The sequence below is a fragment of the Phascolarctos cinereus genome, unplaced genomic scaffold, assembly GCF_003287225.1.
Source record: "Phascolarctos cinereus isolate Bilbo 61053 unplaced genomic scaffold, phaCin_HiC Scaffold_2;HRSCAF=192, whole genome shotgun sequence".
Lineage (NCBI taxonomy): Eukaryota > Metazoa > Chordata > Mammalia > Diprotodontia > Phascolarctidae > Phascolarctos > Phascolarctos cinereus.
In genome coordinates this window covers 204,255,408-204,327,496 of record NW_027555625.1, presented here as the reverse complement: position 1 = coordinate 204,327,496, position 72,089 = coordinate 204,255,408, and the positions used below count along the sequence as shown (strand labels likewise).

Below are 72,089 nucleotides of genomic sequence, written 5' to 3'. Positions count from 1 at the left end.
TTAGTTGCATTGGCTTTGTTTGTGCAAAAACTTTTCAATTTAATGTAATCAAAATTATCCATTTTGCTTTTCATAATGTTCTCTATCTCCTGTTTGGTCATGAATTCTTCTGTTCTCCATAAACTATTCCTTGTTCTCCCAGTTTACTTATGGTATCAGCCTTTATATCTAAGTCATGAACCCATTTTGACTTTATTTTGGTATATGGTGTGAGATTTGGGTCTATGCCTAGTTTCTGCCATACTCTTTTCCAGTTTTCCCAGCAGTTTTTTTCAAAGAGGGTTCTTATCCCAGAAGCTGGGGTCTTTGGGTTTATCAAATAATAGATTACTATAGTCATTGACTACTGTGTCTTGCATATTTAACCTATTCCACTGATCCACCTCCCTATTTCTTAGCCAGTACCAAGCAGTTTTGATGATTGCTGCTTTATAATACAATTTAAGATCTGGAATTGCTAGGCCACCTTCCCCTGCATTTCTTTTCATTAGTTCCTTTGATATTCTGGACCTTTTGTTTTTCCAAATGAATCTTGTTATTATTTTTTCTAACTCTGTAAAATTTTTTTTGGTAGTTTGATTGGTATGGCACTGAATAAGTAAATTAGCTTAGGTAGAATTGTTATTATTATTATATTAGCTCGGCCTACCCATGAGCAACTGATGTTTTTCCAATTATTTAGATCTGATTTTATTTGTGTGAAAAGTGTTTTGTAATTGTGTTCATAGAGTTCCTGGGTTTGTTTCAGGAGGTAGACTCCTAAATATTTTATAACGTCTACAGTAAGTTTAAATGTGATTTCTCTTTCTATCTCTTGCTGTTGGCCTTTGTTGGTAATATATAGAAATGCTGATGATTTATGTGGGTTTATTTTATAGCCTGCAACTTTGCTAAAGTTGTTTATTATTTCAAGTAGTTTTTTACCTGATTCTCTAGGATTCTCTAAGTATATCATCATATCATCTGCAAAGAGTGATAGCTTTGTTTCTTCTTTGCCTATTCTAATGCCTTCCATTTATTTTTCTTCTCTTATTGCTAAAGCTAAGGTTTCCAGTACAATATTGAATAACAGTGGTGATAATGGACATCCTTGTTTCACCCCGATCTTATTGGAAATGCTTGTAGCCTGTCCCCATTACATATAATGTTTGCTGAAGGTTTTAGATATATGCCATTTATACCTATGCTTTCTAGTGTTTTTAATAGGAATGGGTGTTGTATTTTATCCAAAGTTTTTTCTGCATCTATTGAGATGATCATGTGGTTTCTGTTGGTTTTGTTGTTGATATGCTCAATGATGCTGATAGTTTTCCTAATATTGAACCAACCCTGCATTCCTGGTATAAATCCTACCTGGTCATAGTGTATTATTCTTGTGATAAGTTGCTGCAATCTACTTGCTAGTATTTTGTTTAAAATTTTTGCATCTATATTCATTAGAGAAATTGGTCTATAATTTTCTTTCTCTATTTTGACTCTTCCTGGTTTAGGTATCAACACCATATTTGTATCATAAAAAGAATTTGGTAAGACTCCTTCTTCACCTATTTTCCCAAATAGTCTATATAGTATTGGAATTAATTGTTCTTTAAATGTTTGATAGAATTCCCTTCTAAATCCATCTGGCCCCGGAGACCTTTTCCTAGGGAGTTCATCAATGGCTTGTTCAATTTCTTTTTCTGAGATGGGGTTATTTAAGTATTTTACTTTCTCTTCAGTTAATCTGGGCAATTTATATTTTTGTAAATATGTATCCATTTCACTAAGATTGTCAAATTTGTTTGCATATAGTTGGGCAAAATAATTACTAATTGTTGTTTTCATTTCCTCTTCCTTTGGTAGCTTCCCTTTTCATTCTTGATACTAGTAATTTGGTTTTCTTCTTTTTTAATTAAATTAACCAAAGGCTTATCTATTTTATTGGTTTTTTCATAAAACCAGCTCTTAGTTTTATTTATTAGTTCAATAGTTTTCTTAATTTCAATTTTATTAATTTTTCCTTTGGTTTTCAATATTTCTAATTTGGTGTTTAGTTGAGAATTTTTAATTTGTTCTAATTTTTTTAGTTGTATGCCCAATTCATTAATCTCCTCTTTTTCTATTTTATTTATGTAAGCATTTAGAGATATAAAACTTCCCCTAAGAACTGCTTTCGCTGCATCCCATAGGTTTTGGTATGTTGTCTCATTATTGTCATTCTCTTGAATGAAATTATTGATTGTTTCTATGATTTGTTGTTTGACCCAATCATTTTTTAGGATTAGATTATTTAGTTTCCAATTATTTTTTAGTCTATCTTTCCATGGCCCTTTATTACATATAATTTTTATTGTGTCATCATCTGAAAAAGATGCATTTAATATTTCTGCCTTTCTGCATTGGATTGTGAGGTTTTTATGCCCTAGTACATGGTCAATTTTTTGTGTATGTGCCATGTACTCGAGAAAAAAGTATATTCCTTTCTATCCCCATTCAGTTTTCTCCAGAGGTCTATCATACCTAACTTTTCTAATGTTCTATTCACCTCCTTAACTTCTTTCTTGTTTATTTTGTGGTTAGACTTATCTAGTGCGAGAGGGGGAGGTTCAAGTCCCCCACTAGTATAGTTTTGCTGTCTATTTCTTCCTGTAACTCCCTGAACTTCTCCTGTAAGAATTTGGATGCTATACCATTTGGTGCATATATGTTTAGTAATGATATTACTTCATTGTCTATGGTGCCTTTTAGCAGGATGTAGTTCCTTCCTTATCTCTTTTGATTAGATCTATTTTTGCTTTTGCTTTGTCTGAGATCAGGATTGCTACCCCTGCTTTTTTACTTCAGCTGAGCATAATATATTCTGCTCCAGCCTTTTACCTTTACCCTGTATGTGTCACTCTTTTTCAAATGTGTTTCCTGTAAACAACATATTGTAGGATTATGGTTTTTAATCCATTCTGCAATCCGTTTCCATTTTATGGGAGAGTTCATCCCATTCACATTCACAGTTATGATTACTATCTGTGTCTTTTTCTCCATCCTTTTCCCCCATTTATGCTTTTCTTTCTCCTTTCCTTTCCCCTTCACTAGTGTTTTGCTTTTGACCACCGCCTCCTTCAGTCCCTTCCCCTTTTATTATCCCTTTCCCTTTTCTTCCTCTTTAGTCTTACTGCTGCTTCCCTTCCTTCTTTCCCCCCTCCCTTTTCTTTCCCCCTCCCTTTTCTTTCCCCTTTTCCTTCCTACTGCCTATAGGGCAAGTTAGATTTCTACACCTAACTGATTATATTATGCCCTTCTTGAGCCAAATCTGATGAGAGTAAGGTTCAAACAATGCTCCCCCCCTCCCTTCTTTCCCTCTGCTGTAATAGGATTTTGTGTCTTTTCCTGTAATGTAATTTACCCTTGTCTGCCTCCGATGAGGGAAAATTCTTGAACAACATGTACCTTCAGAGTTCAGATAAGGAACAGAGAGGAAGACTGTGTGCTGGACACCAAATTTAGTTCATAAGTTTTGGTGAGGAAATCAGGGGAAGAGCAATAAATTAGCAGTCTTTCCCTCAATCTCACCAGCTGGGTTGGGAGTCATGAAGTTGTTGGTCCTGGGGCTTGGAATAAATATGGATCACCTCTGAAGCATAGATCCCCAATTGTAACAGTAGACCACTAGAGTCTCTAGTCATAGCACCTTTGGTGATACCTTTTAATTAGCAGCCTGGTTGCCTTGTCACCTTACGGAAGCTTGGAAGTCTCAAACCAATGGCAATGCTTTCTCAATCTCTAAGGTGTTATGCCAACAAAGAAGTTCAAAGTCAGTTGCTATTCATCTGCAAGACAATCAGCAAATACAAAACTCAAGAGAAGAATAAGGAAAAAAGGGGCAGACAATCTTGGATAACAACACATTGATCTCATGGCCCTCTAATAATATTTCAAGAACTATAAGAGAAAATGCTATGGGTACAAGTTACACTCTACCATTGAATCTCCTACTTTTTGTCCTTCTACTATTCATACTTTGCCAGTGCTCAGCCCTAAGTCACAACTGGTACCAGCTTTTTCTGAGCCTAATCATAAATGCCTAAATATTTTTTGAAGAAAGTCACATAGTTGTACTGGCTGAGTCCACTACAAATTGATATTATCTAATCTTAACTGGGTCATCACTGTGATAAGGTAACCTACTGCCAGCCAATGGCATTGTCCTTTCCTTTTGGGTAAGAGAAAGGTGTTCACATTTTGCAGAGATGACCAGGTGTTAATGTCAGACTAATACTTTAATACCTTATCATCTGTGATTGCATCAGCTAAGCTGAAGGGAATCCAAATCCCTCACAAAAGTATCAAAAGCTGAAGAAGTTAAAAGATCACTAGTAATTTTTGAAAAAAAAAAAGCAGTTTTGGTAGGTTATTATGTCAAATGCCTGATTGTAAGAGTTTGAGAAGTGAGTAGGTTAAGAAATGGAGGGACCAAATGAAGATTACTTTTTCTAGGAGTTTTGTTGGAGAATGTAATGAAGCATAATATAGCATTATAGCTTGAAAGTTTGACAGAGTCAAGTGGAGGTCAGGTCATCTGAGAGACAGGGGTTTGGAGATGGATGGCATTATAGATTTGACAAAAAGGCTTAGGCCAGCTATTGTGGAGACTATGATAGAGAATCAGAGAAGCATGAAAAGATTGCCTTGCCACAGTAAGGCAAGTTAACTTTAGTTAAAATTTAGTTAACTTTAAATAAAATCAATTGGTAGTAGACTCAGTCAATATAATTGTGTGACTTCCTTAAATAACAACCCCTCTCTCTTCATGGATGCTCTCAATCCCTGTTGAAGAGTTAGTGCTTTCTCCCTCAGAGGGAGAAAGTAGTATGGCATTCATTTTTGTTTCCATTATACCACAGAACTCTTCCCCTCCAGTAGCTTGTGGCTGGCCTCTCTTTCCCTTGTTAATAATATAATAAGTCACATTTAGATTGAACTTTACAACTTAGAAAATACTTTAATCAGAATAACCTTATAAGGTAAAGTATTTTTGCTTCCTTTTTACCAATGAGGAAACTGAGGTTAGAAAGTGACTTGGCCCTAGATCGAACAGTTATCAAGGGTCAGAGCCCAGATTTAAACCTAAGTTCCCTCATTCTAAATTCAACATTGTTTTCTCTGCGATTTCTTTTGGTTCAAGGATAATGTCATGTGAGTATGAGTGTGAGTGTGTGTGTGTGTGTGTGTGTGTGTGTGTGTGTGTCCCCAAGAGATGAGCTTTTTCTCTATTTGCCCACTTATATCTACATGGGACCAAAGGGATTTGGAGCCAGGTCCTGAGCTGAAATTACTGGTCTCTAGTCCTAATTATGCTATAAGCTGACTGGGTGACTTTAAGTCACTTTTCTCTGGGCTTAAACTTCCTCATCTGTAAAATAAAGGAGTTGGATTGGATTTAAAGTCTTCTTCAGATTTTATGTGACAATATTTTATAATTTTATAATGTTTGATAATTTGGTAATTTCTTGTTCTAATCTCTATCTGTTCACTTGGCAGAGCACCATGTTCAAGGGGACATAGAAGCATAATGGAAATGATACATCCTGAACCCAAGCATGGATCTTTGACCTGTGTAAACACTTTCATAATCCTGGTAAGATTGCTACTAGAAACCAGCATCCTAGAATTTGTGCTAGGATCCTCTGAAGCTATTTTTCATTGGTGCAAGTAGGGAAGAGGACTGATAAAATCTAAAGTGGGTTCATAAGGAAAGATTTCAGTTCAGAAAAAGTCTGAAGAGAAGGGTAGAGACAGTCCTAGATGCACTGGGGACACTGAATGTTCATAGTGATTGCACTTGTTAGTGCAATAAATCCAACTAAATGTGGCAGTAAGAGTTGAACTTGGTACCTGCAGAAGATTGATGACAAACAGAAACATAAAGTTTGACTTGTGGAATATGGAGTAATGGTTTGGAATATGGAGTAATGGGAAGGTAGAGTTTATGGAAGTCCTGCTATGGTCCTTTAGAAAAGAAAATATTTGTCAATTTATATATACTATTTGTTTACCTCCACAGACATATCAAGTACTACAACTTGTTTTACTCTGGTCCTTGTTGCTCCTGCACTGCTACAGATTCCAAAGTGGCTCACAGAATAAACAATATTTAAGTTTAAGTTAACACATAAACATCTTCTCTGTTTCTAGAAAGCAAATCAAGATGGAGTAGAAGGAATACTCAATTTGGAGTTAAAAGATCTGGTTTGAAATCCAAGCTCTGCCACTTGCTACTTTTATAATCTTTATCAAGTCTGTTCTCTGGGTCACTGATTCCTTACCTAAAAGGGGAAGGGGGGTTGAATTAAATAGTTTCTGAGATCGTTTCTAGCAATAAAGTTGAAAGATTCTATGATAGTTTATGATGAAAACTGACTGCAGGTTAGATGGCATTCATTTGTGAGAATATGATTGTGGAACTCTATCAACGTCTAACAAAAGGAACAATGGAGATTAGATATAATACTTTAGCATCACGGGATCTTGACATGCCTAGCCAGGCCCATAAGTGTAAGCAGCAGAATGCTATAGCTGAATAATAGAAGAATGAAGGGGGGAGGGGAGAGAGAGGGAGAGAGAGAGACAGAGAGAGAGAGGAGAGAGAGAGAGAGAGAGAGAGAGAGAGAGAGAGAGAGAGAGAGAGAGAGAGAGAGAGAGAGAGAGAGAGAGAGAGAGAAAGAGAGAGAGAAAGAGAGAGAGAGAGAGAGGAGAATGGCAGAAGTTGAAGAGTCAACAGAGAAGTGTGAGAGTGTAGATGACCATGTAGGCAGGGAAATCTGCAGGATCTCCAGATGTAGAGAATTAGTACCCTAGTAAATTTTAAAATAAGGATAGCTAATCAGGAGGGGAATCTAAGGGAATAAGTAAACAAAACTGCGTCAAGGGTTTGGTTGAGAACAAGTCCAAATCCCCAGGATCTTTAGGCAAGGGATAAACAGGCAAGTGCTAGCTGGGGCAAACAGCCTGAAGCCCAAAGGCAAAATTCTTGAGACAAAAGTTAGCCAGCCAACAAGTTTTCATTAAGTGCTTACTCTGTGTTACCACTGTGCTAAGTTCTAGGGATACCCAGAAGCATACTGTCCCTCAGTTCAGTGGCCAGAAAAGAGCTAAGCTGAGTTAGATATGTCTAAATCCAGGAGGCAGAACGTGAAGAGATGAAGAAAGCTTGTATACGAGTGAAGTACCTGCTCTAGGCTAAAAAATGCCCAGGATTGGGGAAAGAGATTCCAAAAGAGATGAAATTGCTAATTAAATTTTTGCCAACTTGAATACATCATCCTGGAACTGAGATTTGTTGCTAATATTTAGAGAATGACCCTGAGACAAGATCCAAAGGAGAAATGTAGGGTCTAAGAAAGGATGGGTACAGTTGCCCCAAATGTATCCAGAAGATGGGGAGTTGACTGAACTTATCCACCACGATAATTATTCTGTTATTGATAATTATAACCAGTATATATTGTACCTCTACTGTATATTTTATCTTATTGTGACTTTCAAGGAATCATATTGGGCAGGTCACTGAACTTAATCATCACCTGCCATGAGTCCTTTTTAATGTCTCCAAAATATCCTCCAGCCTGAATTAGAAAACCTGAAGTGAAAGGAAACCCATCATCCATTTACAAGTAAGTGTCTCTAATTATTGGAAAATTTCTCCTTATTTTGCATTGAAATGGTACAAAGGAAAGAGCTATGACTTTGGAGTCAGAGAAGCTGGGTTCAAATGCTGGCTCTGCCACTTCAGTGTGACCTTGGATAATTCATTTAACCTTCCTGGGCCCCAGTTTCCTCATTTGTAAGTTGAGTGGGTTGGAATGGATAACTTGTAAGGTCTCTGAGCTCTAAATCTATGAGCCTATGAAATCTACAGTAACATGTATAACTACCACCTATTTTCCAGTAGTACTTTATAGTAATTTCCTTTTAAAATACCTAAGGAGTTAGTGGTATCTGATGTCAGGGATAAGGGACCAAGGGAAAAAGTTATGGTCTCCATCCTCTTAGGAGCTGAGAGATGGCATGATTTGAAAGTATCAGCAACTAGAAACCAGTAGGACATACCAGTGAGTCAGCCCAAGCAATGAAGTTAAAAGAGTCAGTATAGCACTGGCAGAGGTGGTCTTAACTTTGGGCCCTGATATGTGGAAGCAGCACAGCATTGTAGACAGAGTGCTAGACTTTGAATCAGAAAAAAAAAATTCAAATTCAGGCTCTAAGACTTACCAATTGCATAATTATGGGCAAGTCACTTAACCACAGTTTTTGGATCTGTAAAGTGGGAATAAATTAGTTACATTCTCAGAACCTGTGAGGCTCAAATTAGAAGTATTAATGCATTTATTAAACATTAGCTGCCAAGTACTTTTCTATATACTAGAAATACATAGACAAAAAAAGGGAAAAACCCTCTCCTCTAGGAAGAAATATATAAACACTTAAGTAAAGATAAAACATAAGCAAAGTAATGAAGAGGAGGTCTTGCAGCAATGAAGTAATATAGTCCAGGGGGGCAGGGATTAGACATGTGATTTTAATGATACAAGAACTTCCTGAAGAAGGTGGAGAGAAGCCAGGAAGTCGCCTGAGCTCTCCCCATTTCCCTCGGAAATAACGTTAAGTCAAGCCTCTAAATAAATTCTGGAGTAATAGAACCCACAAAAAGACAGTCAAACAATTTTCCAGCCCAAGATAACTTAGAAGGACTTCCAGAAAGATCTGTCTCACTTGGGTAAAAGGGGAACCCAGCCCAGCACAGGTGGTGTTTGGGCAAGCCAGCAGGAGGCTCTTAGCCACAGCACAGATCAGCAAATGAGGCCCTGAAGTCCAGGCTCAGCAGGCCAACTGTGAGGCCTCCAGCCCAGGAATTCAGGGTTCCTGGCTAGCACAGTGGGTGAGCTGCTAGCCCCAGAGGACCTGGCACAAAAAACCAGTGGTCACTTGCCCCTGTGCATTAGCCCCCCATGTAAGAAGCTTTGTCTCCTATACCCCAATACAGTGCCTCTGGTACCCCAAGAGCTGAGCTCAACTTTTTAAAATGAGCAAAAAACAAAAAAGAGCCCTGACCATAGAAATCTACCATGGTGACAGGGAAGATCTAAACACAAACTCAGAAGAGGATAACAATGTCAAAATGTCTACATGCAAAGCCTCAAAGGGGAATAGGAATTGGTCTCAAGCCCAGAAAGATATCTTGGAAGAACTCAAAAAAGATTTTTAAAATCAAGTAAGAAGGGTAGAAGAAAAACTGGAGAAAGAAATAAGAATTATGAAAAAGACTCAACAGCTTGGAAAAGAAAGCATAAAAATTAACTGAAAACAACTCCTTATAAAATAGAATTGGCCAAATGTGAAAAAAAAATCCACTCAAGAAAATGACTCCATTAAAAGTAGAATTGTCTAAATGCAAAAGGAAGTACAAAAGCTAACTGAAGAAAATAATTCCTTAAAAATTAGAATTGGGCAAGTGGAAGCTAATGGCTCTATGAGACATCACAAATCAGTCCAACAAAATCTAAAAAACAGAAAATGTAAAATACCTCATTGGAAAAACAACTGATCTGGAAAATAGAGCCAGGAGAGCTAACTGAAGAAGTACTGGCCTACCTGAAAGCCATGATCAAAACAAGGAGCCTGGACAGCATCTTTCAAGAAATTATAAAGGAAAACTGCCCTCACGTACCAGAGGGTAAAACACTCATTAAAAGAATACACCGGTCACCTCCTGTAAGAGATCTCCAAATGAAAACTCCAAGGAATATTGTAGCCAAATTACATAACCATCAGGTCAAGGAGAAAATATTTTAAGCAGCCAGAAAGAAACAATTTAAATATCAAGGGGCCACAGTGAATATTACAAAGGACTTAACAGTTATCTACATTAAAGGACTGGAGGACTTGGAATATGATATTCTGGAAGGCAAAGGAGGTTGGATTACAACCAAGAATCAAATATCCAGCAAAAATGAGCATAATCAGCAGTAGCTGAAGGTTCAAGGTGTCCAGTTCCCCAAGGGCATCCAGATGAGGTTTTGGTATGCCAAGGAAGAGGTGGAGAGGGGAAGAAAGACCAACCCAGCCCCAGAGAGGAAGTTTTCAGAGTCCCCCATGGAGCAAGGCCAACCCTTGGGGGTTTAAATTGCCTTAGCTCCCTCAGAGTGGAGTGGGATGCCTTGGTATAATGTGGGATGATAAAGATAATGAAGCAGAGCTAGAAGAAGAAATAAAAGTTGAATTGGATAAAATCAGTGTTTCATCTTTGGAGATAAAAGATGAGATGGACATGCCTCCCGAAGCTGGTAGTGAGAGTGATCCAGGAGAAGGTTTGCCTGAATCAATTGTTTACTGTATTAGTGTCGTAAAGAATCAGAGTTAAAATGCTGATAATCTTGTTCTCCAGAACTCAGAAGAAACTGACTGAAAATTTCAAATGTTATTTGAAATAGATAAAGAATTACAGATAAATTCAACCTATGATAAAATTCCTAATTCCACTCAACTTCCTAATCTTTGTAAGTTACCTGTTGATGAGCCTCTTTCTTCAGGTGATATTGACACAATAAGCTTTGGATACTATGAAGTTGAGGAAAGATGTTTACACTTTTTTGTGGCATGGGAGGGCAAGCAGTAGGTACTGGTGAACCAGGAAAACAAAAAGTTTAGAACTCAGAGGGATAGTGATGGAAAAACAGTTGCAAGAGGGAGGAGAAAAGAAACATTGCTGGATGAAGCAATTTGAAGTGGAAAAGAAAAAAATAGAGTATTTATAAGCAGGAAGAGAAGATAAATGTTGAACTGCAGCAACAACACAGATTGTGGGAAGAGAATTTAAAGGAACACGATGGGCTTACCAGAATCCTACAGTTACAAATGGAGGAGGAGAGAAGAGGTTTGGAAGACCTAAGGGCTAAAGAAAGATAACGTTTGGCAGATCTGCAGGATAATGCAGCCATAAAAATCCAGGTTGGGTATTGAACATTTGTAGCTTATTAAAAATGTGGATCAATTATAAAATAACAGCTTAAGAACAGAAAGAAGAAAGAAATGCTAGAAAAACAAAAACAGAATAGAAAGAAATGGTAGAAAAATGTGACAAAGGGATGAAGAAAGAAAAATGGAAGAGAGACTAAAAAGACAAGAAGAAATAAAAAGTCAAAGAGAAAAAGGAACAAGAGAAGCTGCAGGAGGAATATGAAAAAAGAAGAAAATTTTGAAATTTATAAAAGAACAACAAAAGTTAATGGAGAGAGAGAGAGAGAGAGAGAGAGAGAGAGAGAGAGAGAGAGAGAGAGAGAGAAGCTATCCAGAGTGGTAATGAAAAAAGAACTAAAAAAAAAAAGAGAAATCTGGTGAGGAAAAAAGAAAATAAAAAAGTGAAGACCGCGCCAAGGAATCGTTAGTCAAAAAAGAAAATTTAAAAAAAAAAAAGAAAAAATATATCCAGAGATATTTCGGTGACATTTTTTACAAAGAAAAAAGATATGGCCATAAATCCACTAGTGGAAGAAGAAATCAATGGGAAAAAAAAACCCAAACACATAATGGCACCAGAAAAAATGAACTGAAAAAAATAAACATAGTTGAACAGGAAACCTATGCAAAAATTAAAGCAAGAATCATTCAGGGAAAACATATCAAGAAAACTAATCATGACAGAATTTTTAAAAGAATAGAATAAAAATCTAGTTAAACACAAAGAGCTGGATTAATTACAAAATGAAAAGAAACCAAATGAGAGTCTAGCCAAAGATTTCATTAAATTGTAAAAGAACAAATTTAGAGAAAATGTGACAAACTACCTAGAATTAGAGCAGGAAAGTGAAAAAGGAAGTTCAGTAGATGAAAACAAGGGAAATGGATGCCAAGAAGCCAGAGAGCATGAGGGGGTGAGAAACAATCCTGAACAGAACAAAAACAAACAGAATCAGGAGGAAGCAGCTTCTGAAATAATAAAAGAGGAAAAGAATGGAGAAAATTGTGAAAAAGAAGATCACTGGAGAGCCTCATTAAACCACATGTTTCACTACCAAAAGCAGAAAGTAATGAAAATGCCATCAGCAGTGTAAGTGTGATGGCACCAGACAAAGAAAGTGATCCATAAGCTATTGATAATGATGAAAGTCAGAAAAAAAGATGCTGACAGATGGTGAAACTATAATTCTTAACACCTCTGATATTGTTCTAAATGTGAAAAGTAATTTATGCAAGAAAAAAAATCTGTTATCTTTATACTAACATCTTATGACTGCACAGGTGACTGATAAAAGCCCATCAGTGTCTAAAGAAACCACAACTGCTCCATCTGGTATGAGTGAAATACCAAGGGAGTTTTGTGGACATGAAGCAGAAAGTTAAAAAAAAAAAAAAAAACAGGCTACTCATTCTCTAAGCAAGATAATAGTTTCAGCTTTAGTTGAAGAAGAGACTAGGTGGGAAAAGACCTGTAGACCCTGGCTTGAAATCTTTGGGGAAAACCAAATAAAGAAAGTAGATAAAAGAAACAGATCTAGGAAGTGCTCAGTCAGCAAGCTACATTCCCTAAATGTGGTAGCAAACCTTCAAGTGGCCTATGGATTACCTTACAACAGGTTATAACAGTAAGATTTCAGGATTTCCTAGGGTGTAGTCTTTGCACGCTGTCAAAATGCACAAGTCTTTGATTCCCTGCTCTATGTACTGTGGATAAACTATTCTGGAATGACCAAACAACTGCAAAAAAATTGAAGTATATTGATGTATAAGAAAACCAGATTCAGGTTATCAATTGTGAGGATTTAGAAAATCCCTGCATCCTTCTTCTGAATGACAATGAACTGACTTCTTTTCATGGACTGGATGGTTGTAGTAATCTTTGAAATACTAAAGTTTCTAATAACACGATCACTTGAATTGGTGGATTAAAATCTTTGAAATCTCTTCCACAACTAATTGTGTAATCTGTCAATGTGCACTACACATCCTTACAGTGTTCCTGCTACCATGTACCTGGACTGCACTTATAATAATCTTACTAAAGTTGAAGGCATTAAAGATTCTGGTTTACTTCAGATTTTGAAGTTACAGTGAAATTACCTAACTGAGCTTCCATCTCTGGAGAATCAAATTTTGCTCAGAGAATCATACTCGGATGACAATAGTATTTCAACATTGGAAATATTCTCCTCATATTGGCTTCCTTTATTACAGATTCTGTCTCTTAAAACAGTTTGACTGAAATTGTGCCACTCTTTCAATTTGTTTCTCTGGAAAAACTGGATGTCAGCAACAACTGCCTTTCAGATCTTACAAGTGTCACCAAGAGGTTTGATGCATGTTTTAATCTATGTGACTTATCACATATTGGAAAGGCTTCTCCAAGAAAGAAATTGGAGGCAATACATACTTAAAATCTTACCTACTCTAAGAATTCTCAGTGGTGAAACACTAAAATCTGATTTACCTAATCACGAAATCAATGTACCAGAATCAGGCAGTTTTTCAACAATTTGCCAGACCCAGACTCAGGAATTTAACTTAATAGCTAAAAAATATGTCACTGAAAAAAGAAATATACACTCCTTGGATGCCATAGAGGACTTATGCTGTTATTTTAATAAACTGATGAAACTTAGTAGTGAGTACAGAGGTACTCATGAACATGGAGATTTCAGAATCAATGATAGAGATGAAGATTTAAGTACCATGAAGAGAGACCAATCAGAACAGTGATCATTTGAAAAAAGCAGCTAGTAACAGTCTACAGCAAAACAATCTCTTTATTATTAGGGTAAACGAAATTAAACAGGATGTTCTGGAAGCTTCTCAAAAAAAAAAAAGAAATGACCTTGACAATAGTGATTCTGGATTGATTGCATCTTCCATATGTGAGCACACAGAGAAAATGAATCAAGACAAAAGAGTCTAGAGTAGGAGAAAAAGCATTATGAGCACCAAAATTCATAACAAGAACAACACTATCACTGAGCCATTAATTACGAGTAAAATGGAAAAGGATTTCCAACATATTCAGAATGATGTTAAAAAGGAAGATTTACATATGTAATTTTTCCTTCATAGTGTCACACTACTGATTACATTTCACTGTATGATCTTGGGTAAAAGGTACCCTTCCAGTACTTTTTGGTACAGATACAGATTTTAAATGACCAGAAACTTTGTATCTTATTGGTTATTTGCAGAGCAGTGCCAATGTTTTTTTTTTCTCAAATATATACACTATGCCTAAAACAGTCACTTTCATTTTCTGCCATATTAATTATCTGAGGTATTAATTTAGTCAATTCTGATAATATGTAATTGAATAATAGATGTTATTCATAGTTTCTTGTAAAACTGTCTTCTAAATTCTTGTTTATTTAAAAATAAATGTTATTTTTGAAAGAAAAAAAAAAAGCTTAGCATAATCTTCCAGGGCAAAAGATAGACATTCAGTGAAATAGGGGACTTTCCAACTTTCCTGATGAAAAGACCAGAGCTGAACAGAAAATCTGATCTTCAAATTTAAGACCTGAGAGAAGCATAAAAAGGGAGTGGAGCCAAGATGGTGAAGTAAGTGAAGCAGTGACTTGCTTGGGCTGTTCCCTAAACCCCTCCAAATACCTGAAAAAAATGGCTCTAAACAAATTCTAGAGCAGCAAAAGTCACAAAAAGACAAAGTGAAACAATTTTCTAGCCCAAGACAACCTGGATGGATGATTGGAAAGGTCGGCAAAGACCAGGCCTCAGTGAACCTGTAGCTGGCCTCAAGGGACTGAATCATGCCTGGGAAGCTGTGGCAGTTTCCAGACTTCTCAACTCACGAACACCAAAGACAACTTAGAAGGTCAGTAGGAAAGGTCTGTCGGACCATGGTGAGAGAAGAGCATGGTCCCAGCCCTAGTCCCAGCATAGCCCCAGAGCAGTGGCTGCTTCCAGAGCTCTCCTCCCACAGACAGAGGTGGGATCGAGTGGCTGATCAGAGCAGGATTGCAAGGATCTCTGCTCTCACTGAGGCAGTATTCTCTTGCTTTGCCTGGGACTGGATGTAAGTCGCAGTTCTAGGTGGCGGTTCTGGGGTAAGGAGGAGTGCTGGTGTGGTGCACCTTATGCCTTAGTGCAGAGAGAATCCTCCTCGCAGTTTCAAGGCAGGAAACAGTGCTTGTGGTCACTCATAGATCAATGCACAGGACAGGAAAGCAGTAAACACCTCACACTTGATCATACCACCTTGGAAGAACTGAAAACTTACAAGAAGTATCTCTGAAAACAGCTGCACAAAAGCCCTGAAGCTTGGGACAGTACATTCTCCACACTGGAAGCAGACCCCTACTTTAGCAAAGAGATTAAAACTCAAGCAATTGGCTGAGATCATGAGTAAAAAATGCAAAAAAGTGAGACCATAGACTCTTACTTTGGTGACAAAGAAGATCAAAACATACAACCAGAAGAAGACAACAAAGTCAAAGCTCCTACATCAAAACGCTCCAAGAAAAAATATGAATCAGTACCAGGCCATGGAAGAACTCAAAAAAGATTCTGAGAAGTAAGAGAAGAAAAACTGGGAAGAGAAATGAGAGGGATGCAGGAAAATCATGAAATACAAGTGAACAGCTTGCTAAAGGAGACTCCCCCCCAAAAAAAAATACTAAAGAAAATAACACCTTAAAAAACAGACAAAATGGCAAAAGAGGTCAAAAAAGCCAATGAGGAGAAGAATGCCTTCAAAAGCAGAATTGGCCAAATGGAAAAGAAATTTCAAAAGCTCATTGAAGAAAAGACTTCCTTAAAAATTAGAATGGAGCAAATGGAAGCTAATGACTTCATGAGAAATCAAGAAATTGTAAAATACAGCCAAAAGAATGGAAAAATAGAAGACAATGTGAAATATTTAACTGGAAAAACAACTGACCTAGAAACAGATCCAGGAGAGATAATTTGAAAATTATCGAATTACCTGAAAACTATGATAAAAAAAAAAGAGCCTAGACATCATCTTTCAAGAAATTATCAAGGAAAACTGCGCTGATATTCTCGAACCAGAGGAAACGGAAATGTAAAAAATCCACCAATCACCTCCTGAAAGAGATTCCCAAAGGAAAACACCTAGGAATATTACAGCCAAATTCCAGAGTTCCCAGGTCAAGGAGAAAATATTGCAAGCAGCCAGAAAGAAACAATTCAATTATTGTGGAAACATAATCAGGATAACATAAGATTTAGCAGCTTCTACATTAAAGGACCAAAGGGCTTGGAATATATTTTGGAGGGCAAAGGAGACAGGATTACAACCAAGACTGACCTACCCAGCAAAACTGAGTATAATCCTTCAGGGGAAAAAATGGATATTTTGTGAAATAGAGGACTTTCGATCATTCTTGATGAAAAGAGTAGAGCAGAGTAGAAAATTTGACTTTCAAACACAAGACTCAAGAGAACCATGAAAAGGTAAACAGGAAAGGAAACTCTTAAGGGATTTATTAAAGTTGAACTGTTTACATTCCTACATGGAAAGATAATATTTGTAACTCATGAAACCTTTGTCAATATTACAGTTGGAGGGGAAAAAACATACATACATATACATACACACACACACACACACACACACACACATATGGAGAGAGAGGGAGAGAGAGAGAGGAGATGGCAGAGGATGTGTTGAAGATGAAGGGGTGATATCTAAAAAATAAAATTAAGGGGTGAGAGAGGAATGTACTGGGAGAAGGAGAAAGGGAGAGGTAGAATGGGGTAAATTATCTCACATAAAAGAGGCAAGAAAAAGCTTTTACAGTGGAGGGGAAGGGGGGTGAAAAGGAATGAGTGAACTTTACTCTTACTGGATTTGGATTAAAGAGGGAATAGCATACACACCCAAATGGGTATGGAAATCTATTTTACCCTACAGAAAAGTAGAGGGGAAGGGGATAAGACAGGGAAGGGTGATAGAAAGAAGGGCAGATGGATTTTGTTTTATTTTTTTTTAATTTGTTGACATGTATTACTGGCAAATACCTTTTGGAAGACTTGATCTGTGACATACTTCTTTTTTATATATTTTTAAAATTTATTTATTTGTAGTTTTCAACATTTACTTCCACAAGATTTTGAGTTCCAAATTTTCACACCATCTTGCCCCTACCCCTATCCTTACCCCAAGATGGCATGCATTCTGAATATCCCTTCCCCTAGTCTGCCCTCCTTTCTGTCTCTCCCTCCCTTCTCATCCCCTTCTACTTCCCTGTAGGGCATGATAGATTTCTGTACCCCATTTCCTTCATTTCTTATTTCCCAGTTGCATGTGAAAACATTTTTTTTAAACACTTGTTTTTAAAACTCTGGGTTCCAAATTTTCTCCCTTCCTCCCTCCCCACTCACCCTCATTTAAAAGGCAAGCAGCTCAATATAGGTTATACACGTGCAGTTACACAAATCACTTCCACAGTAGTAATGTTGTGAAAAACTAATTCTATTTCCCTTAATCCTATTCTGCCCCCCACGTATTCTATTCTTTCTTTCGACCCTGTCCCTCCTCAGAAGTGTTTGCTTCTGATTACCCCCTTACCCAATCTGCCCTCCTCTCTATCACTTCCCTGCTCTGTTGTCCCCTTTCCCCCCTATTTTCTTGTAGAGTAAGATAGATTTCCATACCCAATTGAGTGTGTATGTTATTCCCAAGGAGGGCAGATTGAGGGAGGGTATATTCTGAAGCAAACACTTTTGAGGAGGGACAGGTCAAAGGAGAGAACAGAATAAACAGGGGTGAGGATAGGATGGAGGCAAATATAGTTGTCCTTTCACAACATGACTATTATGGAAGTGTTTTGCATGACTACACATGTATAGCCTATGCTCAACTGTTTGCCTTCTCAATGCGGTGGGTGGGGAGGGAGGAGGGGAGAGAATTTGGAACTCAAAGTTTTAGAAACCAATGTAAGAAATTGTTTCTGCATGCAATTGGGAAATAAGATATACAGGCAATAGGGTATAGAAATCTATCCTACCCTACAGGAAAACAGAAAGGGGTGGGGTGATAGAAAGGAAGGTAGATTAGGGGAAAGGGTATTCAGAATGCATTCTGTGTTGGAATGGAGGTGGAGTGAGATGGGGAGAAAATTTGGATCTCAAAATCTTGTGGAAATGAATATTGAAAACTAAAAATAATTTTTTTTTTAAAAAAGAGAAGTATAAAAGGTAAACAATAAAGAAAAAAACACGGGGGCAGCTAGGTGGCACAGTAGATAAAGCTCCAACCTTGGAGTCAGGAGGACCTGAGTTCAAATTTGGCCTTAGACATTTGACACTTACTAGCTGTGTGACCCTCGGCAAGTCATTTAATCCCAATTGCCTCATCAAAAAGCAAAACAAAACAAAAACAAAAACAAAAAAAAATATGGTATTCAATAAGGTCAAACTGTTTACATCCCTACATGGGAAGATGATACTTGTAACTCTTAGGAACTGTGCTCTATTAGGGCAGTTAGAAGGAGTATACTTAGACTGATGATGTGGGTATAAGCTGAATTTAATGTGGTGATAAAAAAATTATTAAGAGGTGAAAAGGGTGAGGCAGAATGGGGATAACTTAATCACATGAAGAGGCATGAAAGACCTATTATAGTACAGGTAAAGAAGGGACAGGGAGAACATTGTTTGAACTTTACCCTCATCAGATTTAGCTCAAAGAGGGAATAACGTATATACCTCAAAGAGGGTATAGAAATTTATCTTACCCTATTGGCAAGTAGGAGGGGAAAGGGAAAAAAGGTGGAAGGGTGACAGAAAAGAAGGCATATTTTATGAGGCACTGGTCAGAAACAAAACACTAGTGAAGAAGCATATCGTGAAAGGAGAGAAAGAGAAAAGCATAAACAGGAGAAAAATAGGATGGAGGGAAATACACAGTAATCATATCTGTGAATGGGAATGGGATGAAATCTCCCATAAAACAGAAATGGACAGCAGAGTGGATTATAAACCATAATCCTACAATATGTTGTTTACAAGAAAGACATGTGAAGCAGAGACACACTCACAGAGCAAGGTAATAGGCTGGAGCAAAATATATTATGCTTCAGTTGAAGTAAAACAAAGGAAAAAAAAAGCAAAGGTAGCAATCCTGATCTCAGACAAAGCAAAAGCAAAAATAGATCTAATTAAAAGAGACAAGGAAGGAAACTACATCTTGCTAAAAGGTAGCATAGACAAAGAAGTCATATCATTATTAAACATATATGCACCAAGTGGTATAGCATCCAAATTCTTAGAAGAGAACTTAAGTGAGTTACAGGAAGAAACAGACAGAAAAACTATACGGGGGGGGGGGTTCCTCAACTCAGTACTAGATAAATCTAACCGCAAAATAAATGAGAAAGAAGTTAAGGAGGTGAATACAATTTTAGACAAGTTAGATATGATAGATCTCTGGAGAAAACTGAAAGGGGATACAAAGGAACATATCTTTTTTCTCAGCTGTGCATGGTGCCTACCAAAAAAACTGACCATGTATTAGGGCATAAAAAATCTCACATTCAAATGCAGAAAGACAGAAATATTAAATGCATCCTTTTCAGATCATGATGCAATAAAACTATATGTAATAAAGGGCCATGGAAAGATAGATTAAAATTAATTGGAAACTAAATAATATAATCCTAAAGAATGAGTGGGTTGAACAACAAAGCATAGAAACAATCAATAATTTTATCAAAGAGAACAACAATGAGACAACATACCAAAACTTATGGGATGCAGCCAAAGCAGTTCTTGGGGATAATTTTTTTTTTTAATCTCTAAATGCTCACATGAATAAAATAGAGAAACAGGAGAAAGATGAATTGGGCATGCAACTAAAAAAGCTAGAAAAAGAACAAATTAAAAATCTACAATTAAAAATCAAATTAAAAACCCTGAAAAGCAAAAAATAGATTGATAAAACTGAAATTAAGAAAACTACCCAGTGTTTCTGATAAAGCCCTCATTTCTCTCTCTCCCTCTCTCTCTCTCTCTCTCTCTCTCTCTCTCTCTCTCTCTCACACACACACACACACACACACACACACATACACACACACACACACACACACACACACACATACATATATACCAAATTACTAGTATCAAGAATGAAAAGGGTGACACTACCACCAAGAAAGAGGAAATTAAAACAATAATTAGGAATAGTTTTGCCCAACTATATGCAAACAAATTTGACAATCTTAGTGAAATGGTTACATATTTACAAAAATATTAATTGCCCAGATTAACAGAACAGGAAGTAACATATTTAAATAACCCCATCTCAGAAAAAGAAATTGAACAAGCCATTGATGAACTCCCTAGGAAAAAATCTCCAGGGCCAGATGGATTTACATGTGAATTCTATCAAACATTTGAAGAACAATTAATTCCAATACTATATAGATTATTTGGAAAAATAGGTGAAGAAGAAGTCTTACCAAATTCTTTTTACAATACAAATATGGTGTGATACCTAAACCAGGAAGAGTCAAAATAGAGAAAGAAAATTATAGACCAATTTCTCTAATGAATATAGATGCAAAAATTTTAAAGAAAATACTAGCAAGTAGATTGCAGCAACATATCACAAGAATAATACACTATGACCAGGTAGGATTTATACCAGGAATGCAGGGTTGGTTCAATATTAGGAAAACTATCAGCATCATTGAGCATATCAACAACAAAACCAACAGAAACCACATGATCATCTCAATAGATGCAGAAAAAGCTTTTGATAAAATACAATACACATTCCTATTAAAAACACTAGAAAGCATAGGTATAAATGGAGTCTTCCTTAAAATAATAAATAGCATGTATCTAAAACCTTCAGCAAACATTATATGTAATGGGGACAGGCTAGAAGCATTTCCAATAAGATCGGGGGTGAAACAAGGATGTCCATTATCACCACTGTTATTCAATATTGTACTGGAAACCTTAGCTTTAGCAATAAGAGAAGAAAAAAAATTGAAGGCATTAGAATAGGCAAAGAAGAAACAAAGCTACCACTCTTTGCAGATGACATGATGATATACTTAGAGGATCCTAGAGAATCAAGTAAAAAACTACTTGAAATAATAAACAACTTTAGCAAAGTTGCAGGCTATAAAATAAACCCACATAAATCATCAGCATTTCTATATATTACCAACAAAGCCCAACAGCAAGAGATAGAAAGAGAAATTCCATTTAAACTTACTATAGACATTATAAATATTTAGGAGTCTACCCCACGAAACAAACCCAGGAACTTTATGAACACAATTACAAAACACTTTTCACACAAATAAAGTCAGATCTAAATAACTGGGAAAACATCAGCTGCTCATAGGTAGGTCGAGCTAATATAATAAAAATGACAATGCAGTGCCATACCAATCAAACTACCAAAAAAAATTTTATAGAGTTAGAAAAAATAATAACAAGATTCATTTGGAAAAACAAAAGGTCAAGAATATCAAGGGAATTAATGAAAAGAAATGCAGGGGAAGATGGCCTAGCAATTCCAGATCTTAAATTGTATAATAAAGCAGCAATCATCAAAACTGCTTGGTACTGGCTAAGAAATAGGGAGGTGGATCAGTGGAATAGGTTAAATATGCAAGACACAGTAGTCAATGACTATAGTATATGCTATAATCTATTATTTGATAAACCCAAAGACTCCAGCTTCTGGGATAAGAACCCACTCTTTGAAAAAAATTGCTGGGAAAATTGGAAAAGAGTATGGCAGAAACTAGGAATAGACCAAAATCTCATACCATATACCAAAATAAAGTCAAAATGGGTTCATGACTTAGATATAAAGGCTGATACCATAAGCAAACTGGGAGACAAGGAATAGTTTACCTATCAGATCTATGGAGAACAGAAGAATTCATGACCAAACAGGAGATAGAAACATTATGAAAAGCAAAATGGATAATTTTGATTACATTAAATTGAAAAGTTTTTGCACAAACAAAGCCAATGCAACTAAGATTAGAAGGAAGGTAGAAAATTGGGAAAGAATTTTTACAACCAGTCTCTCTGATAAGGCCTCATTTCTAAAATATATAGAGAATTAAGACAAATTTATAAGAACACAAGCCATTCCCCAATTGATAAATGGTCAAAGGATATGAACAGACAGTTCTCAGATGAAGAAATTAAAGCCATCTATAGTCATATGAAAAAATGCTCTAAATCATTATTGATTAGAGAAATGCAAATCAAAACAACTCTGAGGTACCACATCACACCTATCAGATTGGCCAACATGACAAAACAGGAAAATGATAAATGTTGGAGAGATGTGGGAAAATTGGAACACTAATAATTGTTGGTGGAGTTGTGAAATGATCCAACCATTTTGGAGAACAATTTGGAACTATGCCCAAAGGGCTATAAAAATGTGCATACCCTTTGACCCAGCAATAGCACTTCTAGGGCTATATCTCAAAGAGATCATTCATACAAATGGGAAAAGGACCCACATGTACAAAAATATTCATAGCAGCTCTTTTTATGGTGGCAAAGAATTGGAAATTGAGAGGATGCACATCAATTGAGGAATGGCTGAGCAAGTTGTGGTATATGAATGTAATGGAATACTATTGTGCTATAAGAAATGATAAACATGCTGACTTCAGAAAAACCTGGAAAGACCTACATGGTCTGATGTTGAGTGAAGTGAGCAGGACCAAGAGGACTTTGTACACAATAACAGCCATGTTATGCAATGACTAAGAATGTTAAACTGAACCCTTCTCAGCATTACGAGGATCCAAGACATCTCCAGAGGCCTCATGATGGAAAATGCTACCCATATCCAAATAAAGAACTATGAAATTTGAATTGCTATTTTTTTTCTCTTCTGTTGAGTTCTGTTTCCTCTTTCTGATGATTCCTTCTATTGGTTTTAAATTTTAGTTACAACACCACTAATATGAAAATATGTTTAATAGGAATGTAAATGTATAGCCTATATCAGATTATGTGCCATTTTGGGGAAGGTGGTGAGGAGGAAGGCAGAGAAAAATTTTAAACTCAAAAGCATATGCAAGTGAATATTGATAAATCAAAATAAATTAATAAAATTTTTTAAAAAATAAAAAAAATCTCCAACAAAATATCAGATTAAAATCCTGAAAATCAAAAAATAGATTGGGGAAAGCTAGGTGGCACAGTGGATAGAGCACTGGCCCTGGATTCAGGAGGACCTGAATGCAAATCCAGCCTCAGACACATAACAATTACTAGCTGTGTGACCCTGGGCAAGTCACTTAACCCCACTGCCTACCCCAAAAATACAACAATAACAACAACAACAACAAAAAGAGATTAATAAAATTCAAATTAAGAAAACTAGCCAGTATTTCTGATAAAGGCCTCATTTCTCACATATATAGACAAGTGAGTCAAATTTATAAAAACACAAGTCATTTCTCAATTGATAAATGGTCAAAGAATATGAATAGGCAGCTTTCAGGCAAAGAAATCTAAACTCTCTATAGTCATATAAAAATGCCCTAAATCACTATTGATTAGATAAATGTAAATTAAAACAACTCTGAAGTACCACACCATACCTATCAGATTGCTAATATGATAGAAAAAGAAAATGATAAATGCTGGAGAAGTTGTAGGAAATTTGGGACACTAATGCATTGGAGTGTGAACTGATCCAACCATTCTGGAGAGCAATTTGGAACTATGTCCAAAGGGCAATCAAACTATGTATACCCTTTGATTCAGAAATACCACTATGAGGCATGTATCCCAAAGATATCATAAAAAAGGGAAAAGGACCAATATGTACAAAAATATTTATAGCAACTCTATGTGAGGGAAAAGAATTGGAAATTAAGGTGATGCACATCAACTGGGCAATGGCTGAACACTTGTTCAGGTGTTATATATTGTGGTATATCAATGTAATGGAATATTACTGTTCTATAAGAAATGATGAGCAGGCAGATTTCAGAAACACCTGGAAAGACTCATGCTGAGGGAAGTGAGCAGACCCAGAACATTGTATGCAGCAACAGCAACATTGTACAATGATCAACTACGACAGACTAAGCTCTTCTCAGCAATACAATGATCCAACACAATTCCAAACGTCTCATGATGGAAAATGCTATCCACATCCAAAGAAAGAACTATGGAGTCTGAATGCAGATTGAAGCATACTATTTTGGCTTTTTTTTTTCCCACGGCCTTTCTCTTTTGTTGCTTCTTCTTTCACAACATGTTTAATGTGGAAATGCATTTACATGATTGCACATGTATAACTTATATCAGATTGCTTGCCTCTTGGGGGGGTGATGGGAGAGAAGGAGGAAAAAATTTGAAACTCAAAATTTTATAAAAAATTAATGTTGAAAACTATGTTTATATGTAATTTGAAAAAAAATATTATTTCTAGAAGACAAAAAAAAACCCTTTCCAGATGAGCAAATTCCACATACTAATACAATTTGGCACTTTCTCTGCAAAAATGAGCAGAATCAAAAATCATCTGGTTAACTACCAAAACATCTAGGTGGTACAGCATCTAGCACAGGGGCAAGAGTCAGAAAGACCTGAATTCAATACTCCAGTCTCAACCACTTACTATCCGTGCAACTCTGGCAAGTCACCTATCCCTATTTGCCTCAATTCCTCATCTGTAAAATAAGCTGCAGAAGGAAATGGCAAACTACTTCAGTATCTTTGCCAAGAAAATCCCAAAAGAGATCACAAATAGTTGAACGAAGACTGACTCGTCTCAATACTTAATCCATTTAATTACTTAGCTGTTTACTGCAAGAGGAGTAAAGAGCTCCAGCTGCTGGTTTCTTGGCAACTTTTTAATCAATGGTTAGATCCCCTTTCCTCCATCCTTTTCTATTAGAGAGGTCTGGAAGGGGAGACATAATGTCAATCAATTAACAAGCATCTTTAAGAGCCTTTTATGTGCAGGGTGCTGTGCTAGATGCTGGGGATATAAAGACAAAAATGGACAGACCTGGCCAAGTCACTTTACCTCTCTGCCTCAGTTTCCTCAACTGTAAAATGGGGCTAATAACAGCACTACCTCCCAGGATAGTGAAGATAAAATGCGATATTTGTAAAGCTTTTAGCCTAGCATGTTGTAGGCGCTTAATAATACTTGTTTCCTGCTATCTTTGCTTGGAGTCTGCGGTCCTTGAACAAAGAGGGACGGATGACCCTGTGGGTCACGGATGAGTGGGGTGGGGCAGAGACCAAAACGACACAGACAAGTCAGAGTTAACAGCAAGGACAGGCTGGGCCCCTGGAGCGTCCATCCAGTTTCCCTGGGCTCTGGGAAAAGATCCGACAATGCCCCGGGAAGGATGGGAGCTCGGAGGTCCTGGAACTGACCCATCAGTTCCTGAGGTCTTTGTGGTTCCTCAGCCCCACTCCGCGCTGTGACCCCTACGGCTGGGCGGGGGAATCCAGATGCCACACCTTCCTGTCTCCAATCAGACTCACTTTAGGTGGCAGCCTCCACCTCTCTCACACCCCCAGCTCCCACTGGGCTTCTTTCCAGTCCGAGCACCCGGAGCAGTCCTGGGCAGGTTCCCCCGAGTCTGACCCTTGGCCACACTGGGCAGTCGGCCACGCGCCTGCCTTTCTGATTGGCCGCTACCGTACCCGCCCTCCCCCAGTCCGCCCAATGGGCGGGCCCGACGCAGCTCGAGGACTCCGGAAGCACGGGGTGGCGGTGGTGGCCGGGGTCCCTAACAGCTGTCCCCAGGCGCTAAGCGCCATGAGAGGCCTGGGGTCCGGCCTGTCAGCTCAAAGGCTCCTGCGGCTGCGTTCCCAGTTTCCGACCCGGCCCCGGCCGCGGCGGCTTGGGGCCCCCGGGGCGACCCTGGAACGGGCGATGGATGATCTGCTGGGCCGCACCGTGCCGCAAGCCCCGGCCTACGAGCTCCGGGACAAGACGCCGGCCCCGGCCGAGGGTCAGTGCTCTGACTTCATGCGTTTCTACGACAGCCTGGAAGGCGCGAGCCAGCGGGCCGAGCTGCTGAGCCGCCTGGCGCGGGGCTTCGGCGTGGACCACGGCCAGGTGGCGGAGCACAGCGCGGGAGTGCTGCGCCTAGGGGCGGCGGTGGGGGCCGCGACCCCGGGGCCCGCGCAGGGGTCAGGGCCGGGGATCTCCTCGCTGCCTGCACCCACCCCGCGGGAGCCCGGAGCCCTCCTCCACGCGGAGGACCGGCTCCGCTACGCGCTCGTGCCGCGCTACCGAGGCCTCTTCCAGCACATCAGCAAGCTGGAGGGCGGAGTACGCTTCCTGGTCCAGCTGCGCGCGGATTTGCTGGAGGCGCAGGCCCTGAAGATAGCCGAGGGGCCGCACGTCCGGGTAAGGAAGGACGCCGGCCCCACCTCTCCGTGTCCCGGGCTCAGCCCGGGAGCCAGCGGAGAGGGCGTCAAGGTCAAGTCCAGAGCCCTGGTCGTTCCTGGACCCATAGCCCCGGCCATTTCCCTGTATCCCTCCTTTTCCCTCTAGGTCCAAGACTAGGAGTACACCTCCCCCTCAACCCGCATCCTCACCCCGTGGATGGGAATCAATAAACAAGAGGTTTTTTTTAAGCACCTACTTTGTTTCAAGCACCTTTCTAGGGCTAGGAAAGTGCTAAGACCAAAACTGACACAAATCTCTCAGCCATGACATACCCTGATACATATGTTTATATATTTCATTGAAACATACACTATTGTTACATGGGATAGAACTGAAAGTGACCCAAGTATATCATCACCTGGTTCCTCACAATACAAATAAGGAAACTGAGACCTAGAGAGACTTGAGCTTTCACAGTTATTCTTTTTTGACAACAGTGCCTGTTGTGCTCTATGTACTGTAATGTAAAGAACAATGACCTGGATTTTTGATCCAACTCAGACACCAATAAAGGTGGAATAAATGAGTCAACAAGCATTTAAGTGCTTTCTGTGTGACATGTTGTTAAGTCATTTTTTTCAGTCCTATCTGACTCTTTTGTGACCCCATTTGGGATTTTCTTGGCAAAGATAGTAGAGTGGTTTGCCATTTCCTTCTGAGGCTCATTTTACAGATGATGATGCTGCGGCAAATAGGGTTAAGGAACTTTCCCAGGGTCACACAGCTAGTGTCTGCATCTGGATTTGTACTCAGGTCTTCCTGACCTAGGCCCAGAGCTCTGTCTACTGAGCCATCTAGCTGTGTGATACACCCGTTGCTATACACTAGGGACACAAAGACAAAAACCGAGACATTCTGCCTAAAAAGAGTTTATCTTTTGGAAAGAAACAATTTACACAGATACAAGTATACGTGAAGTAAATACAAGTAATTTTGAGGAGGTTCTAGCAGCTGGAGCTCAGGGGTTGAGTCTCCTGGAGCAGCAGAGGGGTTAAGTTGAGCAGAGATGGAGCTAAGGAAAAGGCAGTGAAGAGGGAGTACATTCCAGGCTTGCGTGGAGAACCTCAGCAAAAGCCTGAAGCTGTGATCTTTTAAAAGCCCTGAAGGATTGCTATGGAACTTGTGATAAAGTCTTTATTGGGGAAACTCCTATCAATGCAGTTCAGTATCTTCTCTGAAACTTGCCTAGATCACTGAGAGGTTAAGGAAATTGCCCAGGATCCCATAGCCAGTGTGCCTCTCAAGATACCTGAAATTTCCTCAATGTTGGAGGTCCCTGTGATGTAGTAAAACAAGAGCAAAGCTTCCAGAAATGAATACCTCGGTGTGACACAAGCAGGTTGTATGACATTAGGCAAGTCATTTAATCTCTCTTGGGCCTTATTTTTTTTTTCCAATTGTAAATAAGAGGATTAGACAAGATAATTTTTCAGGACCCTTGTAACACATTATACGACACTGAACTTCATTCTCTGGGATAGAGCCAATCTGGTATAATGAATAGAAAACTGGTTTCATATAAATTAGAATCAGGGTTCAAATCCCACCTCTGACATACTGGCCATGTGACCCCAGGTACATCACTTAACCTGTCAGTGCACTAGGCAACTCTTTAAAACCAGAAGTTTTAGAGAAGATATCAACCTACATTGCTAGAGGGATCTCATCCAGGAGCAATGGTGGCAGCTAAATATTTGTTAGCTTGAGTAATTATGGTTTTTGTTTCTGGGAAAACATGACATCACTGAAAACAAACAAAAACTGCCTGAACTGAACAGAGCATTTTCATTATTAATGCTACTTTTGGAGGAACCAGTTGCCTGCACCTTTTGGCCAAGGTAGAATGATGTTAATATGTAAAGCTTTTGGCAATGTATATTTGATATGTAGACTATACACTTTGACCTTTGAGAATCAGTGTGATCTAATGGAAACAGTGCTTCATGTCAGGGGTGAGAACTGTTCAGAGTTGAGTCTCTGCTCAGCCATCTATTTGCTATATAACCTTAACGAGTCACTTCATTTTCTGAGGCCTAGTTTCTATAGTAAAATGGGAATATTTTCCCTGTCTATATCATGGATAATTGAGGCAATCAAACAAAAATAACATCTATAAATAAAACCTAAATGAACTGTTTATTATTATTGATCAAGTACACTTGGCCATTTATTTGTTATTTCTTTATTCATTTATTTATTTTCATTTGAGAAACCAGCATGCCTTCCTAAGGCATCCTGGTAGTGTGTTGAAAATGTTAGCTGGAGCTTTTTTTTTTCCTTTTTAATTGCCTCCAGATTTTGAGTCCTTTCAAATTGTAAGGAGCCTCTTATAGTTGAGGAGTAGATGGATATCAATTAAAAAGTGACAAAAATGTATGGTGATTGACATGTTGAGTTGTATTAGGTTTTATATCTGTTCCCAAGACTCAGCTTCAGTCTTTCAATTCATAGCCTACCAAGAAACTATGATTTCTAATTCTGCCACTGTCAGCTTGTTCCTTCATACTCAGTTGAGAACTAAAGTTAAAGGCAGGTGTTTAAAAGTTTCTAGCCTCCCTTTCATTCAAGGCTGTGCTATAGCAGAAAAGTGCTTACAATACTTAGGCAGCTGTAATCCTACATACTCCTTCAAGTCTCTCCCATGGAAAGTAGATATTTTTGTGGAATCATGTGTAGCACTTTTAACTAAAATCCAGAGTCTGTGCTTTAGTTTTCATTGTTTCTAGGGTTATAGACAGAGAAAGTGCATACAGCATATTACCTGGATCTTTACTGGTCTGAATATATAATCTGAAAGTTGGCTTCTTTATATATAGTATAAGTTTATCTTCATGAAATTTGCCTCTTTTGTAAAAAATTGTTATATCATTTAATTATATTATTTAAACTACCTGAGGCTTGTTGCTTACGTTTTCAACTTATAAGGAAGTATAATTTTACTAAGTTCTCTGAAACTATAAATCAATCTTGTTCAAAACCCTGTACTCACTTTCCAATACTTCCCCTTCCTCTGGCCCAAATTCCTCAGTTTGGAATTTGGGATCTTCAGCAGTCTGCCCCCAAACTACATTTCTAGCACCATTTCCTACAGTAAACCTGTGTGCCAGCCAGACTGATCAGCTCACTATCCCCTGAAAATTTGCCTATGAAAAACTCATTCACCAATCAATCTTCATTTCAGTTTTCTCCCCCTTCTAATTTGTCCTTCATATTATTATCAGATTAATCTTTTTCTTATTCAGATAACTAATCATGTTATTTTTCTGCCCAAAATTCTTCTTAGGCTTCCTGTTCCTTACCAATAAAATTCAGACTCCTTGTTATGGAACTCAAGGTCATCATTGTATGTTTTGCAGTTACCTGGTCTCTCCATCTTTGTTTCAAATGGACTCCTTTCCACATAGTTTACACTCCAGCCTGCTGTAGTTCTCCAACTTAAGCTTCTCCTCATGATATTTCCTGTGTTTGGAAAGCCTTCCCTTTCCCTTCCACACAAATTCCTGTCTCCTTCCCCCCCAAAAAAAAATCCTTGAAAGCTGCTGCAAGCTTATATATTACTCCATTGGAAATACTCCCACTGGAACCCTGTTTAATCTTTTTATGTGTAATTCTAGGGAGCTTGGCTTTTTTGATTTTTAAGACACACAGCAGATTAGAAGCAATAAATGAGATGATAGTAATGGACACTGAGAAGGAGCCATTGCCACTTCTTACTGTGGCCATAGCCTGATTTTGAGGGAAGAGTCAAAATTAGGACAGGAAAAATATGGCAGTCTGGGGCTATTTAATGTATCGGCAAACTGTGGAAGTCATACAACATAGTTCTTGAGGGTACTGGATGGTCACAATGCTAAACTGAAAATATATAAGAAAAGCTTGATCAGTCTGCCATTTTAGATGGTTTTAGAAAGATTCTCATCAAGACATCAGAATTGGCAACTTTTAGCACTTTTTAAGGACTGCAGAATAGGAAAGATAACACTGTAAAATCCATTTTTCCTGAGTGCTAGAAAAAAAGTATAATGAATATACCTACTCTTCATGTCCTGCCCCCTCCCTCCAAAAAGAAAGCCCAACAAATTGACATTTCTTTGTTAAAAGGAAAACATGACAATTGAGGGCTTGATGACATTGTGGTTTAAAGTGATGGAAAGGTTTGCTCTGGAAAATCTGGTGGATCCAGGACAGGGTTTTACATAACAGCTAGACAGAACACTTTGTTCCTCTCTGTGAGGCAAGTAGTAGAGATTAATTCACCTTAACTTTACTGAGGAGGAAATGGGTCACAGCTACTAAATGTCAGAACCAAGATTTGAATCTAGATCTCCTACCTGCAGGTTCAGCACTTTTTGCCAAGATACCGTAAGGCCTTATATCACTGACCAGTTTTTTTGTCCATAGGTAGTACATTTCCAAATGAAGAAAAATATTGCATGTGGTCAAATCAATAGAAATGTGAAGTAAAACTACTTAGGATATGAATTAAATGAATTATGTAAATGAATTATTAATTTGATCACCTGAATCTGACCTATATGCAATTACATATAATCATGCAATAATTGAGACTCAGAATTAGCATACCCCTTATATATCATCTGGGCCAACCCCTTCATTTATAGATGAAGAGATTGAAGCCCGTAGAGATGATGTACCTCCGGATGTGGCCCAAGGAAGACCACTTGACTAATCTTCTGACCTATGACTTCATAACATTTGATTTGAAGACCTTTCCATTTGGCTTTTCCTTCTGTTTTTTCTTTTCTTTTTTTTCATTTCTTTGTCCTAAAGCTCTATCCTCAAAGAAATGTCATTAATATTAAAATGGCTTCCTTTGCTATCCATTTTATATTCTGGGGGGTCTTGTGGGAAAAGTCCTACAAACTAAATTATAGCACAAAGTTTCTGTCTTTGGATATCATTAATACTTTAAAAAAAAAGGTTACCAAGAGAACAGCAGTAATTAGTGATTTATATATGCTTACTTTCTAATCTAAGCAAAATCTTTATAGCTATACATGAATTGAGGACATTCTCAATGAGGAAAGAAGTAGGTTTTCATAAGTAATAAACAGCAATGGGCTGTGTCTTTACCATCTCCCAGCTAACTGGACCATTTATTTATTTGTTATTATCATGAAAGCTGGCCCTAAGGTTGAAAAGGAGGAAAATGGGGTGGATTGATTTTGGGAACATGCAGGATCTTTTACTGACCTCAAGTAAATGAAGGCCCATCTTGTCAATACAAATATTTATCAGTGTTGCTATATGTCAGCCAAATATGGAATATTGTGCCTCCAAAGAATTAAACATGGGTACCACATATCAGTCAGTAGAAAGGAAGGATGCATGGAAGGTGTGAGTAGGCTGCAACACTGCAACCAACCAGAAGCACAGGAATAAAAGATGTCCTCAAGGAATTGTATGACAAGAAGAGAAGATGGACTTCCTGTAGAAGGTGTTACAAAAGCTGAGTTTTTAAGAGAGCTAAGGAATCCCAGAGGAAGAGGTAAGGAGGGAGAGCATTTTAGGCATGGAAGTAAGTGGGAAGAGGTGAGGATAGAGACATGGAATTTCATGTCCAGGGAATAATAAGTTGGCTTGAACATACAGTGTTAGGAAAAATGATATGGAATAATTGGAAATGTATGTTGGAGCCAGATTGTGAATGGCTCTAAGTGGCAAAGTTTATATTTGATCCAAAAAGCATTAGGGAGCCACTAAAGCTTCTCGTGAACATCATCAAAAGTTGTACAAAAGGCAATTTTAGCATACATAGGAAAAACTTCGTAACAGACAGAGTTATTGAAAATTTGAATTTGCTACATCCAGAGGTGATATGAATTGGCTAAATGGATAGCAGGCTTCCTCTTACTGAAGATTTTCATGCAGAGGCTAATAAGTTGTCAGATATGTTGTAATGGGAATTGCTTTTTGAGTTTGGGCTAAACTAAGTGCTCACTAATGTCCCTTTCAGCTTTGAAATTCTGTAATGTACTCATGATCACTGGTCTCATTTCCCAGTGCGGCTGAACATTTGACACCAATCTCATAACAATTTGAAGGTACCAGATAAGATGCAGATATATACAAAGATGAAGAAGTCTGGGTTATGTGTTTTATGCCTGTAGATTGCTAAATAATGCCATATGTTGGGAATGCAGTCTGTTGGGAAAAAAGAAAAAAATAGACTGGGACAGGAAACATGGGATTTATTTATAAGTCCTATTCAATTGATTTTGTTGTCTTCAGTGTGTCACTTGGGCTTGGTATATATAAATTTACTCATCTGAGCCTATGTGATACTCCCTATACACTTCATTCTATCTTCCACCTCCCTGCCTTTGAACAGACTGTCCCCCTGCCTAGAGTGCACTCCTTTCATCCACACATCTATCTCCTGTTGAGGCTTAGGTCAGTTGCCCACCCATAAGATACCCTTCCTCATTCTTCTGGTTATTAGTGCCCTCCTTCAACTCATCAAATTAGCAATTATAATAACAGAAATTTAATTGTATTTTAAGGTTTGCAAAGCATACATTTTGTGTACTGTCATTCCCTCCCCCCCACTTAAGCTCCAATTCTTTTTTTTCCTTTGTATCCCTAACGTAGTGCTAGTAGGTGCTTAATAAATGTTTGTTGACATTAAATTTTGGAGGACTTTGGAGTGGATTGTCCCTGGGCTCACTTTCTAGCTCAAAATCTATTAAATATTCATAAGAATAAATAAGAGCTTTACTATAATATAGACTTCTATATAATTTGTGTGGAATTAATGAAAAGATGGAAGCATCTTAGACCCCATGCCAAGGGGAAATAGTATGATACAGTGGAAGGAACATTTTCTTTGGTGTGAGAGGTTGTGGGGTCAAATTCTATCTCTGACCACTACCTATGTAACTTTAGGCAAATCACTTCACTTCCCTGGGACTGCATTCCTCATCTGTAAAATGAAGGGGTAGGATGGGATGATCTCTGAGATTAGTTCCATCTCAGGAGAGATGATCCTATTGGTAATTGGTAATTGACACTATATCACTTATAAGATTACTTTAAGTGTCATCACAGTACTTGGGAAGGAGGGTATTCAGAAGTCAGAGAACCTTAATTTGAATTCCATCTTTTCCATTTACTACATTATGATATTGTACAAATCACTTAACCTCTCCAAGTCTGTGAAGTGAAGAAGTTAGGTTAGATGACTTCTAAGGTCCCTTCCAACTCTAAATTTATGATCCTTGGATATGCTTGATGAATTGAAGTACCCCTTCTTTCCTTTTGAGATAATGTTAAATAAGTAAGTCACAGTAAGTTGATTTTACTGCTACAGTAAATTTTTTTTTGCTTTTATCTTCTCCACTCCTATTGCAACTATCTTAATTCAAGACCTTCTCATCTGCTGATTGTCCTTCCCAGTCTGTTTTCCCCCTCTCTAACCTGTGCTTCGTATGTTTGCTGAAGAAATTTTCACAATGCAGACATTGATCAAAAACTTTAGGTGGCTTCACGTTTCTTAAAGGATAAAGTAGAAATAGAAACTCTTTGTTCTACCCATCCATAATTTGGTTCCAATCTTTTGCTCTTTACGTCCTACTCCATTTTGTACTAGTCTAACTGGACTACTCACCATCCCCTTTCTGATACTGCCGGTTTGGTGACTTTGTTTATGCTGTTTCCCATACCTCAAATGAACTACACAGGTTCCTACTTTTCTCCCCTCCCCCTCACAAAAAAAGTCCCTAAACGAAGAACAAACCAACAAACAAAAAAAAAAAAATAGAAAACTCACCTCTTTGTTTTGAAATCCCTTCACTGCATCAGGACCCAATTCCAGTGCCACTTCTTCCATGAAGCCTGCTGGAAATGACCTTGCTCTCAAATTTCTCACAGTACTTGGTTTTTGTCTAGGACTTTCTTTTGGTTTTTTTATATGATGTCATCACTTAACCTTTGTATGTTCTGCTTTGTATTACAGTAATTTGTATGTGTATTTGTAGATTGTGAACTCCTTGAGAGCAAGGATTATATTTTAATTTGTGTGCTCATTGCACCAGGTCACAGTACTATGCTGTAAGAAAAAAAAAAAGCTTGTTGAATTGAATTAGCACTTTTCTCAAAATACTCTTGTTTTTATTATTATTATCATTGTTGGAAGAGTCTCTATCTTGGAGATCAGAGAATTTTAGGACTTTTGTAAATAAGAAGTATCTTTTTCCCAGTTTGTCAGTCTTTAAATTGTGGGAAATTACTTAGCCCTAGGGTATTAGGTGTGTTAGAAATAGGCCTCAGACTTTGTGATCTATACAAGTCAGTGCAGCTATAAGATTTTTGATTGGACCAAAGGTATTTTGGAATTTGGGGACTATTTCATTGTACATTATATTCACCTGGAGATAGCTCCATATAGGAAAAAGTTATAGAGTTAGCCTTTTTGGTGTTGAAAAGGTAAAATGTGTTTAAAATAAAAATGGTGTCCTTGTGCAAAGAATTTTTTTCCTTGTTAAAAATGGAGTATTAAGTTTTCTATAAAAGGTATGAAATATGCCTGGTAATGTAATGTCACTTTTGGATGGGAAAAGAGTCTCGTTTTATGATGCCTTGGATGTCATCATCTGTCTAAAATTAAAAGAAAAAAAACTTGCATTTTATCAGCTGATGGCTCAGAGATAAGATCAAGTATTTGGCTGAATGGGTCAGTAACATTTTGTGGAGTGTTTCCAAAGAATGAGGTTTTATATTTAGGGGAATAGTTGAGGGAATTACAAAGGAGTAGAAGAATCAGGAAGTTAGCTCTGTAATAGGGGGAGATAGGACTGATTTTACAAAAACACAGATATAGTAAAAAGGAACTAATTAATATGGCTGTGCAGCTGTTTATATTCATAGAGATTGTCCTTTTATTGGAACAGCAGGAACTTATAGAATCTGGTGCTATTTGTGAGAGACTTCACTTCAAATTCTGACTGATGCAATGACTGAAAAAGGATCTTACTAGCATTTCCTTCTCTGTACAATGTACATGATGTCTATGGTCTCTTTCAACTCTTAATATTATTTTATTCTATTCCTTAGAATAAACTTTTATAGTTGGAGGGAACCTCATAGGTCCTCTAGTCCACACCAGGGTTTGCCCAGAGTCTCATAACTAGTCCCTAGCTTACTCATGACTCTTGAATTCCAATCATTTCCCTTTCTACTATACTGCATTGCCCTATTGGACTAATTTGAAAGCGGTTGAGGGTTGTGAAATGAGTAGGTGTTTGCTCAGCCTATTATAGGAAGACAAAAAGGTCTCTCAGGAATGTCAGTTCTAGACATAAGAAATGAAGTTGCTTAGCTATCCTCTCTAATTCTCTTTATAGTCTCAGAGATTGAAGTGACCCTCTCCTTTTCCAAAGGAATCTTTCCATTTATGGCCTCTGTTCCATTCTATCCATCTGATCTCCTCTAGCACCTTGTGCTATCAAACATTCTCAAAACATTCATGAGTTACAAAGGCCCATCTTCTACCAGCATTCATGGCAACAATATGTGGAATAGAACGGGTTTCACAAAATGAAAAATGGCTATCATTCAATAAAATGTTACATAGTAGGTTTAAATAGGCTGCAATATATAACCAATATAAAATTTCAAAGAATAGGAATAAAACATGCCATCAAGGAATTGTATGATAAAAAAAAAAAAGATGGACTGATCTGGAGCAAAAGCAGGATGACCAGTGGGAATCATAGTGCTCCCTTGGTACCCTTGTGATATCCAGAAAAAAACAGGAAGGCCTTTAGCCTGTTGAGTAGATTCCCTTTGGTGAAATTTGAGAGAACATGGAAAAGAGTTGCACAGGATTATCAAGCTTAGATTGGTTGTGATCTCTGTCATTGGAGCCAACTTCCAAATTGATGATCAAAGGATGGGTTCATTTGCATATTTCTGGTCAATACCCTTTCTGTTAGTTCAAATGACTCAGTGGTATTTAAAAACTGTTTCACCTCTTAAGCAAAGTACACTTAAATGCTTTAGTACATTCTCATTTGGATCAACATTTCAACAGCTTTAACCTAATAAGATGAAATCTTGCTCAGTTGGATGTTCCTGAATAGAAGTTCAAATTTGGGAGAGGAAACATTTTGAAGAATGGAGGATTTAATAGGGAAGCAGACTTAGCTGATGGTTATAGGTCTGATATGAGTGCTATGCAGGTTGGTGGCACTGGGGAAGAATTTTACCTTCCCTAATTTTGCCTAGGACAGGTGTTCTTGCATTTTAACATAATAGGTTTCCTTTGTGGTCCTATGTATTTTACTGTATACATGAAAAATAGTATTCTGAGAAGTAGTCCATATGTGTAACCAGACTGCCAAAGTGGCCCATGACACAAAGAAAGGATAAGAACCTCAGCATTGGAGCCTGATTGCCTAGATTACCAACATTTTTCTTTTCCTGTCATAGGAAAGAGCCTCTTATATTTCACGTGAATGTTAAATGGACCGAAATAATATCTCTAAGTTTGTGTATATACAAAGTAATTGAAAGGTTCAGACTTCCATTGGAATTTTACTGATAAAAATGAATCCTTTTACTCTGGTGTCCTGGTAGGTTCAACCAAGCTGCAATGATTTCAAGTACAAAAGTGATTACTAATTTTCTCAGAACCAGCACTGAACCAGGCTAAGTGCTGAGGGTATTTTCACTAGAAAATTGGTTACAGTGAAAATAGACAGAGAACTGGAGGAAACCTTTAAGGCCAGCCGTCTTGATTCCCTTATTTTGTGGATGAGAAAACTTATCTCAACCTATTATGTTGAAGAGAGGTGTCTTAAATGATGTCACATAGGTAGTAAGCAGAGGTAGAATTTAAACCCAGGTCTTCTGATTCCAGTCTGTGTTCTTTCCACTGTATCATGCTGCGTCTATCAGCTGTTTACTGGGACATAGGTTTTTTTGTCCATTACAACTTAGCAAACATATAAATTTTAAAATGCCGCAGTCTTGTTTGGCCTCCTTCTCCTATGAAGTAACAAAAAAAGTAGATAGAAGTTACTATGAATCTAAATAAGAAAGACTATAATAATTAGCATTTATGTAGCACTTTAACTTTTCCAAAGAGCTTCATGTATGTTAACTCATGTAACCCTCCTATGGGGAAGGGAATAAAGAGATATTTAGGGGAAGGAACAAGTATTTATTAAGTGCCTCCTATGTGCCGGCTGGGTGACTGTGCTAAGCACTTCATAAATGTAATCTCATTTGCTATATTATCTCATCAATATGGGTGCTTACATCAAAGAAGAAAATGACATTCCATCCAAACCTTCTCATTCTGTGCAACTCTTATCCATGATCTTTCATAAATCTTTCATAGAAGTCTTCATCAAGATATTTTTGATATTTTATGGATTCCATCAGCCACACATAGAGTAAGATATTTTATAATGCACTTTAAATTGGGCAAATTCAATGGATGGGTTGTTAAATGATTTCCTGATATCACGCTTTAATATAATGAATTCAAATAAATACAAGTTTTAGTAACTGAACAGAATTTGTAGTTACTTTTATTTTATCATTTAGCTTATTTATAATAACTTGTCTTGTGAGTGCCAAACTCATGCTTTGAGGGTCTAATTCCAAAAGTGTGGCAGCATAGACTCTAGAACTGGGTGTATCACAGGAACAAGGCTGCATTAAATCATTGCATGCTACTGTGAGGGTATATAAAACTGCCTGTGAATCAAGGCAGTCATATGACAGAGAAATAACTTTCTATATTTGATCATTTACTCCAATTACTCTTTTGACATTAAAACAGTATATCAACACCATGGAGAACTGATGTAGTTATTCAGAAATGTAATTTCATGTTCTTAATTATATAATCATGTATCCAGTCTCAAAAATGGTGATTTATAAATATTTTATAACAAATTCTTTGTTCCATCAATGACAATTGGAGCCATCACATAAGGAACTTTACCAACAGAGTTCTGGATGTGCTAAGTAAGGAGGTATAAATAGCTCTAAATAAAAAGCTAAGAAGAACAGGGGACCAAGCCTTTACAGTGGTGATCTGTGCTAGCACAAACATAATTTTGAAGGCATTGAATCAATTTTCAATACACAGGGTGTCGCGAAAGTCTTAGTGTGATATTTGATGGCTGGGAAGTTTCCAAGTGATTTGAAAAAATCATAATCTTTATCCCATCCAAAAATGGCAACCAAGAAAACATCAATAATTATTGACCTATATACTGACTTTCTTCTCTTTTCAAAAAAAATTTGAGAATAATCTGCTCAAACATCAAGAACAACCTTGATGAAGGTTTGACAAGGGAACCAACGTGGTTTTGCAGACACATATTTATAGGTACACAATTGCCTGAAAAGTATAGAAGATAATAAGATCTCTCTGTGTTTGTTGTTTAATGACTACAAAAGTATGTTAATTCAGAAGAGCAAAATGGAGCCTTAAAAATGTTCCTCCAGCAAGGTTATACTATACATATATCAAAATTGTAAAGCATTTAAAAAGAAATTATTTTGTTCGGTGACTATGATTGTCATTATCAAGGGAAGTATTAAATACACATGGAGGTAACTGCACAAAGGGGCAGGTAGATGGCACAGTGGATAGAGTGCCTGGCCTAGAGTCAGGAAGACCATAGTTCAAATTTGGCCTCAGACACTAAGCTAAGTGACCCTGGGCAAGTCACTTAACTCTTTGCCTTAGTTTTCCTCATCTGTAGAATAAGCTGGAGAAGGAAATGTCAAACCACTCAATATTTTTGACAGGAAAACCCCAAATGGGGTCACAAAGAATCAGATACAACTGAAGTGACTGAACAACAAACTGCACAAAGATATTTACCACTATCATGGAAACTATCCATTACAGAGACTAATGGAAAATGACTGTTCTCTAGAGATGGTAAGGTCCTATTGATGTTTCTGTTTGCAGATGATATGACCATGTGCTGACTGCATCAAGCATCAAATTTTGTAGAATTTCCCAAATGAGGTCTGTAACCATCTAAAAAAAATGGCCTATCAATAAAGGTAAGATCAAATGGTTAAGGAATGTCTGTTATCTAGATTATGATAGGCAGTTGGATAGACAAGCCACATTGCTAGTTCATCATCTTAAACACTAAAGACAGATGAACTACAATTGGACAGAATGAGAAAAACAGGCTAGATCTCCTTTAGGAAAACATACTGTTTTTAATCATCCTTATGTTCTTTGTGAAACAAAGCCTATCTTCTGGAGATGTTGTATAGTTACCAGAGATTAAATATTACAGGCTCCAAAAAATTAAAGGTGTGGTTCACCTAATTTGCCACTGTTATGAGTGAGATGCTGTTCTATGCACCAAGGGTATAAAGACAAAAATGAAGCATTACCTACCTTCAAGATTACCTTTTATATGGGGAGCACTATGCACAGATATAATTGTGTACATAACATATGTAAAATAAGTACAAGGTAATTTGAGGGAGGAGTCACTAGCAGCTAGGAGAGTTAAGAAAGGCCTCATGTTGAACATGGCTTTTGAGCTGAGCTTTGAAGGAAATTTGGGGTTCTAAGAAGCAGAAGTAAGAAAGGAGTGAATTCCAGGTAAAGGGGACAGCATATGCAAAGGCGTAGGGACAGAAAATACTGTTGTGTGTGAAAAACAGAAAATTGTCCTTTTTGGCCAGTTTGAACCAAAGAGCATATGAAAGGAAGTAATATGTTATATTAAGGTAGTTTGGAGCCAAGTTGCAAAGGGCTTTAAATGTTTTTAAAAATCCACAAGATATCAAAAAAATCTCTGTGAAGGCTCTCCTATGAACAGTTTATGAAAGATAATGGATAAGAGTTACACATGATGAGTAGGTTTGGATGGATTGCCATTTTCTTCTTTGGAGGAAGTGCCCACATTGATGAGATAGCATGTCAAATGAGATAATATTTATGAAGTGCTTAGCACAGTGCCTGGTATGTACTAGGTACTTAGTAAATGCTTCTTCCCCACAGAAGAGGTAAATGAGTTAACATGTAAAGCACTTTGGAAAAGTTAAAAAATTGTCTACCATCATTACTTCAATTTCCTAAGCATTGGAGATAATATTGTAGCCAGGGAGCCTTCTCTCTTGAAAGGGAGAGCCAGCTGGCCCACAGTGGCATCTGGATTAACGGAGTTGGCAGTAGTAAACCTTGTGGACATCTATGATATAAAAACGAAAGCACGATTTAATATCACCAGGTACACCTAATTGTATTTTTGAATCCTGGTATTGATAATAAATAAGGAACAATATCTTGATTTGCCTGAGTGGTGTTTGTTTCCCAGTAATTTTATTGAATTCTGAAGCTTTAAATCCCAGCTTGAACAACTGTTTTAAATATTAGAATTAAGCAGTGGAGCATTGTAACCTTTAACCTAAATTCCCAGTTCTTAAGTGTCAGTGTCTCATTTTATAACTGTTTTTAGTCCATAGCCGAACACACATTTAAAAAGGTGACCCAGACTATTTCTTCCTTCACTAAGTCTAAAAAAAGAAAAAGTAGAAGTTTTTATAATAAGAATAAGCATGTTTCAGAATAAGATGTCAGTAGCAAGTGAATACAGGTAAAATAGTTGGCAGTTCCTATATAAAGCTCAGCCTTTCTACTCTGAATCATTTTAGATAATATCTTATTTTTGTAACCTGCCACTGATTTATTTGCATTGTTATAATTTACCTCAGCTAGAAATAGTCTTCCTCATTTTCCTCTCAGTTTTTTCACAGTCCCACAAAAATCTGGTAAATTTCCCCCTTACCCAAATGTTGCATTCTGATTAGGAGGACTATGTTAAGATGATTATTCTTCCTTGTAACTGGAAATGGGTTCTTTATAAAAGGGAACTAATTTCAAGACTTGGTATGCTCAAAAGGTTGTTGAAATTCTTATTTAGGCACTCAGCCTCCTTTCAGAGAGTGTCAGAACAATTAAATCAATGTCATGAAGGAATATCCATGATAACTTGGATGTGATAAAGTGCTTTGATAGCTTTGAATCAAAGAAAAATTTTGAAATCCATTTTTTCTAACATTTATTTTTTTCTCTTTTATGATATATGGGAGAACATAGTGAGATTCAGCTAATTTATGCCTAGGGTCATAGCTTGTGGAAATATTGGTATAACAAAACAGGCAATATTAGTTCCCCTCTTGGCTTTTTAAGCATGTTAGAGAAAACTTATAGAATGAGTTTATAAAGCGAATATATTAGTAGCCTGTTCTTTGGAAATATTCAAATCTGCCATCAGTTCTTAATTTCACATTTGGAAAATAAAGAGAAGTGGCACTATACCACTCCTGTAATCTAAAACTCCTAGAGGAATAGTAGAAGGTGAGGGAAAGACAAAACATGACCTGCTTTACTAATCCAGCAGCCCTTATAATCTATAAGGTAAGTATTTTTTTAATAAAGTTCACCATAATATAATAAATCCAAAATAATTTTTTTTAATATGGGAAACAAAATTCCATATATTAAAGTCTATTTTCCTACTTTAAACTCTGTTGCTTTATTTTTTTTTTAAATAGAGCCATCTGGTAAGAAATTCAGGAGTGGCTCAGAAGTATAAGTTGATGGAACCAAGTCCCCCAGTACACAGTGGTCCCCCAGAGCCTGAAGCAGTTACAACTTAGGCACTCCTTCTCTTGGTACCCTAGGGGAAAAGCCATCAGTATATCTGAAAGTTTAATGGAAGAATCTTTTTTTTCCTTCCTCTCTTGTCCAGACCTATCACATTGACCAGATTCTTCTTTTAATGTAAATCATAAAATAGGAAACATATCAGTTTAAGTTGCAAAAAATTTCCAGATTTTCACAGTAACATCAAGTGTTTTCACCACAGCACTGGATATTTTGGCCACTGGTTTCCCCAACACCATAGAAATATACTTGGCTCTTCCTACTGATGGACATTTAATTTTTTGAAATTGTTTGTATTCTGAACTTAAACACTAAATGTCATTTCCATATGTGTTTGTGTGTATATGTGTGTGTGTGTGTATACATACATAAACAAAAAGGATTTTACATAAAATTTCAAATCCTTATTAAGTATAGCTTTAATTTCTTTTTAAACATAGAACAACTTCAGCATAAAACTTTCAAAACTGCTCTGCCTCTCCATGATTTTTTTTTACTTTCTATTCCCTTGTATATGTATGCATGTATGTACAAATATATGTGTACACACACATACACATATATAATGTTTCAGTGGTCCTCTTTTTTTTCTTTTTTCATTTTGTACTCTATCCTTATAGCCCCTCTTCCTCCCACATGCCCCAAATTGGAAAGAAAAAAAAAATAAAAATTCTCTTGTAAATATGAATAGTAAAGCAAAACAAATTTCCTACAATAGCCATAGAATTATATGTCCAGTGATATATATCATATTCTGCATCTTGAGTCCATTACCTTTCTGTCAGACAATAATGAGCAGCATGTTTCTGAGATAGTCTTTGTTCATTACATTTTTTGGAGATCTTTCAAAGTTGTTTTTCTTTATAATGTTATTTTTCTCCTCAGTCTGTTTACTCTGTATCAATTCATACAAATCTGAAACCATCCCTTTCCTCATTTATTATTCTTCTACTTCCTCTCCTCTCACAGTCTTAACCCTCTGTCACCTAGGGTCTGACCTCTTCATTAAACTAAAACTGCCCTCTCCAGTATTACAAATGATCTCTCTTAATTGCTGAATCTGATCCTTCTTGACCTCTCAACATAATCTAGCATTGTAGATCGTCTTCTCCTGGATACTCTCTCTTTGTAGGTTTTTAAGACATGATTCCTGATTTTCCTTCTCTCTGCCCGACCATTTCTCAGCATCCTTTGCTGGTTCTTCATCCATGTAATGCCCTCTAACTTTAGATGTCCTCCAAAGCTTCAGCCTACATCCCCTTCTCATTTAACTCCATGCTATTTCACTTGGTGATCTCATCAGCTCCCATGGGTTCAATTAGCATCCTTATGTAAGAAATAGTAAAAAGGCCAGTTTAGCTTGACTAAAGACTACATGAAATGTGTGATAATCCTAGAATAGCAACAAAAAATGTGCAATAATGTTGAAACCAGGTAGTGAAAGGCTTTAAATCCTAAAAATAGAAGATTGTATTTGATCATAAAGGAAATGGGGGCCATTGAAGTTTAATGATCAGGGGAATGACATGGTCAGATCTGTGCTTTAGAAAAATCACTTTAGCAGCTCCTCTAGGCCTCAGTTTTGATGGTTGGAGGCAATGACTTCTTCAGAACCCTTCTAGCTATAAATCTGTGATCCTAAGTGCCTAATTCAATGCTGCTAGAAATAATTTTTACCTGTTGAATCTTACCTGAACTTCTTTGGATTTAATCTTTTTTAAAATTATATTTGGACCCACATGTACAAAAATATTCATAGCAGCTCTTTTTGTGGTGGCAAAGAATTGGAAATTGAGAGGATGCACATCAATTGGGGAATGGCTGAGCAAGTTGTGGTATGTGAATGTAATGGAATACTATTGTGCTATAAGAAATGATGGACAGGCTGACTTCAGTAAAACCTGGAAACACTTGTATGGTCTGATGCTGGGTGAAGTGAGCAGAACCAAGAGAACTTTGTACCCAATAACAGCCACATTGTGTGATGACAAATATTGATAAACTTAACCCTTTTCAGCAATACAAGGATCTAAGACATCTCCAGAGGCCTCGTGATAGAAAATGCTATTCACATCCAAAGAAAGAACTATGGAGTTGAATCACCATCTTTTTTTTTTCTCTTCTGTTGAGTTTTGTTTACTCTTTCTGATGGTTCCTCCTATTGGTTTTAATTTTTACTTACAACTTCACTAATGTGAAAATATATATATAATAGGAATGTAAATATATAGCCTACATCAGATTGTATGCCGTCTTGGGGAGGGTGGTGGGGAGGAAGGGGGAGAAAAATTTTAAACTCAAAAGCGTATGGAAGTGATTGTTGATAAAGCAAAATAAATTAATTAAAAAAAGAAAAATAAATTATTTTTGCTTCATATATAGTACTAATGCCATTCAGAAGCCAGCTCTTGAAGAATATGTTTTAGATAAGTTACTGAGTGCAGAATTTTAGATCTTGTATGCTGTTGGTTTTGGCATTTCCTCTTGATGTCTGAATTTCTTATTGTTGAAGATTTTTTTTCCGTTTTTGTCTACTCTTCTTCATTCTCATTCTCTCCTGGATTTTGATTTCTGTTCTTTGGGGGTTTTTGCATTAATGATTCCCCTCTACTGGTTTCTGATTTGTTCTTTTTCTTTTTCTGTGCTTGAATCATTACTCTGTTATCCATCATTATCAACAGATGTTTGCAACAAATACGGTAGCAAACATCTTTCATTCTTAAGAATACTTAAGTATTAAACTGAATTTGTATTATATATTTTTAAGGAGTAAATTTAGTTTCTGTTTTTACTTTAAATTACTTGATGTAGATCTTGTCATTTGATACTCATAGCAGCTCTGAGATTATGCTACGAAGCATTATTATACTTGCTTTCTGAAAAATTGGTGCCACAGAGATTTTGACTTGCCCAGAGCAAACATCTAGGAAGTCACAAAGTCAGAACTTAACCTAAGTGTTCCAGTGCCAAGTCTTATTATGTTGTTTACTTTTCTTTCAAATTACATTTTGCTCCAGATAGTGAATTGATACAGTACTATAGTATTTAATGTAGTTAAAGCTGAAAGTTTCCATTTAGGTATCTCAATGAGCTTCAGTTATTTGTATTTTCAGAACTAAAATGAGCTAATTAGAGGCTTAATCATGTTCATGCTGCTGTTTCCAAGGCTAGAATTATGTCAGAAAAATAGTTAAATGTCTTCTTGTTCTGTGTTCAGAGAAGCAGTTTCCATAGCCTTTGACATGACCTGATGGCCTACATTCTCATATGCTATGAATGGCATTGACTCTGATTTCATGGCCTAAGTTTATTTATTGCTAGTTCTCTCCTTTTCAGGAAATGAATGGAGTGCTGAAGAACATGCTTTCAGATTGGTTTTCTACAGGATTTTTAAACCTAGAGCGTGTTACCTGGCACTCACCTTGTGAAGTACTACAAAAAATCAGTGAGTAAGTGTCAAGAATTTCTATTCCTGGTACGCTGATTAGTTCAGATAAATGTAAAACTAGCTTCAAAGTGTATGTTTTTGTACTATGCCTAATGAAAATGGTAACAGAATGAGTTATACTTAGTGTAAATACTAAAGTAATATGAAATATAAATAAGTGGCTGATCATCAGAAATGAATTCATTAAAAATTACACATATGTGTATGTGTGTGTGTGTGTGTATGAGGGTAGGTATGTATATATAAAGAGAGAAATATATGTGTGAGAGAGACTGTGTGTGTGTGTATAAATATTCAAAGCCAAAATGATCAGTTTTTTGACATGGCTTTTTAAGAAAGAAGCACTATTTTATAAAATTTATAGGTATTCATTGAATTGAACATATACAAGGTATGTCAAAATTCTTAGTCAAGTTAAAACTTCACTATTTTATATATAGGTGTATATATGTGTGTGTGTGTGTATGCATATAATATATATTGGTTCTCAAAATGTCATGTAATTATTGCTACAATTTTCCTCTTGCCCAAAATCATGTATAATTTTGTTATACTTAAATGTAGTAAAATACAATTGTTGCCAGTTTAGGATTATAGAATTTTGTCAATTATTAAATCTATAAGGAACCTGAGCGATCATCTAGTTCAGTGTTCTGGAAAAAAAAATGAAAATTCGACCCAGCTAAAAATAAAAGGATTGAAAGATGAATGACCGGAGTATTAAAAAACCAGCTCCAAAATATGTTTTGCTGCAAAGAAGAAAAAAAAAAGATTATGGCGGTTATAGCTAGGCTATATATATATAGGTTATCCTAGGGGCCATAGTAATTAAAAATGCTAACTGCCCATATTCCAGAAAGTAAAGTCAATCTAAATGGAGCCCAGATAAGACTGAAGGAAATAAAAAGATAAGAGCCAAAGCATTAGAAATTAGCTCTAAAACAGGTTTTACTACAGAAGGAAAGAATTTTGATGATTACTATAGTTGAATAGATTTCTATATTGAAACATGCTACATTGAATTTCTCTCAGAATGTCACATATTAATCATAACTTTTGCTATATTAATGTTTCTATAGCTTAGGAATTAAAAAAAGTTTTGGGGGATTTTTTTGGGAGGGGTTTTAAGAAGTGGGGGAAGAGGTGCAAGCTTTGATCTCTGATTTCATTGATGTGAGCAACTTGTATTGAGGAATGTCTCTACTTACTAATAATAATCAGCAACTACTCTTCAACTCCCAATTTTAGAAGGGCCTGTTGAACTCAAAGGTTAAATGACTTGTCCAGGTTCACAGTCAGTATGTGGGAGAGGCAAGTCTTGATCCCAGCTCTGAGACTGGCTGTGGGATCCCCTATACCATGCTACATCTCAGAATAATTCTGTATTATGTAATTATAATAACATGTAATAATTATAGGTCATCATGCTTAATATAGCTAGAATTTAAAATGCTTTGTTTTAATTTTTATATTCCAAATAGAGGTAGAGTGAGCATCAACTAAAATTTTGTTTTATAAGTTTGGTTTTTGCTGACTTAGCTGTATGCAAAAATCATTAATTGTTCTTTTGTCATTGAAAAATTTTCTCTTCAGGTCTGAGGCTGTGCATCCTGTCAAAAATTGGATGGACATGAAGCGACGTGTTAGTTCATACAGAAGATGCTATTTTTTTTCTCACTGTTCAGCACCTGGGGAACCACTGATAGTTTTGCATGTGGCATTGACCAATGAGATTTCCAACAATATCCAGGTATCTTTTCTGACAATATTCAACATAAAATAAGCACCATCAAATATCCTAGGTCCTCAAGTTTCTGAACAACTCTTTATTCCCTGATCTAGGCTTGCCCTTTCCCATTTCTTTACCTTTGCATGACATTCCCCTCTTTTTCCATCCTCCACCCTAGCTCACCTATAAATCCTTTCCCTCCTTGATGTTCCACTTCAGGTGCTACTTTCTCCAAAGAGCTTTCTCTGATCCCCACAGTGAGAAATTGTTTTTTTTCCTTTAATCTCTCAGACTCCTTTGGTAGACTTCTGTATATTTCATCACTTTAAACTTTGATCATAATCATTTGTAAAGGTGCTATTTCATCTCTATTTGATAGTAAGCTTCTTAAAAGTAGTTATTTTGTTACTTTTCACCTTCATATTTCCAGGACTTTGGACACAATAGGTAATTAACTTTTTAAAATTAACTTGTATCATTTTATTTAATCATATTCTATAATGATATATGTGTGTGTGTATATATATATATACACATACATATATATATATAATATATATATATATATATATATATATAACTAATATAATTATTGCCTCATTGACTGAATGAAGAATACAGGTTTATAGTCCATTTCTTTCAGAGAATCAGAAAATACCTCCATTAATCACAAGGGATATCTGAACTCTCAGCTAGAATAGGAAAATTCAAATGAAAGAAGAGTAGTATTGAAGGCTAAAGAAGAAAGTAAACTTATAGACTAGTCATTCAGCGTGTTAATGTTTATTATGATCTGTGGGCAGGAGAGAGCATATGCATGAGAATAAAAAGGAGCTAAAACAAGAGTTATGTAGGGGTGGGTACACATTATATAGGCCATGTGATCAAAAAGAGAAATGAAATGATGAATTTCTAATGTAAATCACAGAACTGACACTGTGACAGAATGTAATTATGATGAGATTACTTTAGCTGTCTACACAGTTTTTCAAAGTATCTCCACTAATAAAGCAGCTGATGAATTCCTTACTTTCCTAGTTAATAACATCATCCTTCACAAAGTGAATGAAGTAACAAGGAGAACTCCTATTTCTGGACATTATTCTAACCAACTATTTGGGAAAGTGGAAATATGGGATATTTTAGAGTAAGTGAAATGAATGCCCTCTCAGAGTAATAGATAAGGAGGGGAAATCCATGTATAACCCAATATGTACCCTATGCTTTAGAAGGGTAGATTTCAAAAAATTCAGAGAGGACAAGTAAGTCCATATTACCTGAGACTGTAACTCAAGATGGATATAAAATTCTCAAGAACAAAATACTGGTAGTGCAGTTACAAATGATTCTGTTGCAGCAGGGGAAGAGAGGAATATGTCTTAAGAGGCCAAAGTGACTTCAAGGTAAGCTCATCGAGGACTTGAGCACAGATTTTAGAAGGACATTATCAAAAATAAATAAAAGAACTTTCTTGCTCTACAGCACCTCATAAAATCAGGATAGACATATGAAAAAAATGTAAGTAAATAATAAATGCCAAAATGTTTATTTATGGATAATAAAGGAGAAAGATAAAATCACTAATATGTAAGTAACATAATCCTGCAAGACTTATTAGGAAGGTGACCGCATAGAATGTTCTAATAAGGTAAATATTAAAAATAACAAGATGTTTTTAGACTTGAGGGTCCAGAAAGAATATGGAAAAGATGGAACTCCTGCTTCGAATGGATTGAAAGATATTGATAAATAACAACAAGAAGATGAGTCTGCTTCCTTTTTACTTAACAGAGAATGATCTTCAGAATAAAAAGCACAGGGTAAAACATTTAAATTATCTCTAACAAGAGAGAGTTATCATAGAATTGAAACTCAAATAAGGGAATCTTAATGGTAGGTGGGTGCTTTTACCAAGGGCATTCCATGTACACGCTCAGCACTTTCTTACCTACCTGCCTGTGCTTATGTGGAATGCCTTCTCTCTCCCTCTCCTTTCTCCCAATAATCCCAAATTCTATTTGTCCTTTAGGATCTGGCCAGATGTGCCTCTTCCATGAAGTTTTTCCTGATTTGACCTCCCCCAACTCCATAATCAGAAATGGTCTTTCTTTTCCTTCCAAGGAAGCACATTCTACGTCTCCATATTCTTATCATATTTTATTCTGAAATATTGTTACTGTGTGTTCTTGAATGTGTCACATTCCCCTTGCTAGATTGTAAGCTCAATGAAGGTAGATTATGTAATAATTATCTTTATATTTTCCCCAGTGCATAGCATATGGCTCTGGGCAATTAGGTATTTATAAATCATTGTGAAATGGATCAATAGTGAATCTACAAATCAAATCAGAGGTATAGTGCTATTACTTATTTGTGTAATGCTGAAATATTTTAGTACGACTAAGGCATAGGATCTCAGGATCTCAAAGGTAATTTGAGATTACCTTCAGCTAGACTTAATGTTCATTAGCATCAGAAACATTTATCAGCACTCAGATTTACATTTATAAGCATTTCAAGTTTAAATCTTCATATTTGAGAAGTGATTTTAAAAAATCTAGAGGTAAGTAGAAAATGAACCTAGAGCTATTTTGGATTAGAAAAGAGAAGAGTAAGGATCCAGTGTACTTTCTCAAGATTTTCCACAAAATCTTAAGAATTTTTTGTAGTCTTCCTTCTACAAAGAGGCCTAGAGAGAGGAAAACTCAAGTTACAACAAAGCAGTTTGCTTACCTAGGATGGAATATAAAAAATAATGTATAAACATTGGAGCAGAAAACTGAAAGAAGCTATGAAACTCCTCTGTAGGGATATAAAAATATAGAACTTTAGTCCCAGATGGAAAGGCAGATTATAGATCATGGGATTTAGAATTACGAGACACTTGAAGTTCATTTAATCTAACACCTTCATTTTACAGATAAGGAAACCAGTCCTCAGATTGCGGAAATATTTTACTGGTAAAACTGTAACACTAAAACCCAGTTCTCTGATTCCCATTCCAATAATCTTACTCCCATCCCTCATTGCTTCACTGAGGACAGGCAACATTTTGTGTCTGTAAATCTGCTTGCCTTACAGATGTCATTTTGATGTTTCATTCATTTCCCATCCTGTAGGTTATTTTGCTTTGCAGCCAAAAATTAAAGGATTAGAATTATATATGTCAATTAAATCATATTCATAAAAACATTATACATGTTTTTTCAGGCAATAGTGAAAGAGTTTTCTCCACCGGAAGTAGAAGACAAAAACAAAATTGTCGCTGCAATTTTCTATTCTATCAGTTTGGCCCAGCAAGGCCTACAAGGTGTTGAGTTGGGAAGTTTCCTTATAAAACGAGTTGTTAAGGAACTGCAGGTATGTTTGGCAAATATGGTCATTTTGTTTTGAGTGTCCTCATCTTGACTGAGTGGGTTTTTGTTTGTATTTTTATATCTGTTTAAATTATATACATGTCTCTATCAATCTCAGAACCATCCATAGGTTCACACTACCAACCAGTGAACAACTTAGCTTTTTTCTTTCATCAGATATTTGTATGATATATTACTTTGTTGTTAGCTAACTAAAATATGAAACTTTGAGTAATATTAAGCCCTTACAGCCCCTTGAAAAACTTATCCACTACAGCTTTCTTTTTGGATGAACCCCAATTGTATATCTATCGTTCTGACCTTTCACCCAAACTCTCATGTCTCATCTAGACATTTCTATTGAAATGTGCTGCTTCCACATTAAACTCAACATATTTAAGCCTAAATTCACCATCTTGATACTAAAACAAGTTTCCCATTTTTTCTGTCCTCTAACTTGATCTGTTCCTACTGAGCCTTGTGTCTTCTATAAATCTGATAAGCATACTATATAAGACTTCATCCAAGGCATTTTGTAAAATGTTTAACAATATAAGACCAAGACCAAATCTCTGAGGCATTCACTTCACTAGAGAATGGGTCTGATCACTCAATCAAAACCTAATTTTTATGGTATTCCTCCTCATCCTTGGAATGCCCTTTCTTCTTTCTATCTCCTTATATCCTATCTACCCTTTAACTTAGTTCAGTTCCTATCTTTTTTAAGTTCTTCAGATACCCAAGTGTTTTCCCCCTTGCCCTTTGCTATCCACAGAAAAAATTAGTGTTACCATTTACTTATTTATATTGTCATTTAACTTTTCATATGTGTGTCTTTTGATTTCACAAAGTGTTATAGAGCAAGGAGCAAACTTAAAATTTCTTTTGCTCACTAACACTAAGCAAAGGCTTTCTAAGCACTAGTCCATATTTTTAAAGGAATCCTGGAATCCATGTCATTTCTTGGTATTATAGGAATAGATCTCCCCTACATGCCACTTCCGATTATTAGGATAGCTATCTCCTATATATTTTCTGGATTTATAATTCCTTGGTAAACATTTTGTTTTTGTTTTTTCATTCTGATTTTTCCTTGACCTCTATGTAGCACTGACCATCCCACACTGAACCCTTAGTTTCCTTAATAAAACACTCTGCTAGTTCTCTTCCTTTCTGCTGCTTCTCTGATTCCTTTCCTAGATCTCCTTTCTCTTTTCACCTCCAAAGTGATCTCCTCCTTCTCTATGCTCTTGCCTTAAGTAGTCTCATCAGTCCTCATGGTTTCAATTATTACCTCTGTGTAAAAGATTTCCATATGCTTATCTCTGTTCTCTAATCATTCTTTCAAGCTATAGACTTACATTTCTATTCAATGTAAAAAACATTTATTAAGAATCATTATGTGGAAGGTCCTGTGCTGGGTGCTAGTTATATAGACAAAACAAAATAACTCTTGCCTTCAAAGACCTTACATATTTTCTGGTGGTAATACAACATATAGATAGATGAATATAATACAAGAGCATTCAATGAGAGAGCACTGACAGATCAGGGAAATCTTCGTGGAAAAAATGGCAACTGAACTAGCTTTTAATGAAGATTCTGACTGATAGAAATGAGGAAGGAAAGTATTCTAGGCATGAAGGATAGTTTCTTATGCACAACTGAAGAAAACAGAATGTTGATTGGGTGGAGAATAGAGAATGTAAAAGGGAGTAGTATGAAATAAGGATAGCAAGTAGATAGAAGCCAGATTGTAAATACTTTACATGACAGAATGAGTGAATGTGAATGTGAATGTAATGTATCCATCCTTATTCCACATAAGCTCTTGAAGAACCCAGGACCTTGTATTAGATTTTTTCAAGAACCCTTCTCATTTAGTTTAGTTAAACAAAACAAAACAAAAAAACAAAAATTTTTTTTACCCACTGTATGCAAGGCACTACAATAGATGCTAAGCAGAGACAAAAATGAAACAATCCTTACTCTAAAAGGATCTTATACTCGGTTTAATGATTCTTTTTAACTGAAGAGTAGTTATTTAATTAATAACCTATTTTTAGTTCTTCCACAAAGGAGATAATCCATTTTGTTAGCCACAGTAATACTGAACCTTTCAAGAACTGTTTTCATTAAAAAATATTAACTTAGACTCATCCCTGCTAGGAAAGTGGTCTATGCTTTTCATACTTCCTAACAAAATATAGTGATATGGTCTCTTCCTAACAAACAGTGTGAGGCAGTAGAAAAAGAATAGGGCATAAAGTGACCAAAACTATAGCCTTAAGCACTAACTATGTAAATATATGCTGGTATTATAGTTATTCCCTCTTGACTAACATATATTCACAATGTCTTTAAATGTGATCGTAGCTTATAATAAACTAGTTTTTAATTTAAGTATGTAAATTTGAATTTCCAGTAAATGAATGGCTTCTTTTATACCTTTCATCAACTGTCCTTTTGCCTGTCCCTATGTATGTGAGTAAAACAATCCAGAGATACAGGGAGCCATACAATCCTAACAGTAAAAACAACTTTAATGTTGAAAGTTTCCAACATATAGTGCCATTTTTATACTTAAATGTGTACATGTCTTATCCTCTCCCTTTCTTTTCTCCCACCAATCCCAAAACTATATCCTTTTATATTTGTATCATCATTATCCAGAATAAGGTATTTAATAAATGTTTGTTGAAGTATTTTTTAAAATGTAATATAATTTGTGATTAAACACCTAGAAATCTAAAAAACTTTGATTATTCCCTAGTATTTTAAAAGTCTTCGATTCCTGAGAGTGTGTAAGTGGAGCCATTTTGTTGTAAGTTTTGTCCCTGTACTGATAGATGGCAACAGTGAGTAGAGGGGAGTGATAGATGTTTCAGCATAGGAAAAAGAAAAAACAAAAGATTATGCTATGGTGAAAAGAATCCTAGTTTTGGAGGTAAATAAAAGGCCTGGATCTGACACTTAATAGCTGTATAACATGGGACAATGCTTCTCTGTGCCTCAGTTTCCATATCTGTGAAATAAGTATACTTTGTACTGTTCCTCACATGCTGATTGGGAAGACCAGATAAGATAATGTTGTGTAATATACTTTATAAGTCATGAAGTGCTATTTAAGTGTCAGCCATTATTATTGATATTTTTTCTCTTCTTTCTGCCCTTCCCTTTCCTAGGATAATAGCAGTGACAAAAGGGTAGGTAGCATTTCTAGTAGCCTCTTTGGGTATGGCTGGGTACAAGGAAGAAATCAGGAATGTGTAAGCAAATAGGCTTCTGCTCTCCCCAACAGTAATGAAGAATATAGCATGTATGGGGATTTATAAAGGTTTTTAAAAATTAATATACCCTATTTTTTCCTCTGGTCACAAAAAACCCAAGACAGAGCTAAGAGAGCTTAACTAATGTCTATCAGAAAATAGTGGCAATTACATTTATGTGCTTTCCCTGGCCACTGAACACCTTATTATATTTCATTGTTGTGTTACATCGTGGTTGATTTGCTGCTTGGCAATGAGGAGTTTGTACTTAGGAATTACGTATCATGTTAGCATAGAAGTCCTACTTCAGTGCTTCATTATAACATGGAAGTGATCTTGGGTTCTTGAAGTTTTTGCCAGTGGAAGATGAGCTTTGAGAGCGACTACCAACTTGAAAAGGCTTTGAATATGGGCCCAGAGAAAAGTTGTGTTTTATGAAAAACAGCCTAGCCATGTGTGGAGAAGCTTATCACCAGATGAGTGTTCAGCAGCTGATGTTTTTTTTAACCTATGATGGCTATTGATTAAAGGTTTGCAGACAGCCTCAGTTGAAGTATCTATATCAAAAAAAATCATCATAGTGCCCCAGAAAGTATAATCAGATATACTAACTTATTTCACTTAAAATATCCATGAGAATGAAAGTATGAAGTATGCATTTCTTTAAAATGTGCTAATCTCTCGCTGCCCAGTTATCTAGAAACTTTTCCATTCTTCAGGCACATTTAGCCACAAACAATATTGATGTTTGCCAATCTTTTTTTTTTCTAAAGAAATGAGTTCAAATTGCTGAAAATGTAGTTCCTATTATTGGTATGCAGTACTTCAAGAACCTGAGAAATTTTTAAAGTTACTTTGTAAGTTACTTTTGTATAATAGGAAATATAAAATGTGTTCATTTAGATAAAAGGTGTCTTTTTCTTCTGTTTATAGAAGGAATTTCCTCACCTTGAAACTTTTTCAAGTCTGTCACCTATACCAGGATTCACCAAGTGGCTTCTTGGAACACTGAGTTCTCAAACTAAGGAACTTGGGAGAAATGAACTCTTTACAGATGCTGAAAGTAATGAAATCTCAGATATCATAGGTGGCCCCATTAGTGAAACTTTGAAGATACTTTTAACTAGCAATGAATGGGTGAAATCTGAAAAACTTGTCAAGGTGTTACAATCCCCTTTGATGAGACTCTGCGCTTGGTACTTGTATGGAGAAAAACATCGTGGTTATGCCCTCAACCCAGTGGCAAACTTTCACCTACAGAATGGGGCAGTGATGTGGCGGATCAATTGGTTGGCAGATTTGAGCCTCAGAGGCACTACTTCATCCTGTGGGATGATGGTCAATTATCGATATTTCTTAGAGGAAACTGGTGTGAACAGTGCTGCATACTTGAGAGCCAAGAATATCAAAGCTTCTGAGCAGGTTCTAAATTTAGTTTCTCAGTTTCAGAAACTCAGCAAGCTTTAAACAGACACTTCTTGAATTGGAGGTATTTTTTTTTTCAAAGCAGGAAGTAATTGTGGTATCTTAAGTCTCAAAGGAATCCTTTGTATTCAAACAAATTGAACTGTGTTTTCTTCCAAACAATGGATTTGTAATGACAGATTTTGTGTCCTAATTTACAGTAATTTTATTTCTTTGCACTAGCAAATGAATAATATTTGCAGTCTATCTGTCAGCCTGGTAAATATACAGATAAACTATGCACAAGCTTACAGAGGGAAGGAAGAAGTTTGGTTTACCTATCTGTTTAATCAAGGAAATTACTAGTCATCATTAACATGTATGTAATAGCCTTCACCCCTTTATTCATTCTCAGTATCATCTCAGTATCAGTGCCCTTGTCTGAACATCACCTTCAAAAGGAAGTGAAATTTTTTAAACATACATCTTCAGGTTTGGATGGATAAGTACCATGACTTTCCAAAAAAGGAGTCTGGATGAAGACACCTTTTTTTCTTCCTATCATATAAGTAAATTCACATCATGTAGAATTGTTTTCACTAAGCCTATTGGGAAAAAAAATAACCATACATGTGAGTCCTTTTTTTTAATGTCATTCTTTTCCACTCACTTGAAGTGTTAACACTCGTTAAAAGGATTGAATGCATAAACATTTTCCATTTTACTAGTTGAATTTTGAAGGCCACACATGTGTGAAATGGGTGGTTTTTAGCTTCTTGCTGGCAACAATGGAATATTTGAGTACAGTAAATTCAATCATTTACTGTGAACAAAAAATGAACAGAATTGCTACTGGGGTATAAGTTGATCATTTTAAAGGATATATTGGGAAACTTTGAGAAATTTTGTAAGAGGGCATGTGAGCTCGCAATGAGTTGATTGGTAAATAACAAGTTTGCTCTATAAAATATTAAATATTAAAAACATAGTTGTCTGATGTGTATTGTTTATTTAAGATCTTGAAATAGTAGGACTAGAAGAGCTCCTTAAATTTTTACTAGTGCTCTATGTAGTAGGACATAGAGGTGTTTCTTAAAGGAGCCTTTATCTAACAAGTCCCTAGATTTCTTTAACTTCATCTCCAGTCTTCTAACACATACATGTGTGCACCCTCATACACATACACACATACACATATACATACCACCACTTTCATCAGAGGATGGTACTAGAAAGTAAAGAAACAGAAAAATATTGGTAAACATTGGCCTAACCTAAATGATCTTGCCTCCTTTAGGTAGACCATGATACTATTCTCAAGAAATAGGAATTCCTTGTTTTCAAAGATTTCTGAGGAGAGATACCCCATAATAAATGGGAAGATTTAGCACTCCTTGAAAGGAAAATCCTTCTTGCAACAAATCATTTGTCATAGGTCTTGAATCCCAAAATTGTGTATTGTGAAGGGTACTACAACACATACTGAGTATAAAGAGGAGGCTGCCTCATGGGTCCTACATGTTGTACTTTTTTGAAGCATTCTATTACTGTACTTCATGTATTTATAAACAGTGAGTGCTACAATGGTAACTCATGTCCAACTCATTATCAAGTATATTTTCAGTTGATTCTAGACATTCCAGTCTTGAATCATGGAGTTAAGGTAACAGTTTTTACCCATCCACCTTTCAACGGTACTCTTGGTCACTATATATATTTAGCAAAGTTATTTTCTATATCATTTGGATTCTTGAAAGTGTTGACTTTTACCCTTTGTTGAATGCTAGTTTTAGGTAATAGGTAGTTATTCTGTATCTTCACCTACAGCCTGATGTGTGGGCCTGAAGACTTCATATGGCCTTCTAGGTCCTTGGGTGAGACCTTTTGACTCAGTCCAAGTTTTACAGAACAAATCCTTTTTTAAGGGGATTTGTTCTGTGAAGTTTGAATTCAGTCAAAGGGCCACTCTTGAGGACCTACAGGGCCACATGTGGCCTCAAGGCTACAGGTTCCCCACTAGTATTCCATTTGGATGATGATTTTATATTCAAGGATAAGCAGCTCTTTCCAGGTGCAGTTCTCTTGGGATTGAGTCAAAAATGCAGGACATTGCTTACATCTATTTCTCATTGAAGACCAGATGGTCCACTATGATGCTACAGGAGGCAGAATTCATTGAATGCTATAATCTTTAGTCTAAAACATTTTTAAAACTTAATCACAGACTCTGAGTTGGAAGGGACCTCATAGAAATAATCTCATGCAGCCTGGACCAAATGGTCATCCAGCCACTCATAAAGATCTACATTGTAGAGGAGGAACTTACTGCTTCTTAAGGCAGTCCATTCTACTCTGTGACAAAATACAAAATTTCTTTAAAAGTGTTTCTTATGTAAAACCATAATATGCCTCTGTCCAATTTCTACCCACAGTTCCTAGAGCTACCTTATGGGGTTAAGTGAAACAGTGGCACCCCCTCTTTCACATGACAGTACTTCAAAGATTGATCTCTTCTTCCTTAACTAATTCTTTCTTACACTGAACAGCAAAAGATTCTTTCTCAAATCCTCCAATGTTTCTTCATCATGCTTACCAACTTCTTCTCTGGGTCCGTTCTAGTTTATACAAGAATCTTGGATCTACATCTGGAAGGGACCTCAGAAACCACCTAGTCCAACCCCCTTACTTTATAGATAGGGAAACTGAAGCCCAAGGAAGTGACTTGTCTGAGATCATATGTGTAGTGAGTATTAGGGGCAGGAGTTGAACCCATGTCCTCTGACCCCAGAGCCTATTCTTTCTATTGTACCACACTGCTAGAAAGGTAAAGTGATTCACACAAGATCACATGAGTCGTAGTTGGCAGATCGGGGTCTTCTAACCTCAAATCCAGCTTTTATTCTCATCCTTCACACATTGTGACACTCAGAACAGAACACAAACTGGATACATTCTGATGGGGTGAGGGTGGGGGTTTGAATAGAGCACCACTAATTGCCTCCCTCTTTCTGGACTCATCTTCTATCAATTGATCCTAAAATTACATGAGCTTTTTTGTCTGTCATGCTGTACTTCATTGTTTTTAGACTCCCTGATGTTGACCCTCTTCTTCCCAATGGTACTTGTGAAATTGATTAGTTGAACCAAAATACAACTTCACACTTATCCCTGTTTGATTTAGCCCATTGTTCTGCTGTTAGATCCTATCAGGATCTTTCTTTGGGTACTGACTCTTACCTGCACTTCTCTCAGCTATGGGAATGTGACAAGCATGGCTTCTATGACCTTCAGAAATTGCTGAGAATGTTCAACAGCATAGGGTAAAAGACTGGATGCCCACGAGAGGTCCCTTTCCAAGTTGAAACTGACCCATAAACAGCAATCCTTTGGGTCTTGTCACTCAATTCTGAGTTCATTTACCTAGGTGTGCCCTTTTTGTCCGTGATAATATGAGTGGTTTTTTTAGATGTTTTCCTAAAATCTAAGAATACTTTGTCTACAGTGTTGCCCTAATCAACTAGTCTGATGTGACTTGTATTTTTTTAAATTCATTTGTTGGACTTTTGTCTTTATATCACAGTAATTTTTGGAAGAAGCATAGCACACTGTGCTTAGTGGCACAGTACTGGGCCTAGAGTCAGGAAGATCTGAGTTTAAATCAGGATTTAGATGCTTACTAGTTGTGTGACCCTAACCAAGTCAATTAACCTCTGTCTACTTCAGTTCTTTCAAATATTAAATTGGAATAGTAACACCTACTTTCCAGAGTTGTTGTGAGGATCATTTGTAAAGGCCTTAGCACAGTGCCCGGTACAGAGTAGGCACTTAATAGATTCTTGCTTCCTTTCTTTCCTTCCTTTCCCCTGTTCTTCTCTTCCTTTACCAAAAGAAAAACAAGCATAAATATCTGATAGGAGGATCACATCTCAAAATGTATATAGCATTCTGACCTAATATTCCCTCACCTTAGCACATGTCTAACACTTGATGGGCAGTTCAGCACAGTGAAAAAACACTGGATTTGGAATCAGGAGCTGTGTTCAAAGTCACCCACAACCTTTGGCAAGTCACTTAACTTTTCTGGTCCTCAGTCTCATATATGTAATAATATGTTCAACAGAATGGCCTCTAAGGTTTCTCTTACGTCTGAATTTGTGATGTCATAATCTTGTGTTTAGAATATTGTGAGAAGAGTCAAGCTCATTATTTGCAGATCAGTTCTCCTTTTAAATATGCCTGTCATCTATATATCTGTATTTCAGCAAGGCATTTAAAGTCTTTCATCTTATCCTTGTGGAGTTGATGGGCCATTATTGACTGAACAATGGTACATTGGGTGGTTTTGGAACATATTCCCAGACCACACCCAAACAATAATCATTATTGGATCCACATCACATTATATAGGGAGGTCTAGAAGTATACTGGAAACCTAAAATCTGTTCTTGACTCTATGCTATTCCACACGTTTACCTACAACTTAGATGAAAACAGATGACATGCTTATCAACTTTGTAAATGGCATGAAGCTGGCAGGAAAGCTAATATGTTGCATGGTAGAGTCAACACCCAAAAAGATCTTGAAAGGACAGAATGGTCAAATCTAAAATTAAATTTAATAAGAATAAATTAAATTATTATAAGCAACTCTTAGATTTCAATTTGTATAAGTATAGGGTGAGAGGAGCTACTTCTATGGGGGAAAAGGTAGATCTAGTGTAATAGGATCATAGTTTAGTACTATAAAGAACCTCAGAGGGAATCACATGCAGCCCCTCATTTTACAGATGAAACTGCATCCCAAGTGACTTGGTGTAGTTATCACACAGATAGTAAGTGATTGATACAAGATTTGAACTCAAGTCTTCCTGACTCCCAGGTCTGTTCTCTGTCCACTGATCATATGGGATGGCAACCTAAAAAGCTGGGTATTGAGAGGTTTAATGTCCAAAATGAAACTGGTAATTGTCCCTCTGTAATGTCCTCTGTTAAGATTTCATCTAGAATACTGTGTTCAGTTCTGAGCATCACATGTTAATGAGACCATTTGTCAGTTTGGATCAAGTCCAGAGGAGGGTGACTAGAATAGTGAGACTGTCATGTGAGAAGGTTTGATTGAAAGGACTAGTAATGACCTTTGTACTGCCTTTTCAGATTCTCTTTTTGTTTTCTCTTTGAAGAGAGAAGGCAGCTGGTATTGCAGTGGATAGAGCATCAGGCCTTGAGACAGGAAGTCCTCAGTTCAAATATGGCCTCAGACACATACGAGCTGTGTCTCCTCAACTGTAAAGTGGGAAAAACAATAGCATCTACCTCCCACAATTGTGAGAATCAAATGAGATAATATTTGGAAAGTGCTTGGCACATAATAGGTGATATATAAATTTAGCTATTATCATCATTATTAATAATTATAGCCTATCTTAAATCTTTAAATCTGACCCTCTTGTTACCAATAGCTGCCTTTAAACAAGAATTACAAGTATTTATGCAGTGCTTTAAGGATTGTGATATCTCATTTGATTCTCACAGCAACCCAGATAGGTGCTTTGATTCTTCCCACTTTATAGATGAGGAAACATACTACGAGAGATTAAGTGATTTGCTCAAGATCACACAACTAGCAAGTGTCAGAGGTAGGATTCAAACTTAGGTCTTCTTGACTCCAAGTTCAGTACTCTAACACTGCTACCTGTAGTGATAGTGGCAGTGGTGAAACTGGATATAGAAGTTTTTATACTATCAATAAATATTAACTGATAACTCTAAATGATATCCATTTCCAATCTGCTTGAGTTAGTCCCCTGCTTAAGGAACTGATTCATACCAGTATTCCAGTCTGATTATAATTGAAACTATAAAATATAAAAAAGTGGCTGCTAAATGGAAGGCTAGATTATGGCTCACCTTAAATAAACATTTGCAGAAATGTTTTCATCGTGCGTACCAGGGCAACAAGAAACATTTCATAAGACACTAGATCATCTTACCTCACAATGTTCACAATGAGCAAAAAGACCATCATGAAGTTATCTACCCCTTATTTGCCAACATTTTGTAGAAAATCAAGAGGTAGAGAGCCTGTGCGTATAGTAAGTCCTTCTAATTTATATCCAGTTGTACTTTAGTAGTAAGTTCAATGTAAAAATAGGTATAGGAGTTGATGGTGAAAAAAAATATCTTGGAAGATAATGCTCAGGGTTGAGAAACAAAGGGACCAAAGGATGTATGTTACTTATACTTCAAAGGAGAGTTGAGAGGAGCTGGACATGATAAACATTGAATAAAATCTATGCACAATGAAACACAATTAAAAACACCAGAAATTAGTTACTGATGGAGTCATTCTGGAATCGGCTTTTTTATATATGTCACACCACTGATTACTTGGAGCAAAGATCAAATTCAACACCAAATTAGAAAAATAAAAATGAAATGAGCTGTGCAAATAAAACTCCAATATGACAACCCATTAATACCTAAAATTAGAAATTGATAAAGGAATAAATATTACTATGGAATATCACCATTCCTTGTGGAATTTGTTGAGCCTAAACAACAAAAAGCAGATACTACTATGAGAATGCCAAAGGGAAAAGAAGCAATTTCAGTATCAAATGACTGAGTCAAACTGAAAAAAAATGTGTTATACAATGACAATATCAGCTTAAAATATACCATCATGATAAATATATGCTATTGTCTTGATCAGTTTAAAATATAGTTATATACAAGATGTTAAAGAGCACTGTTAGTTAAAACTGCTAGTTCTCTTCCTCTACAACTACCTTTTGCTTAACTACCTTGTGTTCATTTTGTATTATTCTGTGAATACTTATATATAGTATACGTTGTTTCCTGTAATAAAATGTAAGCTCCTTGTGGGTTGGTAGTTTTGTTATTTAAAATTTGTATCCCCAAAACCTAACACAATGCTTAGTATATGTAAAGGTACGTTGATTGTGTGAATTAGTAAGAAGTGGTACAGGGAATAACTGACTTTGAAAAGAGCTTGGCATGAGACCAAATTAATCCAGCTCATGTTTAGAGCATTTAAGGATGAAACTGAAGTGAAGGCAATGGATAATAAATAATGGTAAGCATGGAGGGAGTGGAATCTATCATCATTTCTATAACAAATGATATATTCATCATTGACAGCAGACCTACCATATTTGTGGAGTCATAGTCTCCAGTGTTCAGCATGAGGAAGTAGAAATTACAGCAAAGAAAAACGATCGCAGAAAAAGCATCTGGATGATATTAACTTTACACCAAGGAGGTCCATACTTGAAGCAATGAAATTTTGAATACATGAAAGGATATATTTTTAAGATATTTAAAGATGAGAAGGTACCAAATAAATGGGGGCGGAGCATGGCATTATTACAGCTCAATAAAAAAGAATGGAAGCCACATCAATAACCACCAATCATTATGTTTATTTTTCTCAACTCTTATATATATATATATATATATACATATATATATATATATATATATATATATACACACACACACATACATATAAAATATGTGTGTATGTATATGCATGTGCATTTATCAGAATTTGTTGTCATTCAGTTATGTACAACTCTTTGTGTTCCCATTGGAGGTTTTCTTGGCAAACATACTGGCACAGTTTGCCATTTCCTTCTCCATCTCACTTTACAGATGTGAAAACTGAGGCTAACAGGGTTAAGTGATTTGCCCAGAGTCACACAACTCCTAAGTCTAAGGCCATATTTGAACTCATAAAGATGAGTTTTCCAGACTCCAGAGCCAGAACTCTATCTATCGAGTCACCTAGCTGCCCTGTTTTGAGAATATCATACATTTATATCAAAGGCATCTTTGATAAAAATATGAAAAGGAAACATGTTTTCCTAAATGATATTCTTCAGCAGAATACACCATTACAATCCAAAATTGCCTGAAAGGTGGAAAGACTACAAGATTTCATTTGTTGATTTGATTCAGCAAAGCATAATAACCATTTATAGCCTCTCCTTTAAGACAATGTGTGCCTTGTATGCATTAGAATTATACTTGATTTCTCAACACAAAGATGACTTTTTTCTCTGACCCTCTGGTTATTAATATGAAGAAAAGAATAAAAATATGCTTACCAAGGATGTTTTCCCTGTCATGGAGGATAACTGGTAGAGAGTACAAATAGAGATTTTCTGCTGACTGAGAGTTCTTTCAGATGCTTTAATTGCAGAGGATATTGTCCTGATTACATGAAACAATCTAGGACATTTGCAGAGCCTCCTGAATGGCATTCACAATCACTTAAGAGTTCAGTCCAATAGTACATATGGGAAAAACTAAATAGAGGAAAGCTGGCTATTGTTTAAATTATATGCATGTAAATAGACCACTAATATGTGTATATACACACATCTGTATACCTAAGTGCCTATGTACCTATTTACCTAAGTACCTATGTTCTTAAGCACATAAATACCTTTATAGTATTTTCATAGGTATGTAATAACCTATATAACTAAGCACCTAAGTACCTACATACTTAAATATCCAAATACCTAAGGGGTAAATAATTAATTACCTAAATATATAAGTGTCTAATACCTAATTGCCCAAGTGTCTACATGTCCATCTACCTAATTGCCTAAATCCTAATTGCCTAAGCATTTAGACACTTAGGAAATCAGGTACTTAGTTAGGTACTTGACTATATAGGTACTTACTTAGGTCATTAGTTGCTTAGGCACTTAACTTAGGAACTTAGGACATTAGGAAATTATACATATAGGCACTTAGATAATTAGGTGCATAGGCAATCAAGCACTTAGGTATGCTACTTACTAGCTGTTAGAACTTGGTCAAGTAACTATTCCCCTGTGAACCTCAGTTTCTTTATTTGTAAAACTAGGGGTATTAGATGACTTATTTCCTTTTCTTCTGGTTCCTGTGATTTAGAACCTATCAAGTGCCCATAGGGTGAATGACTGATTATTGTGCTGTAGGCTAAAGAGCATATTCAGTTTCTGATCTTTGCCCTGAAGAACTTCAAAATCTAATGGAGGTTTTACTTTACATTTAGCAATTGGCAAAGATGAAAACAGTCAATGTTAGAAGGATTGTGAATAGGCAAACTAATGCATGGTTGGTGTAGCTGTGAATTAATACAACTATTTGGAAAGAAATTTGAAATTACACAACTAAAGTAACTCAATTGTCCATCTCTTTGACCCAGAGATCCCCTTAAGTAGGCTTATACCCCAACAACACGATTGATAAAAAGAAAGTTCCCGTATACACCAAAATATTTATAACAGCCTTTTTTGGAACAACAAAGATGTACATCCACTGAGAAACAGATAAACAAATTGTCATACATAAACATAATGAAATATTACTGTGCAATGCATATTATGCAAGAAACAATGAATATGATGACTATAGAGAAACATAGAAATACTTGCATGAACTGATGTAGAATAAAGTAAGCAGAGTAAAGCAAACTATCAACAATGGCTACCACAATGTAAATAGAACAAAAAAAAATTAAATAATGCTGAAAAAATTAGGGCTGCTAGGTGGCACAGTGTATCGAGCTCTGACCTTGGAGTCAGGAGGACCTGAGTTCAAATCCAGCCTCAGACGCTTGACACTTACTAACTGTGTGACCCTGGGCAAGTCGCTTAACCCCGATTGCCTTACCAAAAAGCAATAATGATAATAGTAATAACAATGTTGAAAATTTTTAAAGAATATACATGGCCCCAAAGAAGAGATATGAGAAGACATCAGCTTCTAATCCTTTGCTGAGGTGGCAGGTCAATGAGAGTGGAACATTGCATAAGTATTCAAATATTTATGGATGTACCGATCAGCTTTGCTTATTGTTTTTCCTTCTTTCTCTTTTTTCTTGTTTTATAGGATGGTTCCCTGGGGGAGGAGAGAGGGAAAAATACTGGAGGAGATTTAGGTGATATAACAACAAAACATATCAACAAAATTTATTTTTAAAACAATCTAATGGAGGGGTAAGGCTAGTCTAAGTAAAAAAAAAAAATCTGTTTTTTCCAAGGGTCATATTAAATTATGAATTTTGAAATGGAAGGGTCCTTAGAGGTCATCTGCCTTGGATAATAAAGGTCTAAGACCAACCAAGCTGCTTAAAACAGAAGCAAGACAGAGACATGTCTAAGAATATAATATCATAAATATCAGTCTTAGCAAGCTAAATCCACATGTAAGGGAAAACTAGGAAGAACTATTGCTGCTTCTGTTTGTCCTTCATTCTTGAAGAGGACCATGACACAGGGAGGTAATGCCATGACATTCAAGTGAACTGGATTTAAATGAGAGAGAGGACCGTGCAAAGTTATCAGCCTCACTTTCTCCTCCAGAGCCATCTGGCCAGATATGGATCAGAACAATTGGAGATAACCCAGGATGCAAAGGGGGACCTTGACCTTTTCAAGCTAAGGTCTTTAATAGGTCTCAGTTTGAGGGAGGCAGTGCCCATTCAGTAATTAAGGCTTAATGAGAAATGAGGCAAAGAATAGCCTGTTTAAAAAAAAAATAGATCTGGGAGGGGAAGAGGAACAGTGTGTAGGGTTATAGATTTAGAGGTGGGAGGGACCTTATAAGGCATCTATTCCAACCTACCTACCTGCCTCATTTTATTGATGCGAAAACTGAGCCTCAGAGAGGAGACATAATTTGTCCAAGGTCACACAGGTCTTAAGGGGCAAAGCCACAATTTGAACCCAGGACCTCTTACTCCAGATTTAGCATTCTTTCCTGAAAGTTATTTTAAATACCACATGATCTTGGTTTCTTATTTTTCTCAGATTTTTAAATCCCAGGGGCTATAGATGGCTAAAGGGAGAGGGGCTGGCCTTCAAAAACAGGCAGACAAGTCTTAAGAGACTTAAGGAGAGTATCATTAATTTTCTGCTCTATTCAATTAAACACATGTTGGCAAATACTGAAGCTACGGGAGGTATAAAAATAAAAGTACCAGGGCCTGTCACACAGATACGGTAAATATAGCGCGGAAAAAAAAGAACACTAAAGGCAGCCTACTGCCTAAAAACTCCAGTAGCTCTGTATTATAATCTCTAGGATAAAATACTAAATTCTCTGTTTGGCTTGTAAAACTCTTCACAACATGTCCCCTTCCTATCAAATTGGTTTTCGTACACATTATTCATCTGGTTTACTCTGACATCCAGGCATATTTGTCATCCTTCACGCATGATGCTCATGTCCCATCTCCACCTTTGCGTTGGCTTCCCCCCTCCCTGGAAGGATCTTCCTCACTTCTCCATCTTGGGATCCCTGGCTTCCTTCAAGATTCAGCTCAAGCTTATGCTTCTGGGAGCCAAGATGGCAGAATAAAAAGTAAGTCACTCTCACCCTCCTGCATCAACCTCTGAAAGCCCAGAAAATATCACCCCAAGAAAAAGCCTGGAACAGCTGAACCAGAAGAAAGATGGAATGCAGTAGTCCAGTAGCCCAGAAAAGGCCCCTGTTGCCCTGAAGGAAAGGGAGCAATACTGAACCAGAGGCATCCCAGCAAGCTAGTAGAAAGCCCTACCTCAGCATATTAGGAGAAGATCCTGAAACCCAGGTAGTGGAGCAGGTAAACACCAATACCTGCCCCCCCCCCAGTGCCAATGTAAGAGGTCCCAGCACACAAAGCCAGTGACCAAGCCCTAGGCTCCCAACACAAGAAACTTGGGTCAGTGCCCTCTGCTCCCCAGCAGGAGAGCTCAATCTTTTTAAAGGCTAGGAAATAAGCAAACACCATGAGCAAAAAGAAACATATGATAGATTCTTATTATGGGAACAGTGAAGATCAAGGCAGAAATTCTGAAGAGGACAACATTGTCAACAAACCCACATCTGCAACATCAAAAGGGAATATGAATGGTCTGGAGTCCAAAAAGCCTTCTTAGAAGAGCTCCGGAAGGATTTTAAAAGTCAAATGAGAGACATAGAAGAGTCCTTAAAAAATACAATTGGCCAACTGAAAAAAAAAGCACACTGAAGATTGAGCTTAAGCAGTCACCTTCTGAGGGAGACTTTTCTTGTCTTTGCCCTCTCCCTTCCCCACTTCCCCTTACTCCAGTTGCTAAGGCCTTCCACTCTAAAGTTACCTTGTATGTGTCTACTTCGTAAAAAGAAGTATTTCATATACATCTATTTATGAATACATTATGTTCTAAATTAGAATATAAGCTCCTTGAGGACAGGGACTTTCACTGTTGTCTTTATACCCCTTATGTTTAGCAGAGTGCCAGCCATTTGAAAAGCAAAGAGTTATTTATGCTTTTTGATTGATTTAAAAGACAGTCTCTAAAGGGGACAAATAGGGAGAAAATCAGAAGAGACCAATGTGAGTAGCAGTTGTCTAAGAAGGCTTCCTGAGGAAGCAGACCTCCAGCTAGAGCCCTTGAGTTCCTCTCGGGCCAAACCTCCATGACCTTGAACCTTGACCTTGAGCCTCCTTCAATCTCAGCCCAGTATGCTGGGCCCCAGTGAGCCCAGAGGGCTGGTGTTTCTGTGTCCAATTTAGTGAGCAGCTTCAGGAACTCTCAGTTCAGAGACACAGTCAGACAACTGGTCAGAAAGAGATTACAGGGGACCCTGAGCTGTCACTGGGTGCAGGACTCTGTTGCACTGTCCATACATATTCCAATTCATAATGCCAGAGTAGAGAGAAGCACTAGTGCTTGCAGCTACAGGGGAACAGGGGCCTGGTCACAGTTCCAGGGCTACAGAAGCACTAGTGCTTGTGGTTTCAGGAGAGCAGGGGCCCTTTCAGGGTGAAAGGCCAAAGCTCAGACCAGGAGAGCAGTGACCACACTTCTCAAATCACACCACCCTGGAAGCACTGAAAACTTACAGACCCCGGAATTAGCTCTGAGAACAGCAGTGTGGAAAAAGCCTATAGCTTGGGACTGTGCTTCCCACTCCACCTTGGGAAAGAGCACAATATTAACACAAAGTTAAAAGTTGAGAAACAATCTGGAAAAAAATAAGCAAGCAACAACAACAAAATAACCTGACCATAAAAAGCTATAATGGTGACAGGGAAGATCAAGACACAAACATGAATACAGCTGCAAGGCGGGGGGTGGGGGTGAGGGGAAGGAAATGCAAAAGCCCAACAAGAATGTCTGGAAAAGCTAAAGAAAGAGATGAGTGGTAGAGAAAAATTGGGAAGAGAAATGAGAGTGATGCAAGAAAATTATGAAAAAAGAATTAACTGCTTGGTGAAAGGGGTACAAAAATATTAGTCGTTGTCCTTCATGATGAAAGAAGACCAAAATGACATCACTATGTTGGGGTCAAGGTACAATATGTCTGACTGGCTGATCAGACCAATATGAGCTCAGGAGGTTCTACCACAGGTTTGTCACAAAGTCATATGAACATTTGGAGTGGAAATGTCTCTAGACTTATGCATCTCACATTTCCTTTGGGCTACTGTGATTCTGCCTTGCTCATAAAGCACAGTGCCTTCTTTAATGCAGGCATGACATACTGGCAGTACTGTGCCAGTGTTTCCCATGTCTCACAATTGATTCTGAAGTTCTTCAGAGAGATCTTGAGAGTGTCCTTGTATTGCTTCTTCTGACCTCTCTGTAAGTGCTTGCCTTGTGTGAGTTCTCTGTAAAACACTTTTTTAGGCAAATGTACATTTGGCATTTGAACAACATGGCTAGACCATCAGAGTTGTGCTCTCTGCAATAGAGTTTGAATGCTTGGGTTCAGCTTGAAAAAGGACCTCAGTGTCCAGTACCTTATCTTGCTAGGTGATCTTCAGAATCTTCTTAAGACAAATCAAATGAAAGTGATTCCGTTTCTTGGCATGGCACTGGTAGATTATCCAGGTTTCATAGGTATACAACAATGAGATTAACACAACAGCTCTGTAGACCTTCAGTTTTGTAGGCAACCATGTAGGCAACATCTTCTCTCCCACACTTTCCTTAGGAGCCTCCCAAACAATGATCTAGTTCTGGTAACATCTTCATCAACCTCATCATCTATGTGTACATCCCTGGAAAGTTTACTGCCAAGGTAAGTGAACTTATCTACAGCATTCAAAATTTCTCCATTTAAAGAAAATAATACCTTAAAAAACAGAATTGGCCAAATGGCAAAAGAGGCACAAAAATTCACTGAAGAAAAGAATTCTTTAAAAAGAAGAATTGGTCAAATGGGAAGAGAGGTACAAAAGCTCACATATGAAAATTGCCCCTTAAAAATCAGAATTGAGCAAGTGGAAGCCAATGACTTCATGAGACATCAAGAAACAATAAAACAAAATTTAAAAGAATGAAAACATATAAGAAATTGTGAAATATCTCATTGAAAAAAAAACTGACCTGGAAAATAGATGGGGAAGGATAATTGAAGAATTATTGGACTAACTGAAAGCCTGATCAAAAAGAAAGAAAAAGAGCCTAGACATCATATTTCAAGAAATTACCTAGGAAAACTGCTCCAATACCATAGATCCAGAGGAGAAAATAGAAATTGAAAGAATCCACCAATTACCTCCTAAAAGGGATCCCAAAATGAAAACTCCCAGGATTTAGCCAAGTTCCAGAGTCCAGAAAATATTGCAAGTAGCCAGAAAGAAACCATTCAGATACCATAGAGCCATGGTCAGGATCACAGAAAATTTAGCAGTTTCCACATTAAAGGAATGGAGGGCTTGGAATATGACATTCCAGGGGGCAAAGGATCTAGGATTATAACCGAGAATATCCTACCCAGCAAAACTGAGTATAATCCTTTAGGGGGAAATGGATATTTAATGAAATAAGGGACTTTCAAGTGTTCCTGGTGAAAAGACCAGAGCTGAAAAGAAAATTTCACATTTGAACACAAGACTCAAGAGAAACTTAAAAAGGTAAACATGAAAGAGAAACCACAAAGTTAAAATATTTGTAGTCCTGTATAGGAAGATTATATATGTATCTCCTAAGTACTATATCATTATTAGCACAGTTAGGAGTCTACATAGACAGAGGGCATGGATGCAAGTTGATTATGTTGGGATGATCTAAAAGAACAGTTGAGAAAGAGAGACACACTGGGAGAAGAGGGAAGGAAAGGCTTTAAAAATAACTTATATTAGTTTACAAAATTGTGAGGGAGGAAGATTTGGAGAAGAGTTGGAAAGGAAAGAGATATGAAAACAATTTTCAAGTCTTTAAAGGACTTTCATGTAGGCTAGATTAATTCAGTTGCTTTGCTTTGTCCCATATAAGTCCAGAAGAGCATTGGGTGCATATTGCAAAGGGGATGTTTTAAGGTAAGGAAAAACTTCTAACAATTAGATCTATCCAAAAGTGAAATGGATGGCCTTAGGACTTAGGTAGATTCTGACCTGGACTGGACCCCACCATACCCTCAAGTTTCTCCCTACTGAATCTTATCAAGTAAAGTCTGGCTAAGCATTTGTTGGTTATAAAGTAGATGGGACTTTTGTTCAAGTACAATATGGACTCACTGACCTCTGAGGCCCCTTCCAATGCTGAGAATCATTAATTTTTAATTTATTTTTTGATCAAACATACAGCCTCTAGAGTGAACATATGGCCACAATGGTGACAGTGTTGGGGGCTTGCTCCTTCTTGTAAGTGAGGTTAATTGAAATACTGTAGATATGTTCTATTTCATCTGACATGTTTTCACTACTTGCTGCTCTCTGGTTCTCAGCTGAAATGTGAATGTCTGCCAAGAAAATTCAATTTAATCTGCACTAGTTGATCTTTTACAATTCTGAGTTTGCTTTTATATTTGAATAAATTTGGCTTTTTTGAGGGAGGGCAGTCTCTGTCTTTAGTGTGCAAATACCCCAATTTCAAGGGGCCAGATCAGTCTATTTTGTTAAGGCAACAAACAGTTTTAAATTATCAGGCATTCAAAGCATGGACACAGTAGTTATCCTGGATTTCTGCTCCTAAATACTTCCACTTTCCACTACTGGAGCCACTCAGTCCCTACTATAGGCTCAGGCCCCACCCTATACCTTCGGTATCAATATGGCCCAAGAGAGGGAATAACCCACAACCCCAGCAACTCAGTTCCCTGTTTGGAACTCCAGTCTATGGCTAAGCTTGATAGGTCAGTGGGTGAGTACACACAAATTCACCTAACTCACAAACTGTATTTACCTGGCTCCAGACCATGCAACACATTCACCCAGACATCCATAGCTCCTAGGTGGTATGGTGAATAGAGTGTTGAACCTAGAGTCAGGAAGACTTGTGTTCATATCCTGACTTAGACACTGACTACCTGTAACTGGGAAATATTTAATTAATTAAATAAATATATTTAAAAGAAATATTTTAAAAGGATTAAGCATTTAAAAAAAAAAGAAAATTCCATTTGTTGTCCTTACGTAGTAGAGTATCTTTGCACAATAGTAGCTAGTAATAAGTATTCCTTTTTATGTGTCTTTTTTATTCCTTTATTTTAAACCTTTTCCTCTGAGGTTTCTTCCATCTTCTTGTCTCTTACTGAGACCTGGTTCTTTCCACATAACACTGTATCTCAGCTCTTCTGTTATACTGATTGCATTTTCCCCACTCCAACTCAGATTCCAGAGGTGAAGGTGGAATACTCCTCATTCCCCAATGTCCATTCCAAACTCTACCTGTACCACATTCACTCAGTAATTTTCCTTTGAGTTTCACTCAGTCAACACTTATTTCCTAATCTAGGTTCTGCAGTCTATTAACAACTGATACCAACCTGTCAGGACATTTTCCCTTCCTTCTC

General features: G+C 36.9%; 1 protein-coding gene and 1 pseudogene across 1 annotated transcript; both read left to right on the top strand.

Moving 5' to 3' along the window:
- Positions 1–10,198: 10,198 nt before the first annotated feature.
- LOC144455691 (leucine-rich repeat- and IQ domain-containing protein 1-like) lies at positions 10,199–14,059 on the top strand (annotated as a pseudogene).
- Positions 14,060–25,576: 11,517 nt separating this feature from the next.
- On the top strand, positions 25,577–56,289 carry MLYCD (malonyl-CoA decarboxylase). The gene is made up of 5 exons (XM_020992644.2): positions 25,577–26,371; positions 45,432–45,544; positions 47,137–47,293; positions 50,483–50,632; positions 54,831–56,289. The coding sequence occupies exons 1-5, from the start codon at positions 25,682–25,684 to the stop codon at positions 55,362–55,364; spliced, it is 1,644 nt and encodes a 547-aa protein (XP_020848303.1). The 5' UTR covers positions 25,577–25,681; the 3' UTR covers positions 55,365–56,289.
- The last annotated feature ends 15,800 nt before the right edge of the window (positions 56,290–72,089 follow it).

What these genes read in the sequence shown, in the direction of transcription:
- MLYCD (XM_020992644.2), top strand. Translation starts at nt 25,682, where the DNA reads ATGGGCGGGCCCGACGCAGCTCGAGGACTCCGGAAGCACGGGGTGGCG. An exon ending in CCGAGGGGCCGCACGTCCGG is followed by an intron (nt 26,372 to 45,431) that starts GTAAGGAAGGAC and finishes TCTCCTTTTCAG; the next exon opens with GAAATGAATGGAGTGCTGAA. An exon ending in AGATTTCCAACAATATCCAG is followed by an intron (nt 47,294 to 50,482) that starts GTATCTTTTCTG and finishes ATGTTTTTTCAG; the next exon opens with GCAATAGTGAAAGAGTTTTC.